Source organism: Microtus oregoni, unplaced genomic scaffold, assembly GCF_018167655.1.
Source record: "Microtus oregoni isolate MIOR12 unplaced genomic scaffold, Mior012 000020F_ref0000438, whole genome shotgun sequence".
Taxonomy (NCBI): domain Eukaryota; kingdom Metazoa; phylum Chordata; class Mammalia; order Rodentia; family Cricetidae; genus Microtus; species Microtus oregoni.
The window spans coordinates 29349312-29421400 of record NW_024543079.1 but is presented as its reverse complement, the minus strand read 5'-3'; the positions used below and the strand labels follow the sequence as shown (position 1 = coordinate 29421400).

The window sequence follows — 72089 nt, the reverse complement described above, 5'->3', positions numbered from 1 at the left end:
CTTTGGCAATAGCCATGAGTCTGTAATCGTCTCTGAGTTTAAATGTTGATAACTGTTAGTTGGGGACATAGAACTTTCAGGTATAGTGAATAAAAACTGGAAGGACAAGAACATCTCTAGGGTAAAGTTCTTTGAAACAGAGATTGTAAGCATTAGGTTTTATTGTTTTATCAGAGAAGTGCTTGAATCTTTGTATCTCAGCTACTACAAGTTTTAAGTAGCAAGGAAGCTATGGACTCTCAAAACAACCTTCCCTCATGCTGCTACACACATCCAACTGTCTGCCCTCTGTAAAAGCATTCAAGAGCACTGTAGCATGTACTGGACATTCTCTTGTTGCAGGATATCCTGCATACAATCTGATCCTTCCTATTAATGGTGGCTCACCCATCACTACAAAGGTTCTTAATGACTGGTACTCACTTTCCTTTAAGATTTTCCCCCCCAAAATTGTGGTCCTCTTTCTAGCAGAAGTATCACTTTGCCTGGGAACCTGCTGTAGATGCAGGACTTCCAGCCTGCCTAGAAGCCTGCTCTCTGCAAGGGTTTCTTAACCTAAGAAGCTGCCCTGGTTAGTTTTCTGTCAACTTGACACAAACTAGAGTTTTCTGAGAGAACAAATCTTATTTCAGAAAATAGCTTTATCAGATGGCTTGTAGGCAAGTCTGTGGAGACATGTTCTTGATTAGTGCTTGAGATGGGAGGTCCCAGACCACTGTGTGTGGGGGGGCTGTTGCCACCGCTGGGCAGGTGATCCTGTTTAAGAAAGCAAACTGAGCAAGCAGAGGTACACTCCAGTAGGCAGCACTCCTCTGCTTCAGTTTCTGTCTCCAGATTCCTACCTTGAGTTCCTGCCCTAACTTCCCTTCATAGTGTAGTGTGATCAGAACATGTAAGCCAAATAAAACCTTTCCTCCTCAGGTTGGTTGTGGTCTTTGTGTTTTATCACAGCAATAGAGAGCAAACTAAGAGAGCTGCACAATGAACTCCTCTGGGGAGCTTTGAAAGGTGTCAGTGGCAAGGGTCAGTAAGCCAATTCAGTGGGTATTTGGTTGTGGCTTTAGGAGCCTCTATTTAAAGCTCTAGTTGATACTCTGATTGGAGGTGCAAAATGACATAGTGAATCAAAAGTTGCATAAGTATTTGTCATTTGAAACTATCATTTGAATATGACAGGATGCTGTGGAATAATCCTTCTGTACACTATGCAAATATATGTCACTATGATTGATTTAATAAGCAAGCTGACTGACCAATAGCTAAACAGGATAAAGTTAGGCAGGAAAGCCAACCTGAGAATGATAGGATGAGGAAGGGTGAAGTCATAGATAGGGCTTGCAAGCCAGATGGAGAATAAGTGGGACACACAAAATGGGTTTGAAGTAAAAATCATAAGTCTCGGGGCAGCAAACAGATGAATAGAAATGGGTTAAGTAGTAAGAGCTAGTTAGTAATATGCCTGAGTTCTTGGTCGAGCATTTATAATTTATATTAAACCTCTGAGTTATTATTTGGGAGCAGGTAGTTGGGACAGAAATACAACAGAAATAATTTTACAAGTGGTGGAAGAGCCAAGTGGACTCAGTGTAGTTGTAACTAGCAGGCTTTAGGAAGCGTTAGTCCTGAAACTCAGTGTTGTCACCTGTTTTCGTGAAAAAGAGCAAAACAACTCCTGTCTTCCCTGACACTCTGGGAAATATTGCAGGTTATTGGTTGGTATCGTGAAAAGGAAGCCCTAAAGGTTAGTGAGTGCCTGGGTTCAACCAGGAAAAGTATTGTAGTAGTGGGGCATCCATTGGTCAGGTGCCCAGATAAAATTCCAGAGACCTTACTAAATTCAAAGTTTAGATAAACAGTAGCTTCCCTGTGCTTTGATCATTTTTTATTTGCTTATCTTTTAACCTTAGAGTGAGCTATGACATTCTTTATGAGACTCAGGAGCTGCGGAGGACCTTATGAGAACGTTAGTTTTGAATAGGCGCAGCTCTTGGAAAGAGTGTTCTCAGACTGAGAAAAGACGCCTGTGTACAGTGGCCTGACTCAGAGCTTCCCTTTATTATTCATTTTCTCATTTCTCTGGGTCTCTCCACCTTTCTTCCCTGCCAGCCTTTGTCTTTTACTTGACTTTTAAAGTGAACGTGACTTTATGTTTGTGCTCTGCTTGGTGCCCTCCAGTTTCAGGAAAATCCTCTCGCTTTTAAAGTAAGTTCACATTCCCTGGTGTTTATGAAAAGCCTCTTATTTATTTATCATCTTTTAGTACACTACAGCATTGAGGATACATCCATAAATTTACATCTCTAAAATGTTCTTATTCTTCTTTATAACCATGATAGATGGTTTCCTGGGGCAAGAAATGGAGTGAACCCAGGGTAGTGGTGAGAAAATATGGGGGTGGAGATGAAAAACAACAGCAAAATGAAAACAAGAATTTTGTGTGGAAACCAGCCCCCACCAACTCTCTCTCCTTCTGCCTGCTACAAAGAGCCCTTTGCAGATGGTGGTGAATAGGCCGGGAGCTCCCTCAAAACCACTGAGTCTGTTTATGCATGTTATTTTCTTTTAATAGTGCCTGAGCGCCTTCCGAAGCATTTTTCAAGTGCTGCCTCAATCCATGCCCAAGTTTGGGTGGTTACGGAGGAAAGAGCTAAAGCCAGGCCCGGAATGTTCTTTTTTTCGTAGTGTCATGGACAAGAATATAAAAGAGAGTCCAGGATCTCAGGTTCACTTTTAGGACAGGGTCATCAATAGCTGAGACTTGTCCAAGTGTCAGGTCTCTTCCCAGATGAGTAAATGGGCATCTCTGAGAAGGAGAATCTAACAAGCCAGCCAGGTGATGCCTGTCCAGGCAGAAGTCTGAGAACCACGGGAACAATTTTACCTTCCCTCCTTCAATTAGGGTACCTTCTGTCTTCTTCCCAGGGCTGCTCTCTTGGGGAGTGTGGACATGTGAGTGTGTAGGCTGGACTGTCAACACAAGACGGGAGCAGGCAGTCCACTCTACCTTGAAATCTTTGACTTACATTGGATAGTAAAGTTGGGAATGGGATTGATGATGAAGACTCAAGTGTTCCCCGCCCCTGTAAGTCATGCCCATGTTGACTATTTTCCACTCCTGACTGGCTGAGTGGATCTTTGTGATTGTGGACAGTTGGATTGATTCAGATCCTGTGTCATGTTATCTTGGGCTGTCTAGTTCCTTTAATAGCCCACTTCTGTATCTGACATAATGTTTTCTCAACTATCAGGTAAAACCTTGGGAATATATGTACTGTCCACTAGTTTCTCCCCACCAAATGGCTAAGACCGTCATTAGACAGAGTGAAAATCTCCATGGAGTTTTCCCTCCTTTCCTGAAGCTGCCTACCATATGTTCCCACACATGCCTTAATTAATGATTTCCTTTTGTTTTGTGACTATAAAAGTTCATTAACCATCTCTATGTTGGACACATGTCATTTGAGCAACCAGAATCCATATTCTCTATCCCTGATGAAGTGGATAAAAGCCATTGAAGTTCAGGCAAAAGGTTAGATAACATGACACCAAAATGGATATCCGGAATGAATTGGTGAAGATGACAGACAATGATCTTGGGGAATGATGAATAAATAATTGGTGTAGCATTATGTAACTTGTTACAGAACCATTGCTAGAATGATGTCATTTTTATATGCTTTTGTATAAATGTCATTGAGACAGGGAAGTACACTTTCACACTGGGTATATGCAGTATGTTATGCCTGCCTGAGGCTCTGCACATCTTTTCTAATTTCCTAGCCATTTGCAGCTCTCTGTCCCTGGCCCCAGAGCTCAGACCTGTCATGTGGGTCACTCTTATTTGGTAAAGAATAAACTTCTTCATATTTCCTCTGAGATGAAAACTCTGATTTGAGTTGGTGGTAAAGGCAAAAGGAACAATGGCACATCAATATAACTTAGATGTATTCTGTCAACTTCACAAAGCCGAACGTCAAACAGAGAAAATACTTTCCATCAGCTAGTCACTTCTAATTCCAGACCCCAAATTCACTTAGTGTTATTTCTAAAGGAGTCACATATATGCCCAGTAATAGTTAGTTTACCAAGAATGAAAATGTGACATCCGTTTTTCTAAGTGTGATTCAAAGTACTTCCCCTTGACAGGGACAATACTATTCAGGTGGTATCAAGAATGATCCTCACTCATGAGTCTTCCTGCTAATCCCAGTAGGTCAACTATTAACCTACTGGTTATGGTTAGAACCTAGGACTGGACAGAGAGCTTTAAGAACTACAAGCACTTGGCTTCTAGTCCTGTGCCCTCAGAGATCCTGATATAGTAGAGCCTGGAGTAGCCCATGCTTCAAGACTAGTATCAACAACCTTGGATTCTAATGTGGAGCCAGGACCATGAACAACTGTCTTATCTATTTCATCATTAGCATCCTTACACTTTGAATCTAGTGGATCGGATCTTAGTCTTGGAAGTAAATTAGAATTACCTGCAACTTCTTCAAATCATGGCAATGCTCAGATTCTGTGGTAGCTTTGGTTACTATGACAAAATGCCAGAAGCCATAAACTGGACAAGAGGAAAGTTTGATGAGTTTGATTCGGGGACAGCATTAGATATTTTTGTTTATGGTTGGTTACACTCACTAGCTATGTGAAACCATACACCATGGAGAGATTATGGCATGGTATTGGATTACACAATTCACAGTATCCAGGAGATGAGACACAAGGGGAAGAAATGGGGGTCCCCAATGGTCTAATATCTTCCACTAGGCTCTAGCTCTTAAAGGTTCCAACAACTCCTAATAGCACTAAACTTTCAGTACAGGGTTTTGTGCCTCTGCAGACGTTCCAGACCTTGACTTTAGCATGCTCCTTCTCCTGAGATTGGGACTTAATTACCTGGAGTAGCCCAAGCGTCCTGTTGTTCTACTTGTAATCAGGGTGGGTGTCTCTACCCCAACTCTAATTGCTGAGAGCTGAAGGGGTAGAAAAGCTGGATTTTACATAGGCAGGGACTCTGATGCTGTCATAACTGGGAAAATGCTAATTCAAGAATGGGGTGGAAATGCATCATGACAGGTCTCAGCCTATTTAATTCAAAATGTTGATAATTCAAGTAAGCACCATGTGCGTGCATCCCTGTGTATGTGCTGTGTAGCAATTCATAATGAGAGGCCCGGTTCCTCCTGCTGCGAACAAAGGGAATACTTTTTCCTTGCTTTTTGTCAGACTATTTGTCTTATAAAACTTGTCAATGTGTGTGTGTGTGTGTGTGTGTGTATTTAATCTCTCTCCTAAAAAAATCTTTTTTAAGAAACTAAATCAGTCCATTGCTACCTTTGTACTGTCTTTCTCAAAGACCATTTCTTTGAACATTAATCTTGAACAGACCATAAAACTCTCGCTGCTGGCTAACTTTTGTAGTTTTGGGAACTACTATGCAGACTGCTGGGGAAAGAAAAGGCATCAGTACTCTTATCCAGCACTGGACCATTCATGTAGCAATTTCAGCTGCCAGCCAGGATGTTCCCACTCCTACAATAGTGACACAACTGTTTATGGGATGACCAACTGCTCTGCTGATTGGATTTGCGGTCTGCTCCATGGCAGATGAAACTCATGCCTTGTCCTGAAAACAAGATAAAAACAAAACAAAAAAACTATGGCTAAAGTTGTAGGCCCCAGGGAAGAACCCACTGATGTCGCTTTTCTAAATGGTCATATTGTCCAACTGCCTTCTTAATAACCATGCACACAACCACACATTTGTGCAGCTCCCAACCTTGGTCAGAAAAGCTTCTTACTTTAGTATTTAGTGATTAATGCAGAAGCTGCATTCTTGGTCCAAGTGTTGAGAATAAACAGCTGTGAGTGCTCATTAACCAAACAATCCTCTATGTCCACCCCTGAGCCCCGAGGCTTAGAAAGCATTGCAGAAGACAGAGCAGAAAGAATGTAAGAGCCAGAGATATGTGTTGTGAAATGCTGTCCCCTGGACATGACAGAGCTGTTACACTCGTGAGCTCACACCAGCAGAGGTTATCTACACGGGGCTTAGAAAGGATCGAGCTAACAATTTAGATATTGATTGTGGAGGGGTTTCCAAGGCTTCCCTCTCCCCCAGCTGAGGATCTGTTGGCAGTTGGTGGCTGCCGTGGAAGGGAGAATCACCTTTCTTTAGGGATATGGTCACGGATAGGTTCTCCATACCCTAGTGGATGATCTCACATTCCTGTTCACATGGGCAGCCCTAATTGGACTCAGAGGGTTAAAATAAGTAAATGAGTTAATTAATTAAGAAGTAGGACAGGAGGTTGGGAGGGAGAGGATAAAAGGGGTCTTTCTGGGAATTGGGACCAGAGGGAGGGACCAATATGTTCAAGATACTATGAAAATTTCAAAGGAAAAATTGGGTTAAGAGTTCATATTCACCTCCTGTCTGGATAATATATACTAGCTGCCATGAATAATAATCCTAATTCCCAAGTAAAGGAGGAGGAGCTAACTATGCAAAGCCAGGGGTGCAGTGAAATCATCTTACCTGAGAATCAGTTATTCTTTATCTTGAAAACATGTATAAGACTTCACATAAGTGTGATTTCTGACTTTGCAGTCCCTAAGTGTGTTGCCTTTGATGCAAAGAACATTTCAGTGTACTTGTTTTCTCTTAAATTAGAAACTCTTAGCTGAAAGCTCTAGGTCTTTGTTTTGTTTTATTTGTTTTTCTACTTTCATTGGGGAAGGGGTAGAGGATAAACATGTGCTTGTCCAGCATAACAACACCCTTTTTCTCTATTACCTATATGAAGATGATTATATCCTGTCATGTATCGTACACAGATATGCACTGTATACTTGCAAGTATGTGTTTGTGTGAGTGTGTCCTTGTGATGAGGATAAGGGCTGAGCTTCAGATTGATTTTAAAGAATGGAATTCTGTCACTTGTAACAACATGGCTAGAATAGGGACACATTATGAAATAAGCTAGACACAAAAAGACAACTTGGTGCATCATTGCTCATAGGTAGGAGCTAAAAAGTCTAATCATATTGAAGAGGAGAATGGAACGATGGTCTCTAAAGGTTAAGAGTATCAGGGAACAGAGCCAATAGGGAAAGTAGAGTTTAGGGTTCCAAACTTCAATTACAAAGGAATAATTAATTCTAGCAAAATAGGGCAGCTTCATTCTACAACATTTCATTTTATATTCAAAACAAGTAGATTTGAAAACTTGTTCTTTTCCTGGTACTGACCATCATACCCAGGCCCTGTATGGGCTCGCTCTGTGCTATTCTGTTGAGCTCCATTCTTGGTGCTTTTGTTTTTGAGACAGAGTTTTGCTAAGTTACCCTCGCTGGTCTCAAAACTTGTGATCCTTTTGCCTCAGCTTCTGCTGTCGTTGTGACTATAGGCATGTGCAACCATGGCCAGCTGGAGCTTGTGAATTATTAACACGCTGAAAGCGTGGATGTTTGAGAAGTTACAAATGCTTACCCTGAGAATAACATTACACATTCTGCAGTGTGTCATTTTATCATCCTGTACACATTAATATGTATAAATATTATGTCTATTTAAAATAAACACACAAGAAATGAGTAAATAGTTTCTACCATCTCTACCTTATATTTTTGCCCCAATATCATAACTTTTAGATCTCTTCTCCATTTTGGTTTTTCTTAAAAAGATTATTTGAGAAGTGTTGCTGGTTTGACTTTTGTTATTATTTGTTTGTTTTCTAAATAGAAATTTGAGTATCAGTGAACCTAGTTCTCTAGGGTCCTTTTTATCTAAGACAGCTTGGCAACAATGGCTCCTCTTAGGCACCTGACCTTCTTGTGGTGTCTTATATCTCAGAGTTCCAGCTCTTCAATAAATGAGCTAGGAAAAGTGCTGGATCACCACCTACGGGGTCAGAAATTGCCCAGGGCTGGTGGTACGTCTGTTGGGCAGGGGCAGTCACAAACTGGAGATGAAATGGAGCAATAAGGAAGCAGTGACCCAGTGGAGAAGTAGAAAATTACCCTCTTTAGAGCTATCTCAGTGTCCCCAGGCCTGTGGGACACACTGACCTGTCCTTGGCTCTGTTAGCTTTCTGCAGTCTCAGGGAAACTGCTTCAAACTCCATTTCAGCTGGTGTGAACAGATGGGGCTAAAATGTCCTTTTACTAAAGACAAATGACAGCATACAGCGACCTGAGGACCTTCTTTTGGTGGCCCGGGAGAGGTACAAGGTGGTTGGTAGAGCCGCTGGGAGCTCTCTTTTCTTTTTACATTCGCCACTGCTACAATAACCTCAAGAGTTTATTTGGGATCTGTGGTGGAGTACGTGAACAGACCTCCTAGATTCCCGCTCCACCCTCTGCCCTCCACCCACCACCTCCACAGAGAGCTCCTTTGTGCTCGCTTAACCTCGGCATCGTGAATGCAGCCTTTATGTGAGCTCCACTTCAGAGTGTGCTGTGAGCTTCCTTAAGTGCAATGGTTTTGACGTCAACTTCTAAAACCACAAAGTAGAAGAGCTAGAAAGAATTTCTGAAATGGCCCGACCTGACTTCATTTCTTCACTCTTCCATTTGTGTGTGTGTGCTCGTGTGTGTGTGTGTGTGTGTGTGTGTGTGTGTGTGTGTGTGTGTATGTGTGACAGGAAAGAAAATAAGACCAGAAATTTCAAGGGACTTGTCCACGATAAATCACTTGGTCAACTATTGAAGCATTCTACTGCCTCCGAACGTAGAAACATTTTCCTATAATCTCTGCCCATTATTTTTCAAGTTCATCCTGCTAAAATTCCCATGGGAAAACTAATGGGCCTATAATCCTATTAAATGCTAAATCATTTTCTCCTGCTTACATGTCAGGGGAAGTTTGATAACTTGTCTTCAGTCCCTGCTTTCATCTTCCCAAACCCTCGTTTCAGGGAGAGGCTTCCCGTAGAATGTGTTCTGGTTCAGCTGATGGCTTCCCAGCTTGGAAGAATTCTGCCTCGTTACTAATGAAGTCCATTTAAGGCTGTTGATGCAAATGCATTTGGGAGCTGGGAGCTTACATTAATTTTATTTGGGTCCAGGGTTACTGGATTTTAGGAACACACCTATTTTGGACTTGAATCTTAAGACTATCTAATTTACCTTTGGTCTCCACACGGAACTATAAGATGCTTTGCTACTTAATAGCCCTTGGGACAGGAAGCTTTGTTCTATTTAATGTCTACTTCGGCACCAACTTCTGTACCTGGAAGGTTCCTTCTTTTCTTAATTTGGCTCCTGTTTTGAGCCCAGTTAATTATTGCCTCTTCTGAGAAGACTTCAATGACCTGTCAGTAATGTTGGCTGTCAACTCCTCTACTGCCTTCTGGGCAGGTCTATTTATGGTGCATGCAGTGGTACCTGGTAACTGTAACAAGTGGTACCCTCATCTTGGCCCCTGAACGAGTGAAACAAAACATTCCATTCTTAGATCCAGTATTGTAAGTGGACGACATCAAAGGAACATAGCTATCCACTTGTTCTTTCATCCCAACACAGGGCATTCTGGAAGGGGCAGAAACAGAACTCAGAGCAGATCATGTTGTCTTGGGACCAGAGAAAGTAGTGACTGCAATGGGACAAGAGAGAATCTTTTGTTGTGATTGTAACTGCTTCTTAATAGAGATCATCACTATATTGTGTTTGTAAATATTCATAGATGCAACTATATGACGAAGAGGGTAAATTTTAGTTTCTGTAATTAATGTTTTTGAAAACCTGGGTTGAACAGAAATAAAACAAAGACACAAAGATACTAACTCCTCAAAAACAAATAAGTAATAGAAAAATCTCAAAACAACCATCAAATTAGAAAACTATTATCTAATAGCCAAGCCAAAACAAATGTAGCCAACCTGATTCTGAGAGCCCAGGTATAGAAATTAGAAATTAAATCGATTTAGCCTCAACTAATTTCTAAGTTCTTTTGAGAGTTAACATGAAAAGCCATCAAAAACATCCATGAAGATTCTTTCAGTGTTCAAGAGTTTTACAGCACAGTAGCACAGTTGAATAATTAAATTATACACTAATTTGTTATCAATTTTGAAAGTATTAGAAGCATTTGGAGGTTCTTAGCACATAGAAATGGGCATTGAATAAGGATAGAAATACTAATTGATCATTACAGATTGTACATATGTGCTGGAGCCTTAGACTGTTTTCCATACACATGAAATAAATTTCAAAAGTTAAAATTCGATTTAGATGAGATATTCACAGGATCCAACTCTATCACCAGCCACAAAGGACATCCCAAGGAGCTGTCTCCTTTTTTGGAAGGATGATTCAGGTTCCAATTTCACCTGTGCAAATTGGCATAGCTAACCGTAGCTGAGTAGCCTCCTAATCACAGAAGGTTAGGTCTGCTAAGTGGGTCAAGCTGTGGTGATTCTCCAGGTATTGTTCTGTTCCATGGAAAAGGCCCCTGGAAGCTAGGGATGATATATTATTCCAATGTGAAAGAACAGACGGTTGCTTAAAACTATAGGTCCAGCAGATGTGAAGATGGGGTGAAGATCACGGAGACTGTAGCGGTGCTAGTTCCACAGTCAGGGATCAGAGGATACAACTCAGTAAGAACCTGATGCACAGAAGATGCATCCACAAATTGGTGGATATGATATTTCTGACTGTTCAAGATGTACTCAAAAGTTGGACTAGACCACATCGTAGATCTGATAAAATTAATGGCAAGAGCTTGGACAAAAAAAAAAAAAATCCTTATGGGCTTTCTTACCTAGCTCAGGGGGACCACTTCCTGGGGCATTGACTAAAATGCTATTATTAAGTAATGAGACTGGCTTTTTAAAAATACATAACAGAAATATAGCCTTTAAAGGATCCTGCAGATCTGACTATACTTTAATAAACCATCTGAACCAGTGAACCATACTTAGTTGCTATCCTAATTATAACACTTAGATCCAGCCTGATTGAATGCTGTTTGCATACTATAAATTTTTTAGATTTGAATTTGTCCAAATAGGATAGCTACTGGCCACATAAAGTCATAGAAGTTTAAGTCTATAATATTAAAACAAAGTATAATCTGGAATTTAGTAACTGGGTTGCATTAGCCTCAAGGGCTCAATAGTCAGAAGGTGAATTCTCAGGTCTTGACAGCATACATTGGTAGTATGCTACAGGGAAGACAGGGTATTTTCTAGCCTAGGAGAAATCTGTTGGAGAATATTGCATTATAGATGGCATCTTCAAAACTAAAGTCTATCTAAATGTCAACTGAATAAAAGCACTGAGTTCAAAAATGTGAAATTCACCTCATGTGGCTCACTTTCTGGGTATCTTTCTTGGCTCCCGGGGGCATTCTGCCCTTCCTCAGTGATGGGGACTTTGCTCTCATGGTGTTTCACGGTGAACCATTTCTGGATCATTGACAATTTCGTTTTGTCCTGCATTACAATCTGTACTTCTCCACTTTAGTAGCTTCTGACGGACTATTGGCAGACTTCTCTGGGTAGTGCATCTGAAAATCTAGAAACACTGTGAATGAATGCCTTCCCCTAAGACCCCGGTCAACTGTTAACCAGTTAGGCAGCATGACTGAGAAGGCTGCCCATTGTGACATTGTCTTCATCATCATCAGCCTCTGGTTGATCATCTGTCTCCTCTACAGGCTTGTACGCAGCTGTGTCTGGGCCTGTATTTGCCCGGGACCTGTAATTAAAGATATGCTGCTCGTGTTATTTTTATGGGAGAGAAAGCTTTTCTTTAGTGCTGTGCTGGCAGTGTATAACAACTGGCTCTCCAGGGGAGAAAAGGCTTTGATTTGTAGTGCTAACTGAATATCATAGCATAAACACTCACCAAAGACTGATTTCAAATTTCCAGTATGATGTCTTAGAATACAGTTCTGGGAAGGTTTCCCAACACATGGACACATGCAGTATCTGAAAATAACCTCAAGACCATGGAAGGTAGCAAAATATAAAATAGTTAAAGTGATGAAAATCTGAGTCTTTGTTACCTTTGTGTGTGTGTGTGTGTGTGTGTGTGTGTGTGGTGTGCGAGTGTGTGTTTGTGTGTGTATATGCAAGTTGTGGTTTGTGTTTTATAACTGGCAAATAGAACTTCTAAAGACTGAGCAATTGACTCTCTTTGAGGTTTTTTTTTTTTTTTTTTTTTTTTTTTTTTTTTTTTTTTTTTTTTTTTTTTGGTTTTGGTTTTTCGAGACAGGATTTCTCTAAAGCTTTGGGGCCTGACCCGGAACTAGCTCTTGTAGACCAGGCTGGCCTCAAACTCACAGAGATCCACCTGCCGCTGCCTCCCAAGTGCTGGGATTAAAGGCATGTGCCGCTACTGCCTGGCTCTCTTTGAGCTTTTATGAGTAAATTCTAGCATACTTCTTTTCACTGAATAAATGCAATTAGTCTACATAAGAGTGACCTATTTCTGACTGCAACCCTGTTGTATGGATTGGAATCATTGGGGCTTACTCTTGAAAATTCATAGGATATAGGAGTCTGTTATCCATGATTACTACAGAGACAAATCAGTGTGAGATCTGCTATCAGATATTATTAAACACATTCAGAGATTTAGGCAACCAACATGGAGGAAGATCTCTGCTTCCATAAAACGATTTGCCTGGCTTGCACAAGCTTTGTAGACACGAGCCAGTTTGTTACTGTGTGGGAATGTTTGTGAGGTGGGAATCACTCTGGGCTCCTTCACAGCTCCATGACCTTCTGTTACTACCACTGCTTAAGAAACCTAAGAGATTTGAACAAGGGCATTTCCCGTGTTGCTTTAAGGAGCCCCGTTGTACAACCTGGACTCCTTTGCATTATACAATATTCTACTTTAAAACTTCCATCTGTTCTTACATGTTGCCGAAGAAGCTTTGTTTGTTTTGTTTTATTCCCATGATGAGAAACTGTTGAAAACTGGGAATAAATGCCTGTTTATTGTGTCACTCTTTCCATGCCTGGCATAGTGCTGAGCTAGGGGGAAAGGGTTTGATCCATGCGCAGTGAATATTGACTGCAGTATGAGAAGGGTGACCAGTGCAGGGCAGGGAAAGGCAACTTAGTCTGTGCTGTTGGCTTGCTATTGCAAAATATCAGATGACATTAAAATTTATCAGTACCAAAAAAGAGACCTCCAAGTGTTTTCCGGCTGTTTGAGGGTCCTGTCCTCCCTATGTAATAGGACAGAAAGATAGGAGAATAGATAATATGAACTTGGAAGCTGAGACTTCTGGGGATAATGTTTTCCTAGATCTTTTATTTCCTACCTACACCATCCTGAGAAGACTGGACCTCCATTTCTACAGGTGTGATGGAATTTGGTAGTAATCATTTCTATGTCACCAAATAGTCAGAAGTAAATGGAATGATACATATGGCCCGCAAATATGAATGAATTTCTGTAATAGAATGCATTTCCAGGTCCTCGATGCTGGGTGAATGAAAGGAACTACAAAATCACCCTAGTCACTTGCCTCGAATATACTGTGTGGCTGCTGAGGCAGGCCAGTAGCACTAGCGTTAAAGGATTTATTTCACTTTTCACTCCCGTGTTCCGTCAAGGTGTATTGATAGAAGCTGGGAACAAGAGGTTTGTAACTCCCCTTCATGGCCTTGGAGGAATTAATGATTAGGGAGTGTGTGACATATTTAGTCAGGTTATTATGAAATAATGTAAGCTGAGACTTTTGTCCGTAGGATTGAATTCAAAAGATATACTGACCGAAATAATTTTTTTTTTTTTAACTAGGGAGCTTTTAACAGCCAGAGATATTCTAGAACTCTCTGTCCTAAGACATTCCTTGAGTGCTCTTGGCTTACAAAAGTCAAGTTCAGGTCTATTCCCAAGGTAAGGAGACGAAGCTGAATGACAGAGCTTGGCAACCTATGACTTGAGATCTTCGTCAGCCAAAGTATATAGGCAAGCTCCAGCTGCCCAAAGCTGTTTTGAGTTTGGTTGTATGGGGATAAGGCCACACTGTTTCTGTCAGACAGAGGCTCTCGTTCACAACCTGGCCTCAAATGCTCCAATACCTTCCTCTGTTGGGACAAAAGAATTTTTCTACTGAGATCTCCACATGTCTCTGTGGTATCTGCAGATTTGGGCCTTTTGCAGGCAGTGGACTGAATCTTCTTTCAGATAATTGTACTTTGCTCTTTCCTTCTCAAATGCATTTTTGCTTTTATGAAGTGTGCATTATATATTCTATAGCTGACAGCGAAGGGGATAAGGCATTCAAAGGAGGCACAGCTTCTAGAGATGAATTGAACTTTTCTACCCCCCCTTGCCTGCCCATGTGCTGAGCGCTCAGAGCCAGATGAGCAGAGCTGAAATCGCACACAAGGTTGGCAGTTACTTCACTGAACAGGTTGGACAGAGCAGAACAGGTAGGAGCTTCATTTGTGAAGTCTGCCAATTCCTGGTCATTCATATTGCTTTTGTTTATCGTGGGCGATACTCAAGCATACTCCATTATAAAGAAAGCGCCCTTGGAATTCTGGTACCTCAGCAGATGTCTCCTGCTAGGGCTCATTATCTCAAGACATGGAAGACTTCAGGCTGTGAGAAGAAACTATAAAATAGATGGTTAATCTGTTAATTGCCATCATTGTCTGAGGGAACCTATCTGCTTCCTTCAGGAGATTACTTCTGTTTCGGGGTGCAGTCTCATTCTTGTGGACTGTTGCCTTCCTGTGGGTGGGGATTTTCTTTCCTCCAAGGTTTGGCTCTTCCTGAAATCCAAGGTGATTGCACATGTATGACAGTGACTTATTCCTGTCCCTTCACCCTTTACCAGGGTATGACAGGTGGACAGAGTCAAGCAGGAGTCTAAGCCAAAGTAAAGGAGATGCAAAATGAGGGCAGAGATGCCAGGTTTGCACCCTGCTTTCATTTACCAAGTAGGCACACACAAGTAACGAGTCCTCAGTAAGAGCAGTCTCTAAGTGCCTGATTCAGAATAATGTCTTTCTTCTCCTTGCATTTCCTTCCTGGAAATCCTTAAAAAAAGAGCAATTTTTTAAGGCGAATCTTAGGGATAACCAACCATATGATGTTGCAGACAGCTCCTCACTCTTCTCTTCAGTCTAGACCATGCTACTCATGACTCAGAATCATGTGCAGTCTCAGCCCCTTCAAGGTTTGTTAATAGAATCAGCACCTGGATGAGTAGGGATCCAAGACATAATGAAAAAAAATGAAGTCAATGGTGAGTCTTTAGAAGAGGATTAGCTATCAAATATCTGAAAATTCCGTTTGCTTTTTTTGCTATTAAGATAATGAGAGAAGAGATTTTTTTTCCATTTCTGTGGAAGTAGTCCATTTGCTTTTCTTTGAAAGTGAGTAAAGCAAATTGCACTTTTGAAAAATCCATAGTGTTAGGCAGCTAGTTGGATATTAGCAGGTCTGGCGGTCACTGCGCATGGACCTCTCCTTCACAATCAGCAGTTTGTCAAACCAAGCTTGAAACTGCTGGACTCTAATTGCTGATCTAAAGAGTAGGATCAGAGTCAAGTTGTCTCTGTGTGGAGATATAACATTGTAAATGATCTAGAAAGGCATTAATAGATTACTATCTAAACCTTATATGCTGATCACTTAGCCAAAGGCTTTTTGGTAAAGACTAAGCACACACCATTGCCCTATCATCATAATGGGTCTGCCAATACCTGGACAGAACAATATCCTTTGAAAAAGATGTCCTAAAGACCTTAGAAATAGTATAACCCTGCCTAAAATGCAGGTTGTTTTTGGCCATTTTCTACTCTTGCTCGTTGACAATGTTCTACTTTGCTCTGTAGAGCTCAATTCGTTTTCTACACTGAGCTACATCTCATCTGAATTCTTTTAACAGAAGTCACAAGGACTAGGGAGCTGACTGGATTCCAGAAGAGATCCTGGTGACAATAGACTAGTGATATTAGACATGAGTAATTTAAAATTACCATGGTAGATGTCAGAACACTTGAACCCTACTTTGGTCCTCATGACTCACTAACTGTAGGGTATTGGGTAACTGCCTTGCTAGAGTCTCAATAGCCTCTAGTATAAAGTGAGTTTTAGTCCCTTTTTCCATATATATAATATATGCATATTATATATATGTCATAAAAATGATATATAATATATATTTAAAATGTACACAAGAGTTATTATAACAATACCATTTAGCTAATGAACATGCCCAGAAAGTTGGTCCCTGGGATGATGTGGCCATGAATATTATTATTACCCCTTTTTCTTGCTTTCAGTGGAAACATTTATATAGGGATGTTGAAGATACAAAATTCTTAGCTTTCCAAGAGAGCTAATAGGGAGAGGGGTATTGAAGATCCCAGAGTCCAGGGACCATGACAGAGATGTCACCCTTCTTTTAAAGATGCAGATTGATGTTTTTAGGGTTAGTGTTGCTTAAGAGGTTCGTTCAGCAGAGAACTGGAAAAGAGATGGACCTACATGTTGGGAGATGTTTGTACACTGTATGAAAATTATTGCTGTGATTGGTATAATAAAAACCTGAATGACCAATAGATAGTTAGAACATATAGGACAGACTTCTGGGCAGAGAGAGGTAGTAGGAGGAAATAATCAGGTGCAGGGAGATACCAATGAGACCTGGAGTTTTGAGTATACAGAATGGAAGAAGGTAAAAGGCCATGAGGCAAAACATAGATTAATATAAATGGGTAAAGTTATAAGAGCTAGTGGGATAATCCTAAGCTAAGGCCAAGCTTTCAGAATTAATAAGAAGTATCTATGTCATTTTTTGTGAACTGGCAGCCTAAAGGAAAATCCATATATGTTTGGTATTCAACGTGCAGAATGGACATAGAGCCTACTGCTCACAGCCTGTGCAGCTTATTTAAGAGGCCTGGCTCACCTAAAGGGCCCTGCTATGTGCAGCCGACGTGCTACTACTCTGCAGCAGGAGACTTGATATAAGTGCCTGCCACAACACAGACATAGCAGCTTCCCAGAGCTGGGATGGTTAGATGAAGGCAGGATAGTTAGGTAGACCTGAACGGGATGAAGCCAGCTTTCAGTGCCATAAGTCAAAATCACACAGTGAAGGGCCTAGTCAAACAGTTTAAGATTTGTCCCATGTGGTCAGAAAATGCTGCAGATGTACAAAAAGTCAGGTCCATACTGAGAAAACCCCTGAACAAATATACTATGTTTTAAAATGTACTTAGATGCTACAGAAAGAAAAGAAAATTGGTATAGACAGTCATAGAAAAAGTAAGTAGTTCCCATCACATAGATACTAAGCAAAAAAAAAAATAGTACAGTTAGTTCTCCCATTACTTCATCATTATCCCAGTTTTCTCAGAGTCCTATAAAGATGTCACCACCCCTAAATATTAGGAAGAAGTCAATAGAACATGACGCTCACATTCCCAAGATGTGGGATTAAGTGAGGGGTTGGTCATTGGATGGATTATGGATGTTTCTCATCATATGCGGGGAGATTGGTTATAAGTTATTATTAGTCTAGGTCAGAAACAATGGAGATTAGATTCAGGATTCTCTTTCTGAAGGGAAAAGAGAAATGTAGTAAAAAAATGAAGAAATAAAAGAATAGATTTTTCAGTCTACTTTTAAACACCACTAGTCTCAAATATTGTCCATTGGTATGGAATTTTGTATATTGATGCATACATATTTAAAGTTATTTTTTAGGACACACTCTATATATGTTTCTACTCTTATTTATGATTTTTTGCATATTGATATAAATTTAAGGTTATTTTTGTTATACTGTCTTCATGTTTCTACTCTTGTTTAAGGTGTTGTATCTGTGCATTTCATTTAAAAATAATGCAATGTAAAGTTCTAGTCCTTGGAAGTTGTTACTATAAACCATTTAGGATAATTAAGAAATGCAGGTTAGTAGTTAGTCAGCTATAACAATCAAACTTATACTCATATTAGGTATGTTTAAGGTCAGGCAAAGACATATTTTAAATAGATAAATCATCTTCAAATACTTCAGAGACCTGCAGAATATAACATTTAAAATGTTTTAATAACATAAGGCTTTTAATGACTATGAGACTTGGCTGTGCCTGGCAGCACCAATTTACTTCAAAAACGGATGATGAGAATCAAAGAACCTCCATATGGAGTTTGCTTTCAATATAGCAAAGCTAGCCATCTGAGCAAGAAACTCCCCTTGCCTTGACATCTGAGGGTATGCTATCCAAACTGGACAAGTGGGACATAAAAGGAAGCAACTACAACCTTTGCCAAGGCAAGGAAAAGTTATCTTATAGTTTCACCTTTCCTCTTTATTTAAACAAAAAATAAAAGTGTTGTGGGATATTTGTGCACTGTGTGAAATTTTATTGTGTGATAGGTGTAATAAAAAGCTGAATTCCAATTAACTAGGGATGTGGGACTTATGGGAAAGAGAGAGGAAGTAGAAGGAGATAATCAAGGTGCAGGGAGATGCCAATGTGACCTGGAGAGAGTGGACATACAGAATAAAAGAAAGGTAGAAAGGCACAAGCAAAACATAGATTAATATAAATGGGTTAATTTAAGTTATGCCAGATAGTGGAACAAGCCTAAGCTAAGGCTGAGATTTTCCCATGCCTTTATTTGTGAACTGACAGTCCAAAGAATAATTTATCTACACTTACATAGCAAGATATAAACATCTTGTCTGGAAAATGGATAAGTACTTGAACCTGAAAAAACTAATATTTAACTTTCTTTTAATAATCAAGTTAGAAAAAAGAAAGGACTAACATTCACTAATACTGTACCTACCCATCAGGTGCTAGTAACAGCTAAGTATATCTATGCTATTGTGGCATATATATTTTGATTGTTACCTATGTGCTGTGGGACACTGGTCTTGTATTATTTTAATAAAATGCTGATTGGCCAGTAGACAGGCAGGAAGTATAGGCAAGGTGACCAAACAGGAAGTACAGGCAGAACGATGAGAAAAGGAGAATTATGGAAAGAGGAAAGAGTCAGTCTACAGTTGTAATCTGGACACAGAGGAAGCAAGATGAGAATGCCTCACTGTTAAATGGTACCAAGCCACGTGGCTGACACAGACAAGAATGATGGGTTAATGTAGGATGTAACAGTTAATAAGAAGCCCAAGCTAATAGGCCAACCAGTTTATGATTAAAATGTAGACCTCTGTGTGTTTCTTTGGGATTGAACGGCTGCCAAACCAGGTGGGACAGAAAGTTCAGTCAAACTTAACTACACCACACTCCTTGTACTTTCTGTTTTCCATCTTGATTTTGGAGTAAAGCACATGACCACCTTTGTTGAATTTGCCCTTTAGCAATTTTCATGTAAAATCAAATGAGAGATTTCTCACAGTTATCTGGCAAGAAGTCTACTCTGCCAAAGGAAACTGCAAAGCTTCCTCCAAAGTTGCCCCAATCCATCTCAATGGCTTGTTCAAAAGTAGCACCTCTTGGCACTACCCTTGGCCCGGCCCATTTTTTTTTTAATGCTAGCACCCAATGTCAGGGCCATGGCAAAGCCCATAAGCTCCAGGCCTTTGACTCCCATTTGCTCCAGGCCCATATGTACTCAAGACTGTTGGCTCTCATGCTCTTAAGACCCATGTACTCCATGCTCCAGGCCAGTGGCTATTCAGTTCATCACAGACCTATATACTCTAGGCTGCCCCCCATGCCTGTGATCACCAAGCCATCCATAAGCCCAATGGCAGGGCCCATGCACTCAATTAGTTTGGCTCACATAGTCAATGGCATGACTGCAGGACCAAGTGGCACAGAAACTTCAGTCAATACCTATAGGTCTTAGATCATAATTTTTACCTGAAGGCAAGAGATTGAAAACTTCCCCAGGGAAAGCCCAAGCCAGCACCCATGTGCTCCACACCAGACCAATGTGTTCCATGGTCTGTCCCATGCAATCAGTTCTGGAGGCCATATGATCAAGACCTAATGGGTTCATGTTCTCACTGGAGCCAGTGCACTCAACTGGACTCATGTAGTTCAAGAACAGGCCCATATACTCAATGTCAGAGCCCACTTGATCCATGCCCTAGCCTAGGCCTGTGTCCATGGGCTCTATGCCAGCACCACCAATATGGTCAATGCCAGGGCCCATCCTCTCCATCCCAGGGACCACGCAGGGACCTTGTCTCCAGCTACGCCTCCGCCCTGCTTTGTAGTGATCTCTTATTATTCATGCATTTCTTGGGATTTCATTTATTTTGCCGATGTTCATTCCAGATCCAAATTGTCTCATGTTTTCCATACCACCAACAAAGAGTGCTTCTATGCCTCCAATTTTATTTATTCCAAATCCTATGTCTTCCATTCCCATTCCTGAAGGCCCCAGGTTTCCCATTCTAATGCCTTTATTCAGGTGGTTGGTATCACTAGGCTTCTCTCCAGGTCCTAGCTCATGCTGACACCAATGAGTCCATGGGGGAAGTTGCTATGAACATTCAGGAAGAGAAAAAAAATCTCCCTTTGTTAAGACCCTCTCATTCATCTTGACACACACTGGTCTATCAAATTACACAGCTACAGTGGCTTGTTCAAAAGTCATAGTGCCTGTTCCACAACTTTGCCCATCTTAATCTTCCAGAATGTCTGCTCAGACCACCCCACCAGCCATACTAAATACATCAGTTTTGTCCAGCCAGCTTTATCATCCAGATTTGCTACAAATGCTCTGCTTTCAAGTCTTCCATCCTGTAATGCATGGATAAGCTTTTGTGGGATGTTAGGGTAATTTAGGATATCTACCCCACCAGTCTTTGCTATGGCCTTTTCCATTGCTCTGCTTCTTTGACTGTCAGTTGTCTCCCATCCAGACTGTGCTTCTTTAGAACTTCAGCAATCTTTTCATGCTCTCTTTCATCTTGAATTCAGCAACAGACATTCCTTTGACTTCCTTCAGTGTCCATTAAGAGTTCCATGTATGTTACCTCACCAAGTTTGTCTTTAACCAGGTTGTTAAGTGACTGCCATTTCACGTCCACAGGTATGTTGGTAATAAAGGCTTTGTATCTTTTAGTTGGATTAGCACACAGCTTAAAAGGATTGTCTCCTCTTTTTATGTCTTTCTCCTTGCTATTCTCATTCTGAGTAGGTCTTGGGCCTGGAGCTCCTTTGCCTCTCAGCAAGCAGGGTGCACTGCTCTCTTCCTCATTTTGGGCTCTGTCACTGCTACTTGGGCCTCTGCATTGACCCCTGCCACCTTTTTCTGTGAGGGCTTGGGCTGTGTGCAGCTGCTTCTTACATGCTCATATGACCCCACACTTCATTTTTTATATTTGTAATATCTTTTATAATAAGATAACAATAACCCAAAAGAGGATTGTGACAACCTCTTCTGTACCTTAAGAGAATCATGGGTGAAATAACCTAGAATTTATGACAGGGGTCTGAAGTGGAGGTAGCTCATGTCCCAAATAGAACAGCTCGCTGTGGATTCTATTGTTTCAAAGAGCTATATTAGAGGACAGCTGATGCCCCTGAAGAACTCATTACCTACTTTGCGGTGGCAGGAAATCTCAATGCTTTATAGGGTCACAAAAATAATCTGGTCTTTGAATAGACAGCAGTATAAAACTGAGTTTGAGTTTGTATTTTCTACTTGTGATCTACGCTCAGGCCTAAAAGATCTCAGTCAATAGGATGAAATATGACTTAAAATTGAAACATCACAATGAAAATATTCAAAAGTGCAATCTAACTAATAATTGTTTCATGACATGAATCTCTAAATAGAGCAATGTGCAAAGTACAGATATGCAAGAGTAAAATAGCCCTAGATTTATATGCTTATAATTACAAAGGAAAAGAAAAGAACACCATGCAACAGAGAGCAAATAAAATAATTTGTATAATTACACCAATTGTTCGAATAAACATCAATTATTCAGATAAATATCTATCATCCGAATTCTGTCAGAATAAAAACGTTATACTATTGTGAAAAATCAAAAATAAATTATCTCATGCATTGCCATACATAAAATGAAATGAAGATAAAATGGATAATCAAAACCATAATTACAAATATACTAAGAAATCAAGTTAAGAATGAAATTAGGGTTGAAAATATTAATGTCAAATAAATGAATGAGGTATAGCACAAAACCTTAAAAAGGAAAAAAAGAACAGATCATGGTCAAAGCTTTGTTCACTAAGGAGACACAGCAGTTGTGTAAATTCATTGTCAAAAATCTCATCAGACAAACGCACACCAAACCAAGCAACCAGACTATAAATACAAGGAAACTGACAAAGCTCAATGGTGATTTAGCTGGTGATAAACAGCTGTATGAATTTCAAATGTCAAATACGTCGAAAGTTGGAAGCAATAAGCAGTAATAAAGAATATAATCGAGAAATCCAATTTAGTACAAGCATGATATGATGAAGTCCCCGGAGTGAATGTATTTCTTTTACTGTGCAAACTGTTGCGAAGAAATGTACACTTTCCCTATTTTTCTGGAATATCTGTGAAAATCGACTACATATTTAGCCACAGAGGAAATCTCAATAAAATACATCCCAAATAGAGATTTTTTTATTTTTCATTATTTTATTTTATTATTATTATTATGTTTGGTTTTTCAAGACAGGGTTTCTCTATAGCTTTCGAGCCTGTCCAGAAACTAGCTCTTGTAAACCATGCTGGCTTCAAACTCAACAGAGATTTGCCTGCCTCTACCTGCTACATTCTCTGACTATATATAATTAAACAAGAAATGAGGAATACAAGGGCCAGCAGGATGATTATATGGAAATGAACTTTCTCCTCTAAGTAAAGAAATCAAATTAAAATTATATAGTATATCAAGTATTTGGAAAATAATGAAGAAATGATCATTTGGTATAAAGGACGGTGGATTGGTTAAAACTATATTATACAAAATGTCATTATTTCTCTTTTTGTTTGAAAACACTATGACGGCTGAGAAGCAGCTCAGTGATAGCTTTCTTGGCATGCATGGGTCCTTGGCACTGCAATCAACAAACAAACAAACAAACAAACAAAAAGTAAATGAACTCCATTTTCAAATTGGGGAATTTGGAGAGACAATGTTGTGAACAAAAGGAGAAAAACTGGAAGAAATATAATTGTAACCTATTTGTAATGATTTCATTTTATTTTTTGATTATGTGTACAAGTGTCTATCTGTGCCTGTGTATGTGCAAGTGGTGTATGTCCTGGATCCCCTGGAGGCATCTATACACTCTGGTTCTTATACTCTTTCTACCCCCTATTCTACAATGATCCCCGAGACTTGTGCAATTTAGGGTTGAGCATTCTGCAGTCTCATATTCTCTGAACCTTGGCTAATTGTGGGTCTCTGTGTTAATTGCCATCTACTGCAAAAAGAGATTTCTTTGACGAGAGTTAAAAGATATGCTGATCTATGGGTATAAGAATAGGTCTTTAGGAGTTGGTTTAATACCATAACCATCTAGCAGAATAATATCAATAGGTTTTCCCCTATGACCAATGACATATTTAAATAGGTGTCAGTTTAACATGTGAAAAATCATTAAATCTGGTAAGAAAGTGATTGGTTACTCATATGATAGTAGTGCCACTATTGTTCCTGTGGGTTTGTCTTGACAGGCTGGTCATTATTGTAGCTCACAGGGTTTGCAGGTAGGTGAGACTTGTGATTATATTTCTCTTCTGTTACAGTGCATAGGACTTTCCAGCACTGTGAAAGCTGTCCATATGGATGAGGCTTCCAAGTCAGTACCAGCTTTATTTCTTCATGTTCTAGGACTGAAGTATGTGGTGCATTCATCAGTAGGGTCATGCTGTCTGTTTCAGAGGATGGCTAGAAGCATTGAAAATAGTCCCTTGTGTTGGGGAGGGGTATATGAGATTTCACTTACCAACAAACCCTAAAGAGATAACCTATTCTTGGCGCTGGGCTTTCTATTTGCTTGCTTGTGATGTCTAGTAGTGGCACTGTCCCATTGTAGAAAAACTCAATTTAAATTCTTCTTATACACATGTAAGCATATATTTTAGGAAGCTTCTATAGTGGAATGTTTCCATATAATTTTTTGAAATGTTAAGGTTGAGCATTCTGCAGTCTCATATTCTCTGTACCTTGGCTAATTGTGGGTCTCCGTGTTACTTGCCATCTACTGCAAAAAGAGATTAGTGTTAGCTATCCCTCCCTGTATTGCTTTTTCTATTTGTGTTCCCATTCCCCACCCCATTGGACTCTTCTGTTCATTATTCCTCTCCAACCTTTTATATCACTATGTTCTATATTCTATTTCCCCACCCTTAAAAACACTCTCCGTGACCCCTAGTTAATTTCCTTAACTCTTTGGGTATTCCAAATAGAACACACATATCCGAAGATTATAAGCTAATATTCACAAATGAGAGAAAACATTCACTGTTTGTTTTTCTGGATCTGAGCTCCCATACTAAGAACAATTGCTTCCAGTTTTATCCATTTAGCTGAGGATTTCATATTTTTGTTACTATTCTATTATATAAATGTATCATATTTTTGTTATCCTTTCATCAGTTGATAGACATCAAGGCTATCTTCATTTCCTGATTATTGTAACTAAAGCAGCAATGAACATGGGTGATCAGGTAAGACCATGAAAAGTGAGGATGCGTGGGATTGCATAAATACGGAAAATTAAATCTTTATTTATAAGAGAAACAGCAAGTTAGAAATGGGAAAAATTATTAGTGACAGAAGAAGAGAATGAGTATAAAGTGTGGAATAGTTCATAAAAGACAAATAATCTCAAATATTGTCCAAAGGCATAAAATAATATTTAAGTTAATGGAAAGAAAAACATCATATTCCTGGAAGGGAAGTCTAATATTTTAAAAGTACCAACTTATCCTAATAATATATAGTTGTAGTGCAATTTTAATATGAATTATACTCAGCCAAAATTCCAATTATAATGGAATACTAAGTAACTTAAAAAAATACAAGAAAGTTTTGAAAAAGAATAATGACTAGGAAAAAATGTTCTTTCTTATCTCTTTCTGCCTAGTCCTTTAAGGCAAGGTTTTTGTGAATCTAGTTATTCCTGGCTTGGCTGGAAGTCGGGAAGCCTTAGTGATCCTCTTGTATCCTACTTCTAACAACTTGGATTACTTGTATGCAGGGAACGCCTGGCTTGTTACATGTGTGCTGGCATCTGAACTCTGGTCCTCATGTTGGATAGCATGTGTTCTTAGCTACTGAGCTATCTCTTCAATGCATAACACCATTTATTACAACTTTGTATTCTAAAAGAGCTACAGCATTGGTTTCCTGTTACTGTTGCAAGAAATTCCTACATTATCTGGGGGCTAAGGATAATTGCAATGCATTCTCTCAGGCTCCGGAAGCCAGAAGTCGGAAGGAAAGGTGTGCCTAGGGACACCTGGGCCTCTCTCTTCCTTGTGTCTTCCAGCCCCTGACATCAGTCTTCTCTGCCTGAGGTTGCATTGCTGCAGTTTCTGCCGATACAGTCATGCCTATTTCCTCCTCTGAGTCTTAACTGACGCTGTCTTCTTTCACAAGGACACAGGTGATGGTAGAGATACCGCATCAGTAATCCTGGGCCATTTCCTCCTGTCCACTTCCTTAATTGAATCACATTTGCAAAGGCTCTTTGACCAAGTGAGGTCAATCACACAGAGTTCAACGTTAATGCTCACATGTCTCTAGTGAGGAGTCTTTTTTTCAGCCAACTGTAGTCATTATGATCAGGACATTCTGCTTGAGTGGAAGACAAATAGATCAGTGGATAGAGAGTCCTGAAAGAGACCCAAACACAAATGGGTACAAGGTTTAAGGAATGCTTCATTAATTCATTTCCAAAAGTCACTCTGTTTGATAATTTTTTTTAATAGAAGAAAATAGAGATTTCTGTAACTTGATCAAATGAAAGTAAGGCCAAGGTATATCAACTTGCCAATGTAGAAGAAAAATGAACTTGACTTCTGAGACAATAGTAATATAGACAGTAGAAGAAAACAAATGTGGTTATATTAACATAAATATAGGAGACTAACATTTCACAAATGCCTCCTAAACATTAAGAGTCTAATGTTTAGTAGCAATTATTTATCTTTTTATTTTACTTAATATAATATTTTTATTAATCTATTGAAAATTTTATAAAATGAATTTTGATCATATTCCCTCCATGTCTCCTAACTTCTTCCAAATCAACCTCCCACAATCCTTTCCAACTTCATGTCCTCTTTTTCTTTCTAAATAACCCACAGAGTTTGATTTGTTCTGTCTATTTGCTCCTGGGTGGATGCTGTCCAACAGAGTTTGGTTGACTTACCAAGGGCTATATCCTTACAGAAAACTGACTCTTATTGTTGTCTATCTGTCAATAGCTCCTCAGGAGCTTGTGAGCCTCTCCAGGACTTTACCTTTTTCTTTCCTGATCCTTCTGTTTTGTGTTACAATGAACATTACTGCATAATAAAAAGTAAAATGAAATTTTACTTGTATTTTAGAGTTCCACAAACCTAGGTTGGAGTCCTGGCTATCACGGTATTGAATATTTATGAGGCTTACTTTCTCTTCTGTGTAGAGGAAGCAGCATTTTCTTCTGTGGGCTGAAATAATCTATATCTACACTTGTTTTTGTAATGGAGAGCACTACGTTCAGCACACTATTATGGAGAATGAGAGGGGTGTGGGGTCACAGGTCTTGTGGTTGACCTCTGAAGGAAGCGTGATCCATCTCTACTGTTTGGATGTGGATCGTTCACCAAAGCTTTGATATTGGAAGCTTGTTTCTCAGTACGGTGTGTTAAATGGTGGGTACCTTTAACAAGTGGACCCTATTGAGAGGATATTAGGTTATTAGGTCATTGGAGGGAAACTTCATGAAAGAGATTAATGTGATTCCTTTGGGACCCTTTTTAGTTCTTGAGAGTGAATAATTATAAAAAGAGGAAAGGTTTCTCTTCTCACTCTCTGGTTGTCTGTCTTGCTACATGGTGTTCTCCCTGTCATACACAGGCATCTGACCTTGTAATGCTGTCTTCTCAGAAGTCCCCACTGGAGTCAGTGCTTAGGCCATATCCTTGAGGGAGATGAATGCAAAATACCAAATTCACAGTTAGTTAAACGCAGTTATTCTTGCATAGTATCCAGTTTCGTGTATTTTGTTATAGCATTGGTAAATGGACCAAAATACACTCACAAACAAAAAAACCTGAGAATATATGAATCCATATTGGAGAATGGAGACACAGAGTTAGAGATTGACTTGAAGGCCCACCTCATCTCCCTACAGACTACTGAGATCACCATGTCAGTTATAACTACTTCCAGCTGGCATGATGATAAGAACTTGCATCCTTTTAAAATGAGTGCTTCTAAGTTTATTGTCTAGCCCCAATGCCTTGTGAGGTTTTATACATTTCTTCCCCTTTCATTTTAAATTCCTAGGTTCTGGGCTTATTTTGCAGAAAATAAGATAGATATATTTTCTGAATTCTACTAGTAAGGGATTATGGAAATTACTTAAAAGGCTTAGGTTAAGAGGCCTTTGAATTACAAAAGCACAGTTTCTCAAGCCAATATCCATCATTTAGGACATATTCAAGCTCCAGGAGATTATCACAGCCCTTACTTTGACAATTCCCATCACTGACTTGAATAGTAAATTAGCTTTACCGATAGAGGCCAGAATTAAAGAAGGAGGAATTTTCTAATTTCAGAAAGAACCCAAGGCCAAGAAAGAAGATGGTATTGTCTTTTTTCAGTGTTGTACAGCATACCAGTGCCAACTGGTGACAACCCTTATGCTTTTAACTCCTGATCCAAGTTTGTTCCCGTGCTCATATTCCCACTGCTTGGTAGAAAGCCTTTGAGACGAGAGACTACTCCTGGCTGCCCCAGATGGTCTTTTGTCCCAATCGCACATCAACTTGAAAAGTTATTTTTCTTCTTTGAAGGTGAATAAAAGCACTGGACTTGTATTTTCTTCCCTAACACATAACTTTCAGTTTCCGCAGATAGGTACAATGAAGCCAACAGTCACTGAAGAATTCTTGTAGAACTGACTGAAGAAACTACTGGATTAAATTGCTGTTTCTGTCTAATATGCTGGCGTGCAGGGTCTGGGCTGGGGAAAGAATGCCCTCGCCAAGGTGTTCTATTTAAAATTTACTTGAAGTCTGATGGGGAATAACCGACGTGTTGCTGGACACATCATGCACCTACCTGTTCTAAAGGAAGGTTAACACTGTGAGTGTTTATTTTTCACATATTGTGGTGGTTTGAAAGAAAATAGCCCCCAAAGGGAGTGACAAGGTGGGGAGTAGGTATGGCCTTGTTGGAAGAAGTGTGTCACTACGGATGTGGGCTTTGAGATCTTATATATACTCACATTTCACTCAGTGTGACACAGAGATCACTTCCTGTTGCCTGCAAGGTATTGGACTCTCAGCTGCTTCTTTAGCACCACATCTGCCTGTATACTCCTATGTCCCACCATGATGATGACAATAGACTGAATCTCTGAATTGTAAGAGAACCATCCCAATTAAATGGTTTGCTTTATAAGCGTTGCTGTGATTGTGTTGTCTCTTCACAGGAGTAGAAACCCTGAGACACATACCATTGATAAAAAATATGAACTTAAAGCATACTGTAAAACAACCAGACCATTTCTATCAATAAAACCTCTCTATTAAAATGTCAGTCCAGACCAGTGGTTCTCAATCTATGAGTTATAACCCCTTTGGGGGTTGTATATCAACTATCCTGCATATCAAATATGAAGATTCATAACAGTAGCAAAATTACAGTTATCAACTAGTAACATAAACAATTTTATCAATAAATTTATTTTAAAAAGAAATAATTTTATGATTGTGGGTCACCATAACACACGGAACTGTACTAAAAGGTCACAGCATTAGAAGGCTGAGAAACAGTGATATAGACTCCTTTTTATAGAAGTTTTTACTTTCTACAGTTCACTAGGCAAGCCCTCACCCCTACTGACTATTTATTTATGTATTTAGAATTAGATTCTCAGTACATTATTTTTCCTCAAACAAAAAATTTTCAATCAAGATCAGGATTAGGGTCTAAGCAAACTTACATTACAGCAACCTAAGTTTGAGTCTAGGTTTGAGGTGGAGATAAAATCCATGTGGTCAGATTGCCGAAGCTTTAAACATGAAGTATTGACAGGGAAGGCACAGAGAGAGGCTAACCCTAGCGTCTGCTGACTCTAAGATACACTGTAGGGCTTGCTCCCACTGGGTAACACTAGGAGGCAGAGGAGAACACACCTCAAGAGTCGTCCTTCCTAGAGAGGACAGTCTAGGTAATCATCAACCACTTATCTCTCCTCATTGGCTAGAATATGCTTCTGAAGGTATGAACTTTCCAGTGCTTCAGACCTGCTTGTCAAGAGCAAAGAGAAAGCCCCAAGGGAACGGTTGGCTGCTGCTTGCAGAAGGTCACCGTGACTGGGGCACCAACACCATATGCCGAAACAGCCTTATGGGAAACAAACTCGTATCTTAATTTCAACAACTTTATTTCATAAATAGGCCAGGCTTCTACTGTGGCCTCCCAAAATATTTAGGCATACATTTCTTAAGCACAGTAAGAAAGTAAGTTCATTTATTGATTACAGTTTAATTCGGAGGAGAAATTCAGGTTTTCATTATGATTCTAATTTTTATTGTTGTTAATTATTTGAAAATATTGCGAGTGGTTGGATCCTGAACCAGAAGTTAAAGACCCGTGAAGTTCACACCAATTATGACACTTAAGCCCGCATCATCTTGTTGGCAGGAAATGAGGTTCCTACCCACAGTTGCTTCTCAAACTGACAAATAATTAGACTTGACAGAGAAATATAAATGAAAATATTCAGTGTGTTTGTGTTGAGAGTAAAAAAGAAAACACCATAGTTGTACTTTTCATAAAAATCCATGCAAAGGCAACAAATACAGTCCCTTTCTCCAGTGCTCCCTGGAATGTTCACTATTCTTATCCGTCAAGTTTTACCTTTTCAGAGACTAACTCAAATATAGGAACATTGCAATCCGTTCTATTATGCCTTGAGTAAGAACCTTTCACTGACATTGATTTTTTTTCTCTTAAGAAAGTCCCACTTTATTTTTTTATATTTATTTTGAAGTTCTGTTTTTTGAATATTTCATATGTTTACTTACATCCTCCATACCCCTTCTCCAACTCCTCCCATATTCTATTTCCTCTAAAATTATGGACCTACTATTGTTATCATCTCTCTCTCTCTTTCTCTCTCTGTGTGTGTGTAGCTCTGTGAGATTTCCTCCGTGTGCACTGGCATGTAAACTGTTGTCATAGTGCAGTTCTTATTTAGGCAACCATATTGTCAGGATTTCTTGAGTGCAACTTCCATGTTATAAATAGGAGATATGGTCTTGCAGCCGATGTCCTTGTCCTCTTATAATCCCAACCCCCATAATGTTCCATGAGCCATGGGATTATGGTTGTGTTGTAGATATATCAATTGGGCCTGGAAACCAAATGGTCAGCAGTTCTCTACATTTTGACAGTATGTCTTTTTGTAATTGTGTCCATCTACTTCAAAGGAAGCTTCTTCGTTGAGGGGAGAGCTTATTGATCTGTGGATATAAGGATAAATATTTAGAATGAAGTTGGAAATTATACAGGTTAGAAAATGTCTTAGTAGTAGGCTCTCCTCTAGGGTTCAATGACTCCACTAGCCATGGGTAGTTGACTAGGTTTATAATAACGAACATTAATTTTTTTTTTCCTATTGAGCAAACCTTAAGTACTATTAAACAGCTTCTGTTTACCTCATGATAAAAGTGCCTTTACTGTACCTTGCATTTTGTCAGGCTGGTATTGTTGTGGTTCATAGTCTTTACACCTGGGTATGACTGTGGGCCCCATTCTTCTTTGTCAGCTTACATAGCACCTTCAGAGACTATGAGAGCTAATCGCCAGGGAAGTAGGCTTCTAGATTCGTGGAGGCATTGCCTGCATGTGCTCAACAAGAGGAAGCTCATACCTGGCACTGGAAATGTAACCAACGACGCAGGGCTAGTGAAGTCATGGATCTTGGGGAAGAACCTCTAAGTGTCACTTTACTAAACTAGCATAATCCCTAACACCATCCTAAATGTTGGCCCTTGTGCCCACAGATAGCTGAATTCTTGCACCTCATCAAGAATACTTCCGTTTACAACAGGTGGAAAATATTATAACAAACCACAACATGAGTTGTAGACAGTCCCAGTGGACATCTGCAATACAGCTCCCGCAGCCAAGTCTCAGGGGTCATTGAGGAAGAGGAAACAAGAGGACTGTAAGAGCTAGAGGAGAAAGGAGTTTGCCACAAGATTCTGTCTTCTTGCAGCATCAGAAACTAAATCCATAAAGTTTCTCCAACATTGCTGAGTAAACATGAGCTGGACAAGGAAAGCAATAATAGACATGCTAGTGTGAAGGCATAAAGCTCAGGAGACCTCAACCTTACACTAAGAACTACAGCCAACTAAAGAATGGTGAGAATAGAAAAAAAAGTCTTCCCCAGGGAAGTACACTCCAACTAGTTATCCATTTCAAGATGGTCAGTTCTGAAAACATACATAAAGTAGCATTATATACACTGAGTAAGTTGTACTTAATATATTTAAGAATATACACACAACATACATAAAGCAACATTATATAGACTGACTAAGTTACACTTAATGTATTTAGGAATATACATACATACAACATACATAAAGGAACATTATATAGACCGAGTAAGTTATACTTAATATATTTAGAAATATACACACATATAATAATAATATAAAAATGGATTAGAAAGAGAGCAAGCAGGGATATGTGGGAGGGTTTCAAGGGAGAAATGGGAAGGGGGAGCAATGCAATTGTATTATAATCTCAAAAACTAAAATAAACAACTTAAAAATCCTTTCTTAAGTCTGGACTTGTTCCTACATTATTAAAACTGTCACCATGTGTGTTTTGCAGTTATCCGAGGCCTTATCTTTTGCCAAAAAGTTTCATATCCTAGTTTCTGTTGAAGGGATGAACAGCAATGTTATTTATGGGTAATTACAAAATCACCTTGCTATGTTTGATTTAATGGAGAAACTTCAATCATGGTTTAGAGCTCATTCCAGGAATCAGTTATGCTGATAGTATTTAATGATTTATTGACTCAACTCTTCCTGCTTTTTGAGTGGAAGTTGGTGGTGATGATTTTATGTTTCAAAAGGATGGAAGGCAATGGTGATGCGTGGTAGATGCTCTCACTCAGCCATGGAACCCTGTCCTTGTATTTTCTGCCAGTGCATGTGTGTCAGAAGGGGCTCAGATATCATCAGTGGGTTCTTTAGGGGGTCTTTAGTGGAGAATCTACAGGAGATATGTGTGGTGTACCTGAAGGAGACAGGAGCCCTTGGAATAACTGAGTGATGAACTTATTATGTAACTGCACAAAGTGAACTTTTGATATTGCTTGAGTATACACTGAGTTAGAATGTTAAATTTATTTTTCAACTAAGCCAATAGTACACTATTTTTAAGTCTTTGCTGTAATTCAGGTGTGGCTTGCATAGGGTCAAGTTCATTAGAACCGCATGTTTTAGTGTGTAAGTGTATATATCGACACAACAGACACTCTTCTCAAGACAAAGAACATTTGCTTCACCCTAAAAACTTCCTTCTCAGTATTTCCAGACAGCTCCTCCCCCATTCAGCCAGTTATTTTATGTGTTCTGTTACTTTAGAATAGTTGTCCTTGTTCTTGAGTGTCACATAAGTAGGATTATGTGAGACACACTTTTGGTGTGGATCTTTTTCCACACAAATATTATGCTTCCTTCTTTGAAATTCAACTGTGTGATGCTTATATACATCATTTGTTTCTTCATACTGCTGAACAGTATTCTATTGTGTAAATATAGCACGCTGTATTTCCTAGCTCTCCTGTTGATGGATATTTGGTTTGTTTCCAATTCTTAGGCTATGTGAATAGAGCTGCTCTAAATATACTTGTAGAACCTTTTATGGTCATATATTTTCATTTCGTTTGGGTAAACACTAGTGGCGAAATTACTAGAGTATGGAAAGTCTATATGTAAACTTATATTATTTCTATGGTTAGAGTGGCTTAGGGATAAATGTTAAAAGATTAAATATAATAGCATTCATAGACTATTCCTAAAATTAAAAAATTTTGTATATGTGTGTGTGTGTGTGTGTGTATGATGTAGAGGTAGGAGAAGGGACTATTTCAATTATAAGCAACATTTTACTCAGTAAGGAAAGTGTACATTATTTGCTTTATTGGCAGGTAGAGGCATGAGAAAAATGCCATTTCAAGTGCATAGTCATCACCCCGGAATGTCATTCAAATTTATCTGTTCACTTGAGCACATGCCAATGGCATAAATGAACACTTGCTGAACTGTCATGATTGCATGTGCTGTTTCTTATCTGGGAAGAGTGCACTCTAGGACCAATGGTGATGACTGTTGAGGGCCACTCATACGTTTTCTATGTGAAAACAGCCTAAAGATCCCTAAATGACCAAACACAATACAAAGAAAAAAATTGAAAAAAGAACTAAGAAAAGTCAGAGCTGTAGTATAGACAAGCCAAGGACAATGGCACTGGGTTTTGATCCTACTGCATGTAATGACTTTGTGGGAGCCTAGTCTGTTTGGATGCTCACCTTCCTAGTCCTGGATGGAGCGGGGAGGACCTTGGACTTCCCACAGGGCAGGGAACCTTGTCTGCTCTTTGGACTGGAGAGGGAGGGGAAGGAGGATGGGGGAGCGGGAGGGAAATGGGAGGAGGTGGAAATTTTTAATTAAATAATAAATATAAAAAAATTTGATGAACTAAATTAATAAGTCTATGTTAGTTACCTTTCCATCATTATAACAAGTACCTGTGATAGCCAGCTTTTAAACAAAAAAGGTTTATTTTTGGCCAACAGTTTTGGAGGTTTCAGTGCATTGGCCTCACTGATTTGGGGGCCTGTGGTGAAGCGTTGCATTGTATCAGCGGGGACACAGCAGAATACAAATAATCACCTCATAGTCTGGAAGTAAAAAGGAGAGAGAGGGCCTGGAATCTCTCTTATCTCCTTCAAGAGCAGGCTCCACATGATTCAAAATCCCCTAGTAGGTAGACCCTACTTCTTAAAGGTTCTGCCACTTCCCAGTAAAGCCAGGCTTGGAACTAAGCGTTTGATACACAGACTTTGGGTGTGATCTAAGATGCAGTCTCTGTAAGGCTTCTCTCTTGTTTTCCCTAGAGTGATTAGAAAAGCATTAAATAAACAAGGATCACCCTGGAATAAGGAAGGGGATCTGCTGAAAAACACATTTCATTCTGGGTTCTGCACAGAAGGGAACCAGACAGAAATGACTTCATAAGACTTTAGGAATTCATAATTAATAGGCTTACAGTGATAGGTTCCTTTATAGCTCCTGGAGGTTCAGGTTAGGAACTATGGTGCACAACTTGCAGTCATTACTAAGAACTTGTCAACTTCTTCCTGAAATGGGTTCATTTATCTCTCTCTCTCTCTCTTTCTCTCTCTCTCTCTCTCTCTCTCTCTCTCTCTGTGTGTGTGTGTGTGTGTGGTGTGTATGTGTATTTAACTGTTGTGTTATTGTGTGACTTCAATAAGTTCATATTTGGGGGTGTTGGCAAGTTTCCTTGAACGATTTTGCTTGCTGAGGGCAATACTAGAGGTGTTTGCTGTTAACAAGCAAGGCTTACTTCTTAATTAAATGTTGGGATCTCAATCTAGGCTGACTTCTTAATTAAATGTTGGGATCTCAGTCTAGGCTCCCTATCAGCCTATGGCTCTCCCACACGAAGACTGCCTAATTTGATGATATGGGAATTTTGTTGCTGAGTCTGAGCTCCCTTTGGCAGTTCTGTGTGTAAAAGCCTTGATTGCTTTTTGTTGATGTACTGCCATCAAATGCTTGAATGGACCTCGATTTCTTCCTCTTCCTCCCTCTTGAATTTCTATCAGGTATGAAACACCACCAGACTAATATCTCAGCCCCACTAGGAAGACTTGGTAAGATTAATGTTTGCCTTAATTGTTTGGAAACCGGAGGGATGTCACTATCCACTTATGGAAATGCCAGATTGTGGTATTTCCTGAACATGGATTCCTTCAGAGACTTGATCCCCATTTTCCATAAAATTATTAGCACAAGGAATTCCTCTTTTCCTTTTGTGGAAATTATCATTTGTAAAACTCAATGTTGGCTTCCAAGTTTTGGCAACACTGTTTTGAGTTTTTTGTTTGTTTTGTTTTTTTGCTTTTGGGTTTTTTGTTTGTTTGTTTGTTTTGTTTTTTTTAGGCAGAAATCCAATTCGGTGTATTTCTTGATCTTTTATCACTGTGTGCCTCCCATCACCTGGTGAGAATGGAAGCAGCAGGCAATTTAATTTGCTCACAGTATAATCGCAGGACCCTTTGGGTAAGAGCTTTTAGCAGCTCTGTGCTCTAATTGTTGATTTACTACCTGCTTCTAGGTAGAGGGCCCTGCATGCCTTTGCTTAAACTCAGGCTCTCAGCATTCGCTGAAGCATTCAAGGCACTACTGGTGGGAGGGGAAAGGATCCAGGAAAGGTGGGGGACAGAGCTTATTGTTCAGGGTCCCACTTTTTCTGACACACTTTCTCCCTTGTGCTACTGAGGTTGTTGTCTTCAGGAGTTTGGCTAAGGAAATAAAGGCAGTGATAATAAAATGGAGGAAAACAAACCTTCAGTGAGAGGCAGAGGAGGGAAAGAGAAAGGGAAGAAGGCAAGCACAGAGATCAGAAGAGCCCAGGTCAGAATGAATTCCCCTTTCCTCTCAGTCCTTCCCTCCCACTTCTCTGTAACTGCTGTGAATTTAGTGGCTTTCTTAATTCGATGACATTCCATGTATCGTGGAGACTTCTTTCTGCTGAAATACTTATTTGCTTCAAGTTGGGCTGGATGAAATCTCAACCATGATTTAGGAACAAACATGCACAGAAGCACATTGCTGTTGGTGGAGTCTGCCTGGGGGAGGCACACAAACACCTGGCAACTCCCATCTAACCTGTGAGCCATTGCTGAATTCTAGCAGCTGCAAGCACATGAGGTCTATCTGGAGTAGTGTCACCCCAAAGTCTCTGGGACACGGATTGGGATCCAGTAGTGCACTTTTCCTGTGCTACTTACTTGTTCTGTGTATTGCCTGCAGAACACAGAGAGACCACATTTACAAACATTCCAGTAAAAACAAAGCAGTGGAAAAGGTGAACAGATTTACAAACATGATTTCATGGTAAGCTTCCCAAGGGAGATGAAAATCCATCCCCACTACTATACAATGAGGTTCTCCAAAGACATGCTAGTCATGGATGTCACAGCGCTGGTTAGAAGAAGTTTTGTGTCTGTCAAGACTCCAAGTGACCTGCTTTAAGGACATAAAATGTTATGATGAACAAAAACGTCTTCCAAGGCAGTGGAAAGAAATGGCCAATGGCATTTACAAACACACCCTTCCGCACCCACACACCCCTGACCTCAGCAAGTTTGCAGCTGTATAATCTCACAGTGAGAAGATGCAGATGGCTGAGCAAGAGCCTAAGGTTCCGAGAGACTCAGTTCAGTGCCTTGCGGAATCTGCTTATTTTTGAAGCAGTGGACATTTTAAGGTCGGGAGAATATCTACTCACAGCCAAGCCCGAAGACCTCTTGTCTCTGATATGATGTATGAAGAAGACATAATCCAGAGCTCACCAGCTTACACAGAGAGGTTTCAGACATCTATACTTATATTCTGGCGGTGTGTATGTAGTGTATTCTCTGGCGATAGCTATTAAGTCTGGATAGTGCACTTAGGTTGTATATTTTATAACTGGCAATGCTACCATATCCTTTCTAAGTCTTATATGTTATTCTCTAGGAAGGAATATGAGTGGAGCTCTTCAGAGATGTTGGGTGTCAGCAAGTAAGAAGCCTACCTTAAAATTGTTCTTAAAGTAAATTGTTTGAAGAAATTGCTAGACATCTTCCAGTGGAGAACTTTGAAGATTGTCATGACTATGTGACTTTAGTTCAAGGAGATATAAAAGAATCAAGGGCTAATAGCACAACTGGATTAAACATCCTTTTTTGAGAAAGGGCTGTCTTCAGAAATTGTGAACCCAAGTGACCTGCATGGAGAGTAATGGAATTGAGTTCCCTTAAATAAAATTTTAAATAAATTTTGAGATAATAATATAACAACATTTCTCCTTTCCCATTCCTCCTTTCAAACACTATCATATAGCCCCCTACTCACTTTCCTCCAAGTTCATGGCCTCCTTTTTCACTAATTGTTATTCTGTGCGCGCGCACACACACACACACACACACACTCATAAATTAAGTCCTTTCAGTCCAGATTATATTATTTGTATGTTACATTTTTTACTTGTATGATGTTTTTTCTAAGAAAGGAATGATCCCACTCTGGAAATTTCACCCATCCTTACTTTGTCTAACCTTACCACGCCTCCTTCTCTGGAGGTGAAAAAACACAAGCAAGGAGGAGAAGGTCTGAACTGGATAGATTTGGAGAATCAGACTGTCATAGGAGCACAAGGACATTTGAATAGTCAGCATTAGGAGATGCACAGAACTGAATCACTGTCAGGTAAACCGGAGATGCTGGGAGGACCAGGCAAAAGTATGGACTAGAGGAGAACATCTCAACCTTTCTAATGCTTTCTAAAGCCAAAACAGCTTCTTTATTCATTAGCCAATAAAAGCAACACATAGACAGAAGGACTTTCTACACCAGATATCCATTCAGATAGTATCCTAGATAGTTTTATGTCAATATATACAAGGTAGAGTTATCTGAAAGAAGGGAACTTCAATTAAAAAATGCCTCCATAAGATCAGACTGTCGTCAAGCATGTGTGGAGTTTTCTTAATTAGTGATCAATGTGTGAGGGCCTAGACCATTCTGTGTGGTGCCATCCCTGGCATAGTGGTCCTGAGTTCTATAAGAAAGCAAACCATGGAGACCAAATCAGTAAGTAGCACTCCTGGGTCTTCTGCATAAACTCCTGCCTTGAGGTTCCTGCACTGTTTGAGCTCCCTTCCTGACTTTCTTTGATGATGATATAGAAGTATAAGTCAAATAAACCATTTCCACTCCATCTTAGCCATGGTATTTCATCACAGCAATAGAAATCCCAAATAAAACAGGCAGAGTGAATAATATTCCCATTTTGCTTCTTGATACTGCTCAAAGATTAGTTTAGAGGTCAACAAATAGCTGATTCTTTAATATGTTTTAAGGGGATGAGTAAGACTTGAGTATCTCTTTCTCTTAAACTTTTGTGGGAGAAAACTGAGATTCAAAGAACTAGTTGTATTTATATACCTGTAATTCCTGCAACTGGAGGCACAGGCAAGAGAATTACACATTCAAGGCCATCTTAAGATGCATTAAGTAAACAAAGAAGACAAGGAGGAGGAAAAGGAGAAGAAGGAGGAACAGGAGAAGGAAGAGAAACAACAGAAGGAGGAGGAGGAGGAAGAGGAAGAGGAGAAGATTCTCAAAACAGAGAAGGAACTACCTTAAAATCTAGTCCTGTTGTCATAAAATGCTACACACAGAATGTGCATTGAGATAGATCCCAGGCTCCCAGGATGTGAGTTGTCTAGAAGATACAGTTTTCCATTCCATTGTAGTAGGGCTGGCTAGGTTATAAGCTGAAGATATTCTTCTATATATCTATATCCGTGTAGATGCCTGATACTGTAGTGACTGAAAAGATATTTATGGCTCCAGTTCTTAAGCATGTACCTTTTTCATTACTCTTACTCATCTGCAGATGAGGGCTAGTCCAGTTTTTTTTTCCTAGCTCCTTTGCCCCGCGTTGCCCATAAACAGAAATAATTATAAATTATACCACAGGCTAGTCAATAGAAAGGCTTCTGAACCCTGGCTTTAATTCATCATGGGTGATAGTTCATTCCACAATGCCCCACAAGACAGGAATAACTTATTTTAATTGGCCATCATTTGTAGTCCACAGCATGGTCTACTTTAGAAATGACACTGCCACTTTATTGTAACTGCATTTCTCTGACTCATGGCTTTCTAACAGAAGGGAATAGATCAATTTTTCATAAATCATAAAAAGTACATAGGAAAATAAAATAGATTTCTGTCCCTAGCTTTTCTGGCTCTCTCATACAATGCCAACCAATAAAATATCATCCAGTTTGGTGACTATCCAGCTATACTTGGAAATCTCCCAAGGAAGATGGCTGAGGAGGTGACAGCAGAGACAAAAGGTCACAGCTTGGGCTTGGAAAAAGCAACAACATGAACCATTCTACAAGCTTCTTTGACTCTTTGTTGCTGAGACTGTCATGATAGTCTAGACTACCATAGCTGCACTGAATGGGATGGCTTTGTCCTAAAGGGTCTTTATTCTTCATTAGAAACAGTTATGAGCTAGTCCTAAGGTTTTGGCATATATATGTGATGTCATTAGGATTACTATAACTTTTAAAGGTCAAGGAAGTAGCAAAACTATGCCTGAGGTGTGAACAAAAGAGGGTGCTAAGACCTGGCCTCCCATGTGAAGAGCTCTCTAACCAAATGTCCTATGTGACAAAACCTCGCTAACAGAAACTCAGGAACTCAGTGGTATCCCAATCCGCTCTCACTCATATATATGATATGTGTGTGTGTGTGTGTGTGTGTGTATATATATATATATATATATATATATATATGTATATGTATATATATATATATTATCTTCCTCTCTCTTCCCCTCTCCATCTTTTAAAAAGGGATATTATTTTGAGAGAAATTGGAAAATAGAAAGAAGGCAAACATCCTCTGTTGTCAAAAATTGCCATTGTAGCAAAGGTAAGATGGCAAGAGTAGTCTAAATGGAAGCAGAGGTCTAATTCAATCATGCTAATTTCACCAAGGGTCATTGTGCTGTTTCCATGGTGGATGGAGCCTGTCTTCCAGTGTATCCCATACTGCACTTGCTTTCCTTGCAGCCTGTCATGGTTTTTGTAGGTGATTTAGCAAATGTCAAAACTTTTCATCTAATGATAGGCTTGATTTATACAGCCAAGCTGGTATTTGCATCATCCAGATGACTCAGAACTTAGGTGGCTTTCACAGCATGGGAACCCCCATCACTACTCACCTTTAAATTTCCTCTCCACCTGGAGGATGACCTGAAACTGCTCCCTCTTCCTCTTAGCATTTCTGCAATACTTGATCTTTAACCTGTTCCCAAGTCTCTCTTCCTCCAAGTCACGATACCAATGGAAATGCACAGTGGCACTTTCTTTTCCTTCCTCATTTCTTTTTACCAATAAAAAAGCTCGCCTATCTTCATAATTGCATGTTTTGTTGTCTTTCAATGATGAAAGCTAATCATCAGTAAAATAGTACATTTATTACATGTCAATCACATGCACAACCCAGCCTCGGGGTAACAAGGAGGGTTGGCTTCGCCAACTAGCCTGGAGTATGCAACTCAGTGGGAAACCCAAGAAAGACCCATCCTCAAAACAAGGCAAGGGGAGAACCAACTCCCCAAATGGTTGTCCTGTGGCTTACACATACACACCATAGTATGTTGCTTGCCCTCGGTCTCTCTCTCTCTCTCTCTCTCTCTCTCTCTCTCTCTCTCTCTCTGTGTGTGTGTGTGTGTGTGTGTGTGTGTATGTGTCTCTCTGAATAAGTAAATACATACAGAATCTAGCTGTATATAATTCTTATTTTCCCGCTTAGTATCAGCTTCCATATTTTCAATAACAACTCCCAGATTTATTGATGATACTTTCTTTAGCTTAGTACTGGTCATTTGGCCTTCATCAAATGCTTCACAGGGTGAACATTTGTCATGTACCCAGGCTAGCCAATTACAGCCTAGTATTCCCCTGGCCTCGATGATCAGATGAGCTTGTGACTTCATGATGACCAGCCAGTGCTGAGGTTGATGGTGAATAACGACCTTATTTTTCTCATTGGGATCGAGGAAAATACAAATTGAATGGTATATCCATGTGTAGGCTTGTCCTGCCAAATGCTGAAACTACTTCATACAAAACTAAAGGCAATAAGTGAAAACAAAGGTAGCTGTCTGACTGTGGAATCATTTGAAGTTACACAGTCTGCCTTTGGATTTTCTTTCATGTTTTCTCATACCAACTTCAGTTTTCTGTCATTTTTAATGGTGTGGGGTCTACTTCTCTCCTCCAAGAACAAGTGCGGTGAGATAAAGCCACCTGGTTGTGTTTGATAGATGGGCTGATGTTGTTCTTCTCACTCCATTGGGCCAGTTTATCCCTTTTTCTCAGGATTCTGTTTTTGGATGACTTCCAGTACTGCTCTCTACCACTTGGTTCAATTTAGCAGTTATGGTTTAGAACAGAACCTCTGCAGACCAATGCTTCTAAGCCCCTTCCTCCTACCAAACCATCAGTTATGCAAAAACAACAAACTTTTAAGTCTAAGAACATTCACAATTGGGATAGCAAAGTGAATTCATCACCTTCTTCTCTGTCACCTGTACTCTCTCAAGTTTTAGCTATTCTATTAATTCACAATGGTGATATATTATTTTCTTCAAAAATTATAACCTAGAGTCATTCTAGCGCCCTTTCTCTATAAACTTGACAACAATACATTTATTGTATTTTACTATCTTGGTATCATAGATATGTTCTCTATGCTATGATCACTAATTTTATAATGTCTTAAGATTTTAGAAGATCTTTTTAACTGCTTTATGAAAATTTTTTACTCTGATTATTTGTGTGTGTATGTGTATGCATGCGTTTATGACTCTCCGTGTGTATGTTTACACATTCATGCATTGGGTGCTGTGACTATGGCATGATACTCAAGCTATGGTTTACTTGTGTCTCTCCTTTAAAAAGTCTCATGTGGGAATTCAGGATCCCACTGTGATCTTCTTAACTGAGGACACTAGAAAGTGATTGGGTTTAAAGAAAGCCACTAGGGTTGAGCACCCATTATTGTATCTTCATAGCTTTATAAGAAAATGAAGAGGCTCACACAGACAGGTATTTGCACTCTCTGTTTATTATCATGTGCAGTGGTTGACTTTAGTTGGCAACTTGGCTAAATTTGTTATCAACTAGAAGCCACACAGGTAGACACATTTGAGAGAGACTTCCTTGTGTGCGCCATTAATTGTAGGAGAACCACTCTAAATCTATGACAGGCTTTCTTGTGTCAGACTACAAAACAACATGGGAAAAGGAAAAGAAGAAAATTTTTGCATTTTGCCTGCTTGCCCCTACTCTTACTGGCAAGCCCATCTACTTTGTTGCTGAGGCACTTCTTCACTGGTATTAGAATCTACATCTGCAGGATTCCAATGTAGACTGAAGACCAGAAGCTCTCTAGGAATTATCTAGAAACTTAGTAGCAGAGTGGGGCTGTTGGACATCATGCACTTAACAACTACCAGATTCTTTGCCTCTCCATTGGAAGACAGCCATTAGTGGACTGCCCATACCATAGCCTGTAAATTACTCTAATAACTTCCCTTTTGATGCTATGTGCCACACTGGAACTCTGTCGAGAAGAAGGTCATCACCAAATGAGTCCCCTAAACATGCACCTCTATAACTATAACCCTAAGTAAACAGCTTTTCCTGATGGAGGTATTCTTCCTAGAGTATTTCCTTATACTATCAAAAACCAAGATAACATACCATTGAGTATTTATGTATTCAAGTATACTTTAATTACATGGCATCATGTCTTAAATTCCTTTGTGCCTAAATAACACTAGATCTAAATTACTAACAACACTTTTCATAATCTAGCCCTTAAGTTTCTTTTCTATTATTATCTTTTGTAAATCATCAACTTTACCAAGCTAATTTCTCTTATTAAAAAATACTGTGCTCCAAACTGAAAGGAAAAATGATATTGTACACTTAGATGAGCAGTGAGTGAGAAGAGGCATCAATCCTGTCTGGATAAGTCAAAGATTTTTTTTTTAAAGCAGTCAAGCAGTAATGTGTAGTCAGCATTCAAAAGCAGAAAGACTGACCACTTTTTCCAACATGGTTGGAAGTGGAATCCTCTGGGCAACAATGCCATCCAAGAAGGACTTCAGCAGAGAATAACAGCGTGTGAATATGGAGAGCTCAGGCAGAAGCTTGGGACATCTAACTACCTTGAGGAAGCCAAGCTACCTTTGCTGAGACAAGCTTACATGCATAAGACTGGGACAGTTCTCTCTGTGAGATGGCAAGGATTCCTTCAGCTGAGCTAAGTGCCCCACATGAACATTGGAATAAAAATGTAAAATGTAGAACAGTCAGATCTGAACAAATCCTCACAAGCCACTCTTGCTCTTCAGTCCTGAACCTAAGGTGATCGCTCACACATCATTGGTCCATGCTATTGAGATCCTTAGCCTTAAGATGGACATCCCAGCAGGATACAAGGGTTCCTTTGTCATACTCCCAAAGTCTCTTTTAATCTTTTCTTCCTCTGCCTCTCACCCTCTCAAAGTCCAGAGAAGTAGTCCCATCTTTGTAAAAATATCATGATCTTTTCATTTTGTCCTTCACCTTACTTTTCATACCTCCACTTCTAGAACACACTGGGAAGGACTTTACTCTGATTGTGTTTGCTCTACTTGTCTTGGCATCTCAAGGATATAGGTCTGTCTAGCACATAATAATAGGTCCTCACAATTTTTTGAAGTGACTGAATGAGTTTAGATAGAATAAGAAAAGGTAACAGGTCCAGAGAGTGAAATATACACAGGTTGTTTTTGAAATCCTGTTAAGGACTTGATGGAAAATACGTTGTAGAAACAGATTAGAGACATCAGTTTTGTATGAGTAATGAAATATTGTTCTAAATATACGTTATGTAGAATCTGGTTGAGAAAAATGTGAAATATTTAAACAAATTCACTAATGAGTTACTATTAAGAGAGTATGTTAGAAATATATTTCCTGGTTAAAAAAATAAATTTCTTGGTAAAAATATATTTCTTGGTAAAAATGTGCAGTTTAAATGTCAGTTTAAAGTGTTGACATTTGACACAACACGATATTGATTCTGGGCATGAGGTTGGTCTATGAGTGAAGATTTAGCCACTACAATAAACCCTCTAATTCAATGTCCACAATAGAGATTTGATTCTTGTTTAAGCAATGAGAATAGTTTTTGTTTGATTGTTCTGTTCTGTGTTGTGACTCAGAGACCCAAGTGGCTTTTATTTCCTAAGCATACAGTGTCAGAGCTTCAAAGTGTTTTTGCCACCTTCAGTTTGCCACAGGAACTGGCAAGAGGTCATTAGAGTCTAGGGCCGACCTGATGAGCATTGCTGTCCACATTCAGCTATGTGGCCACACTAAATTCACAGGAGTAAAAAAACATCATTGGAAGACATATAATATTTTAATGATTACAGGCCACAGTTCCTTCTGCACTGTGAAAAAAAAAGGATGGAAGAAGTAAGGAAAAGAGGAAGGAAAAGTGGGAAGGGGAAAAGAAAAGAGGAATAATAGAGAAAAGGAAAAGCATTTGAATATTTCTTTGAAGAAAATAAAACATCAGTAGAAAATAATGTTCCCAGCCCTGTTTTGCCTATCATAAGAAGTCAGCCTTTAAAAGATGTTTGGAAAAATTATAAAAAGCCTGTGTATTATTTCTCAATTCTGTAAATGGTTTCTCTGTACTTATTCAAGCTGACAGGATGATTTAAAAGTCGTGATTCTATTCTGCCTGTCATCACCACCACCAGCAGCAGCAGCAGCAGCAGCAGCAGCAGCAGCAGCAGCAGCAGTACTGGCTGCGGCAGTGGCGGTAGCAACATCATCGTCACTGTCATCACCACATCTTCATTGCACGTCTGACATGATGTATTTGTCACTGCATCAGGTAATGGAGCTTCAAGGAGGCATAAAGACCTTGAGGACCTTCTAACTACGTTGGGAAGTCAGAGTAACTACATTTCGAAGGTAAATCACAACGCAAGACTGTGTGTGCTCAGGGCTAAGTGAGCAATGGTGATAGCATAGAGAAATGGGCCTCCACAAGATAGATGTAATAGACTTCTAAGAAGCGCGGATATTTGCTTGACCAGAGAATCATGGGATATAATAACCATGAAGGCCTTTAATGGATATAGATCTCCTTCACTTCATAAATGTGGCAGCTGGTTTATAGAGATGACCTCATCCCTGATTATGTGGGACTCTCTCCTTGAGCCTGGGCAGTCTCTACGACTTGTCTTTCATTCAGAAAATAGGAAGGAAGTGTGGTTGTGATTGATCAGACCCGAGTCCTATAGACCCGATGGCTTCTGTTCAAGCTCTCTCAGAATTTTCACTCTAGAGAAGGTCAGTCATCGAATAAGAGGGACGGCCACACTGTGAAGTAGCTTATGCCAGAGACATGGAGTGTCTGTGCAGACGGGGAATGCCTTGACAGCTGTTAGTCATTACAGTTCAAACACTGGGCATACGAATACAGTAGCCATCTCGGATGTCTAGCCAAGTCACTTATTCCTGTGACTCCATCTCCTCTCGCCATCTGCCTACAAGCAAAGCAGTGGAAACGTTCTCCCTGGGTCCAGCCAGCCCAAGGAGCCATGGTTGCTTTAAATTGCTGAGTTTTGAAGTGATGTTCCAGAACATATAGTAACCAAAACAATGAGAAACAGATGACATGGGCTACAAGGTCTCCCTGATGGCAGATGCTTTGAATCACATGCCTTCACTCCTGATGCTGTGCCCTTGAAGCCAGGCCTTCTTTAAGCTTCAGTGGGTCTTAGACTCACATGGTAAGGATGTTGTTCCCATTCCGATTACTGGGCTCCACTCCTCTAGTTATTCTGCTTAAGCCCCTCTGAGGCAGGACCCTTGTTTGTGAACTTACAGCAAGCTCCCAGGTGATGGTGAGGCTGTCAATGTATGGACCACATTTTGGATAGTTTGCCAAGGCCCGGACCTGAGATAATCTCAGCACAGATTAAGCAAGTCGCATACTGTCATTTACCACTGTGCTTCTTCCCCATTTACTGTTTGCTGCATCCCTAGGTAAGTAACTGAGAAGCACGAGGTACAGGCCTTGTTCAGAACGTGCCCAGTTGTAGCTAAGCCTGGCTTTTGCTTTCCTAGCTGTAGGCTGCAGAAGCCCACGTGCTCTGACATCTAGACACCCTTATCTAGCTCTGTTTTCTCCAGGCTTGACCGTGCTGGTTTTATAACCTGGTTACCCGAAGCAATTAGGGGCAGCATCCAGATTTTCAGATCCATTTCCCATGGAGACGCACGTTAGGAATCTCCCACAGTGAATTTAATTAGCAGAAAATGTGGCTCAGCCAGTGACTTGCTGCGCAGATAAGAGCCCTGACTGCCCACGGAGAGCAGCTCCCCTTTCTTTAAAAATGGCAAGTTTCCTAAAAGGGGTAATGGATCTCAGCCGGACGTCAGGTGGGACTCACTGTGCGGCTAGATTCTGTGTAGCCAGGCAGCTCACACATTTCACTTCTGTTCAACTGAAAGAACTTACCTCAGCAGAGACACTAGCAAGAAAGGCTGAGGCTTGAGAATGACAATGCCGGGCATCTCCCTAGGGTCCCTTGGCCTGTGCTGTCCACTGCAGATGGTTTGGATGAGATACAGCAATCGTATTTACTTTGGGAATTGCTATTGGAGGTTGTCTGATGAGTGTTTATACCCTATATGATTCATGGCAAGTGTGCCATGGATTTGCTTTGGGATATCTCTATATAAAAAGGCTATGTTTATAGTCTTCGTTGCATGAGAGTTTGAATGTGACCTTGTTAGGCATTAATGAAAGTTACAGGCAAGTATTTGGGAAGCATCAGTGAGTGAGTAGGCCCCTCCTATGCAGGATAACCCATGCCATCTATTACAGTGCCCATTAGATAGGATGTGAGAAATTGATAGAATATGTTCCTTCTATTATAATTCTATATGAGGATTAATGGCTACATCAACTGCCATATGGTATAATTTGACATTGACTAAGGCTATCGATAAGTGGAGAGTTTTAAGTATCCCCCAGAGTTTCTGATTTGAGATAATTGATTGATGAAAAAGAATTTAGTCAGGACGTTTGCATTAATGGGGCCCAATGGGTTGTGGTGGGTGGCCACAGCCTTGTGGAATACAATTTCTAAGGAAAGGATTTAGGTATAAGGGAGGAAATGCTGGCTGAGTTTGTGAATGTTTTGTATTTTCATTGCAGTACACTTCATACAATCACAAGCAGCAAAATTTGAAGAAATTTACCCTTTTTAAATTCATGATTTCCAAAGTAAAAATAGTTTTATTAAATGAATTCTCAATCCTACCCTTAAAATGAAACACGTTTTTATTTTCATATATTCAAATCCTGCTAATTTTTATTGGGCACCTACATTTCTCTTTCTTTTTCTGGCCTACTTATCAGTGCTAATCATCTATTTCCTCTCCTTTATTCAGGAAATTGGGATTTTTGCCATTATTTTTCACTAGTTAAAAGGTGGTTACCTGGACAAAAGCTTGCTGAGCTGTGGGCTTTAAGGTCTTTCGGTAGCATGGTTATTGAAAGATCTCAGGAGGGCATCTAAGCCCTATAACCAGGCAAAGTGGCTTTCTAAAAGGGGTGGGAGCAAAGGCGGGTAGGTGTCTGTGGATCTCACCTGTCTCCGTGGGATATTAAGTGAAAAACATTTTTGAAGGGAGTCTGGCATGTGGCTCTGTAATAGAGTTGAAGGTTTTGATCGTGCACCGCTTTCATTTACACTGACTTTCCATCTGCACACATGCGAGTTTGGGGAAGGGACTGAACTTTAGAAGCTGCTGAACACAGGAAGGCTGCTAGCAACTGAGCAGAAAATCAAGCTGCTTGAAGATGCTCCTGAGCTACGCTGTGTCCACCCAAGTCAGGGCTAGTGGAGGTGTAGTCAATAAACACACTGCTCTCTGACTTAAAGGGTGATTTGTTTTACTCAACCAAGTTTTTTCCCCCTCATTAACATTTTCTGTAGAGTTTCTGGGCTGGTCAGTGTTTGAAAGACCTATAAATAGAGCTTGGAGGACCATGGAAGGAAAGACATTGCCACTTATATGTGAGTGAGTGAAATTCATGGTGCCAGCTCCTGTAAAGTCACAGAAGGCTGAACTTCTACATCTTTTGGTACAAGAATGAAACTGAATTTGAATCTGGAGCCTTCTCAGGAAGGAGGGTCTTACCTCCAGTAGCCCCCACTCCCCCCAAAAAAAACCAACCTCCTAAAATGACCATAAAATCTAATTTAAAAAATCAAGCACTCTAATTTTCTCACATTTAGCATATTTGATTGACATGGATGGTCTGGTTATTTTAATCAAGGAAAAAACTATATTTGAGGCTTGAGTTTGCTACTATGGGGAAATTTGATTTATCTGTTTTGAGCAGCCATCTGGAGTAAGTTTATTCATATTACGTGTCAGGCATATATTTATGCTATAAGATCAAAATCCCTAAATTGCATCCTTTAGAAATTTTAGACATTATATAATGACAATTCCCAACACCACAATGAAGTGATTACATGGCTTTCAAAAATTGAAACATTGTACAACAAAAAGATGACTATGGATAATGAACAAGTTCATTTATTGCAATACAAATGTGTGGAGAAGCATGCAGCGCATACACAATGAGCTGGGATGAATCTTCTGTCATTAGAAATATAATTATGGTATACTGAAATTTCCAAGGACTAGGAAAAGTAAATAGATGTGTTTTTACCCAGTCCAAACCATATACAATTGATTTGTTAAAAGCTTTCCTTAATTATGTCATAAATAAATCAAGTAACTCACAATTGGCAAGAGCCTTGTAAAAATCTTGGTAACATATGTGCTCATGTATGTCTTTTTCAATGAGAGCTTTCTTTGTCCTGGCCAGCCCTATGTATTATTCAAAGTCCCCCAGGTAGCTTTGAGCCTTAAACTATCACCCATCTATACATATTGCTATGTTTCTGAAAGCATCATTGTTCCCTGTATGCCTTACAGTCTCCCTACCAAATCCAGTCACAGAAAAAGATCAGACAGAGGGCACTCAGCCAAACAAAAGGATGATGTAATGGTAATAGAATATTAACTCTGTCTTCATGTGGCACACAAAATCCTGCTTTCTGTTTCAACTGGACCAACATGAGTTGGGCTTCTAAAACTGAAACTTACTATTTAATCTTAGGTAAATTATTTAACCTTTCTGTGAGTTCTTTTATAAAACAAAATATTCCTAACATCTTCCTACTTTCTGTATTGCTCTTGATAGAGTGTGATGCTCATGTTGGGCCAATATTGTTAGTTCCTTTTTCTGCTTTAATGTTAGTTGCTTTATTTTCTTGCAATCCAGTCTTCTTGACCAAGGCAATTAACTTCCCTGTTATGTCAAGATGCTTCTGAAATAAGCACCAAAGTCCTCCTATGGGACTATCCAAATCCAAAAACAGATGTCTCCAAAGATGTGACAGTGGCTCACTGATGTCATCAAGAATTCTTCCTTCCACCCTGCATTGCTATATTACTAGAGTCTCCTTATGATTACAGGCTGGCTGATATAGTTTCATCCATCATGTGTAACCATGGCAACATCCGGCTGGAAAAAGAACAATGATTCTCCTTTGACTATCTTTTCATCAAGACAAGGTTTTCTCCACCCTTACTAGTCTCTAGCATGATTGTGATCAGTCTTTATTAGGCAAAATTAGAAAACATCCCCATATCCTTGTTTTAAGAGAAGTTTTAGAAAGTAATTCAGTCTTGTTCTTTTTTTTTTTTTTTGTATTTGCAAATTTTTAATGGAGGGCTAGTGAGATGGCTGGGAAAATAAAAGTGCTTGCTGAGCCAGCCTGATAGCATGGGTTTGCTCCCTAGTTCCCTATGTAGGTAGAAGGAGAGAACTGACTCCACAAGGTTACATGGGGTAGGAGGTGAAGGGGGGAAAAATCTAAATGAAGAAGACACCTTTCTAAAAGTTCTTCCAAATTGCCAAGTAGATGGATCTTATCTCACTCAAGCTCATTGCAGGAGCATGTTGGAGTTTATACAAGAACTTGAGGCTTGTCTTAACCTCAGTCAAGAGAAGGAAATAGCTATCTGAGAGTTGAGAATGAAAGGGAGAGGATAATGACTGATAAAGAGTAACAATGAAAATTGAGTGACAGCTGGGCGGTGGTGGCGCACCCTTTAATCCAAGCACTCTGGAGGCCGAAGCAGGCGGATCTTTGTGAGTTCAAGGCCAGTCTGGTCTACAAGAGCTAGTTCCTGGACAGGCTACAAAGATACAAAGAAACTCTGTCTCAGGGAAAAGAAAAAGGAAAAGAGAGAGAGAGAGAGAGAGAGAGAGAGAGAGAGAGAGAATTGAGTGACAGTACACTTTCGTCATTCTGAGAACCAATTAGATCTTTGGGACTTAGGGAATACAGCTCGCTGATACTAAAGGCCAACCCCCAATGCTTGTGTGCATTCACTTATTCTGCAAAGATTTGTTCCAGATATACTGGGAGCAGTCACTGGATTAGGTGCTGGGACTGATGAGGACCAGATAGTCTCTGACTTCAAGAAGTTTCTGATCAACTAACAGAAGCAGTTATGCATAAACATCCATAAAGTCAGTTTATTGTTCTATTTCAGCCACCTGTCCTATGTTATAAAGTGTTGAGACTGAGATACACAGCTATGTGTGTATGCAGCGAGAGGTCGCCTGGATGTTTCAGTGATGATGGTGTGGAAGTTGCAGTGAGTGATGAAGAGAGCATAAGACTATTCCCAGACACAGAGGAGCAGGAAACCCCTTCAATGTGTTCACTCTGTGCTCTCCATATAATGTCTCCAATGTTTACAACAGATGGTGGAAGAGGAGACTCCAAGATCATGTTCTTGTCTTACAGATGGATTACATAAAGAATGGGCATTTACATTTATTCAGAGTCATAGTAGATGGGAAATTTGGCATGGAATCCTGATATAGTTGGTGTGGAGTCCCTACCCTTCCCACTGCCTCAAGGAACATTACAACTACGAGAGCTAGCATCCAGAGTAACAGATTACACATAAAAGGCGTTCTTCATTAGAGGCTGCCATGATGGAAGAAGCAATACTACATTTCCAATTATTTGCCTATTAACCTCCTGGCTGTTCCTCACAAAGCTAAGTCTGAGCAGGTCTGGAGAAAGAAAGGTTCTGGTACATTGTTCATAAAGAATCTGAAAAACCATACAAGTGGACTCCCTTTGTGGATTTTTGATTTTAGTGAGAGTCAATCCCAAATCCCATTTAAACTTCACCATCTCAGAACCTTGATTTGCCTCTCTTGATATTCCATTGAAAACGTCTGTCTTTACAAACAAAATGTACCTTTAGTTTTCCCATTTATACACTACAGCACACGTACTCAAGGTACACTTTTGAATTTTGTCTTTATAACCTTTTACTTTGGAATCCCATATGAATTCAGTAAACTTCCAAAGCTTCAGTTTTCATTGTTGGTCACAAGGGTAGCTCTGTTTTAGAAACTTGGTCCCTAATGCAGTGGTTCTCAGAGTAGACCCTTCACAGGTGCTTAAATTATGTAGGCCATACCTTCAAGAGTAGGTATATGCCAGGGATGCTTACAAAAGACAAAGAAACTTGAGGCATAGAGCAGCCCTCATTTACGTGGAACATGTGAGCATTTCAGGGACTGGAAAGCTAATAAATTAATTGTCACCCAGTCTTGGCATTCTGATACAGTAATGTACAACACACTCAGAGATGGGTCTATTAAAAGCAAATTTTCAGTGATTTCATAGCAAACTCAGATATGGTTCACTTCTGGGGAATGTACAAGAGAGCATTGTGGAGGCCACAAAAATGCAGGCCCATTTCCTTGTCTGAAGATCAGAGAGTTTGTGGATTTGACAAGCATAGTTGTACTTCCTAACTCAGGAGGTGATTGCTTGGTTCTTTTGAAATTAAGATAGCTCAGTGCCATCCTGACAGGTGGGCAGGATATGCAATTCTACTTCTGCTCCTTTTACTGTAACTATGAGGTCATCTAGGGAAGGGCGGTCTTCAGCATACTGACCTGGAGCACCTTTGCTACCTAGACAAAAGAATGCTAATGAGTTGATGTCTCAGAGGTGACTGTGTGATTTACCCTTTGTATCATGTTAATAAAGTCTTTTGTTCTCTTCTCCCCAGTTTATGTTGCTATAAAAGCTGTGGAAAAAGAAACACGGGTGAATTTCAGAATTTCAGTCACTGGAATGCCCTCCCCATACTTTCTATGTTTTCTGACTTATTATCTTTATACATCTTCATATTCTTTACTTTTATTTCTTCAATTCTCATGCCCCTACTCTGGTAAGGAGTATTTTTTGTAGAGGCCCATCCTCAACAGAGCACCCATTTAAGATGGAGGATACTTCCTTCCTCTTTCAATGCCATCAACATGAAATGGAGAAGAGAGCTGAGGGAGACACTATAGGATTCTGGAATACAATTAATAGGATGCACATAGCTGTGCTTATTTAAAGGAGGACAGTGGGTGAGGTTGCCTTATTTCTAGCCTGCAATGGTGCTTTTCCAACCCATGCTGGAGAATGCTTAATTATGAACACAGAGCCTTCCAGCCTCACAGGATGTAAACCTTTCCTAAGAAGATGGCATATGATGAGGCAGCAGTTCTCAGTACCAGAGATGTTCCTGATGCTGTTGTAATATAGCCACAAGCAGTGCACATTAGTCTTCTCTGTTATTAACTTCTGCCTGCTTATAAGCCCCATCTTTAAGACAACACCTCCCTTCTGGTTCAAAATGTTACCTCTCTGGTGTAAATATTGGAGTGATTTGGATTTTGAGGTCTTGCTTACTAAGTTGAAGCCCATAGTCCCTTTCTTTAGGGTTCCTTTCTCTCTGTAGTTCTCAGCAAAACAACTAAAGTCCAGACGTGTACCTGTACCCTGTGAGGAAGTGATCCAGTAAGAATTTCTTTTGGACCTCCTGTTTTCTCCTTGAGGATTTTGGGACTACTTCTCTTCGTACCATCTCTGCTCATTGACCATGTGCCCCATTATCCTCTGGACATGTCTGTAGCCCTAAATATGACTCCTAGGTGTGATGTCTGCTGTCTTCCCTCTTCAATGTTGGTGATGAAGGTGATTGTTGTTGGGGTTGTCAGTTGTTAAGAGCACGGGCTACTCTTGCAGTCTGACTCAGATTTGGTTCCCAGCACCACATGGTGACCTTGCAATGACCCATACATCCAGTTCCAGAGGATCCTTCAGCTTTTTCTGGCTCTTGAAGCATCAGGAACTTACATACTCATGCACATACATGCAGGCACTGATACATACATATGAAATAAAAATAAATAAAAAACAAAACAACAAGACCAAAACATTCCTGTGTGCCATAAGTTGGGGTCTTGACTAAGGCTGAAGTAGGAGCTCCTAATTATTTCTGTCAATACAGGACCTAGCTTTTTAAAGCAGGAATCCCAATGCTTGCTTAAAACATCCTTCTCAGAGCTCCAAATAGGAAGTTGCCTGTTTGTCTTCCTTGATGATGTATTTCCTGGGTTTCTCCTCTTTTTTTTCAACTACTCAAAGATGTCCAGAAGCAAAATACACAGGTGGTTTCTTTTATTTTCTTTTTAAGTTATTAAAAAAAAACAGTCTTTTTTTCATTTTACATACCAATCCCAGTTCCTACTCCTTCCCCTCCTCCCCTTCCCTCTACCTAGTTCCCCCATCCCTCTTCCACTCCTCAGAGAGGGTAAGGTATATTGCTTTGGGAAAGGTCCAAGGCCCTCCCTACTATATCTAGGATGAGCAAGGTTTCCATCCAAAGAGAATAAGTTTCAAAAAAATCAGAAGCAGTAGGGATAAATCCTGGTGCCACTGCCTGTGGCCCCATAGTCTATGCCAGTCATACAATTGTCACACACATGAAGAAGGACTGGTTTGGACCTATGCTGTTCCCTTCCCTGTCCAGCTGGTGTTGGCGAGCTCCCATTAGTTCAGGTAAACTGTTTCAGTGGGTGAACCCATCATGGTCTTGACCTCTTTGCTCATATTTTCACTCTTTCCATTCTTCATCTAGACTTTGGGAGCTCAGTCCAGTGCTTCGATGCAGGTCTCCACCTCTGTTTCCATCAGTTTCTGAATGAAGGTTCTATAGTGATATTTAAGATATTCATCAGCCTGACTACAGGACAATGCCAGTTCAGGCACCCTCTCCTCTATTGCTTAGTGCCTTAGCTGGGGTCATCTTTGTGAATTCCTGGGAATTTTTCTTATACCAGGTTTCTTGCTAGCCCTATAATGGCTCCCTCCATCAAAATATCTTTTTCCTTGCTCTCATTTCTGTTAGTCCTCCATTTCAAATCTCCCATTCCCTTAAGTTCTCCTCCCCGCTCTCCATTTCCCCTTGTCTTCCCCATCCATCCTTCCTATTCCCCCCACCTCTATACTCCCAATTTTGTCAGACAATCTTGTCTGCTTCCCCTTTCCAGGTGGATCTATATATGTTTTTCTTAGGGTTCACCTTGTTACTTAGCTTCTCTAGGATCATTAACTATAGGCTCAATATCCTTTGCTTTACAGCTAGTATCTACTAGAATCCATGAATACATACCATGTTCATCTTTCTGGGTCTGGGTTACCTTACTCAGGACTTTTTTTTTCTAGTTCCATCCATTTGCATGCAAATTTCAAGATGTTATTCTTTTTTTTTTCCCACCAAGTAGTGTGCCATTGTATAAATGTACCACATTTTCTTTATCCATTCTTTGGTTGAGGGGCATCTAGGTTGCTTCTAGGGGATGTGGAGTAAGGGGAACACTCCTCCATTTCTAGTGGGAATGCAAACTTGTACAGTCACATTGGAAATCAGTATAGTGGTTTCTCAGAAAGTTGGGAATCAACCTACCTCCCTACCTCAGTATGCAACAATACCACTCTTGGGCTATACCCAAAGGATGCTTAATCATACCACAAGGACATTTGTTCATCTGTGTTCATAGCAGTATTATTTGGGCTTCTTCTCATTAACCTAAGCCCGGGAAGGCTCATTTCCATCCCTTTGATTCAGGAAATGCCCAGGAAGTCACATCATTTTCTCTTTCAAATCCTCCAGATTCTCTAGCATTTGGTAAGCAAAACAAACAAAAGCAAAATTAGTCTACTGTCTCTGTTGAGTCCTCTAAACTTTACAAACCAACAAACAACAGGGAAAGAAAAAAAGCATTTCTGGTTTTACATATGGAGTTTACCTACTCATTTTTCCATCAGAAATGGGCCTCTAGGTTTATTTTGAAATTAGGGTCTGAGTGTCCAGTTCTCCACCCCACCCTTGTTTAGGTGCACACACACTTTCCCCAGTCATGGGAACTTCTGCTTCATTGGGAAGGAAGTTGGTGGGAGGAGATAATGCAGATAACCAGGAGGAAAAAGATGTGTTATCTGGTCAAATCTCATGTGAGAGCCCATGCTCTCCAGGCCTAGAGATCTAGGCTAGTCAGAAGCAGAACCCCATACTGTCCACTTTTCCTTGCTCCCCTCTTTTCCCTCCCCCATCTCTTCTCTCTCCCCTATTCTGTTTCTCTGAGTTACTATAGCTCCAGCAGGAGGGGCAACTGAATGAGAAATTTACAATGAAGTAGAAGACATTTGATTTAATCTGCTTCTTCCAAATTCAAAGGAATGGTGTCCCCCAAAAGCCTGTAATGCGTTTTTTCTCAATAGGATCTAAAAGTTCTTTGCTTTTTTTTTCTCTTTCCTTTTTATTATTTTTTTAAAGCTCAAGAGAAAGTAAAAAGTAAAAGGTTTACATTTTCGAACTATTTCTTTTAGATATGGTTTTAGATGTAGAAGTTGTGAGATGTATCTTGGGATGCTAATAGAGTCCTTTTATGTCGAAAGCCAGTGGAGAGGTGCAGGGACAGTCTGCATGCATTGGAAAGGCCTCTGGAATTTAGCATAGACATATGTTTCAAAGACAACGGTACAGGAGAGAGGAAAATCTGTCTGCTTCAGTCTGCCGACTGCCATTCCCAATGCACATGCAGTCTGTCTGTATTGAAAAATGTTTCCACCAGGCAGGCAGGAAAAAGTGCTGTGAATTTGAGAAGAAAACTGTAAAAGTGAAAGTGGCCACAGCACAGTGGGGCTTCACAGGGAGGACTTGTGAAAGCAGCAGAAGCAATAGGCATTTAGACACGAGCTGACTCTAAATAGGATATTATTGCATTGGGGGCGTCTTATAGGTGATCAATTATGTAGGCATCGCAGGATACTAGAAACTGGGGAGTTTCAATATGAAGATTATATCAGTTCATCTAGTCTACATTTCCCACTCAGAATGTTTTTTATTTGCTTTTGTTTCTTAACATGATTTTTGTTACTTCTGTTGTTATTATTTTTAATGAGAAGCCAAACTTCTAGCCAAAAGTTTCTTGTTTACTTTTAACAGATACATTCATTTCTATTAGCTTTTATTAATTCTACAGAGAAATGGGTTACAACATGACATTTCTATATGTGGTATAATATTCTTTTTGATCATTTTTACTGCATTTATTGCTTTTTTTTATAACCCACATTCTGTTTCTGCTTTCATATATCTGCAAGCCCCCTTTACTTTAATGTCCTCCATACCTCAACAGGAGAGAAAGCATTTGGAAATTGGCTTGGTGAGACTTTACTTATCATTATGATCTCTAATTCCATCTATTTTCCTGCCAAATATGTAAATTTATTCTGACTTATGGCTGAATAAAGCTACATTATATGTTTTATGTGTGTATAGGTACCTACATCTGTAAGCCTACAGAGGTCAGAGGACAGCATCCCAGAGTCAGTATTCTCCTTCCACATGTGTGTTCCAGGGATCTAAGTCAGGACCTTTGGTTTGGCAGCAAGGGCCTCTCTATGCAGAGCTTTCTCCCAGGTCCCAGTGTGTGCTTTTGCTGGAATCTCCATGGCAGTGCCAATAATGGCTAGACTGATTCCCATTCCCAGAGTGTAAGGGTTCCCTTCTCCCACACGCACCAGCATCTTTTAAAACATTTCCTGCACAGATCCAAAGATAATGATATATATGATCAGAAGCTCAGGATGCTGCCAGTCAGGTTCTAATTGCTCATGCTGATGTTGATCATGGAAGATGTTGTGTAAACTTCAGTGTATCACTTTTATCTAGTTGTGCGTTTTACTTCAACAAAAGATGAAACTTTCAAAGTTTAGCAGAAAGGATGTACATGTCACTAAAAATCTCATTCATTTGATTAAGATGTAAGATCATTTTATGATGAATTTCAGAGAAATGCATCATGGAATCAGGCAAGGAACAGTATATGGGTACATAGACTATTTGAGATAAAAAAAAAACCTAAGTACATTTGATGTGGGATTCCCCTCTGTATGCTGTGAATATGCTTTATTACCATTGGTTAATAAAGAAACTGCCTTGGCCTTTGGCAGGGCAGAATAGAGCAAGGTGGGAAACCCAAGCACAGATAGAGGAGGAAAAAAGGCGGAGTCAGAGAGATGCCATGTAGCTTCCCAAGAAGCAGGAGGTAACAAATTACAAGCCTCATGGTAAAATATAAAATAATAGAAATGTGTTAATTTAAGATGTAAGAGTTAGTTAGCTCAAAATGAAAATAAAACAAGTAAAACTGCCGCCTGGTCGCTCCCAGCCTGACTCCTGCCAACACCAATGGGAGGGGTGGGGTAATGATCCAAAGGAACCAGAACAGTTGAGGAAACTGTTTATTGGTGGTCTGAGCTTTGAAACAACAGATGATGGCTTAAGAGAACACTTTGAGAAATGGGACACACTTACAGACTGTGTGGTAATGAGAGATCCCCAAACAGAATGTTCCAGGGGCTCTGGTTTTGTGACCCACTCCTGTGTTAAAGAGATGGATGCTGCAGTGTGTGCTCAGCCACACAGAGTTGATGGGCGGGTGGTGGAACCAAAGAGAGCCGTTTCTAGAGGGGATTCTGTAAAGCCTGGTGTCCATTTAGCAAGGAAGAAAATCTTTGTTGGTGGTATTAAATAAAGAGTATACAGGAGAGTATAACCTGAGAGACTACTTTGAAAAGGGTGGCAAGATTGAAACCATAAAGGGCGGTGGTGGCGCACGCCTTTAATCCCAGCACTTGCGAGGCAGAGGCAGGCAGATCTCTGTGAGTTCAAGACCAGCCTGGTCTACAAGAGCTAGTTCCAGGACAGGCTCCAAAACCACAGAGAAACCCTGTCTCGAAAAAGCAAAAAATAAAAATAAAAATAAAAAAATATTGAAACCATAGAAGTTATGGAAAATAGGCAGAGTGGGAAAGAGAGAGGATTTGCTTTTGTAACTTGTGAGGATCATGACACAGTTGGTAAAATTGTTGTTCTGAAATACCACACTATTAATGGGCATAATTGTGAAGTGGAAAAGGCCCTTTCTAAACAAGAGATGCAGTCTGCTGGATCACAGAGAGGTCGTGGAGGAAACTTTGGAGGTGGTGGTGATAATTTTGGTTGTGGTGGAAACTTTGGTGGAAGAGGAGGCTATGGTGGTGGAGGTGGTGGCAGCAGAGGTAGTTATGGAGGTGGCGATGGTGGATATAATGGATTTGGAGGTGATGGTGGCAACCATGGTGGTGGTCCTGGTTACAGCAGTAGAGGAGGCTATGGTGGTGGTGGACATCGTAGTGGTGGTGGAGGAAGATATGATGGTTACAATGTAGGAGGAAATTTTGGTGGAAGTAACTAGGGTGGTGGGAACTATTAATGACTTTGGAAATCATAGTGGACAACAGCAATCAAATTATGGACCCATAAAAGGGGGAGTTTTGGTGTAAGAAGCTCAGGTAGTCCCTGTGGTGGCGGCTATGGATCTGGTGATGGAAGTGGTGGATACGGTAGCAGAAAGTTAAAAAAAAAAAAAAAAAAGCAGCAGGAAAGGGCTACAGTTCTTAGCAGGAGAAAGCAAGGAGTTGTCAGGAAAGCTGCAGGTTACTTTGAGACGGTTGTCCTAAATGCCTTAGAGGAACTGTAAAAATCTGCCACAAAAGGAATGATGATCCACAGTCAGAAAAGTTACCGCAGCTTAAACAAGAAACCCTTCTTGTTCGGGACAGCTATAGCCACAGTCTGCAGAAGCTGTTGATTAATGCAATGCAGACAATTAGATGTGCACTCCGGGGTCTTTTGTCTGTTGTACCTTTGTCTTTTTCTTTTCATTACAGCAGGTGTATTGCCCTGTAAATTGTGGTAGTGGTACCAGAAATAAAAAATAAAGGAAATTTTAACTTAAAGAAAAAGAGTTAATGTTGTAATTGATAGAGATTCTGTGTGATTATTTGGTCTGGGGGGCCAGGAATCAAAGTGTAGTCTCTGTTTCCATACATTATAACATACCATCCTTGCTTTAGTAAGAAAAGTGGGAGAGTTTAGTGATTTAATCAAAGTAGCCTGGTTGAGACATTGGAAATGCCATTGAGGATAGGCCATCTGAATATTTCCCTCTTTGTGTAGTGCCATGAAGGATATCTACTATATAGTGATGAGAGCCGATAGTCATTGGCCACTGTGTCCTATAAATACTATGGTCTTGTAGAAGATAATATTCATCTGTAAGCTTCTCTTTTCAGGCTTTCTTACACAGTTCTGAGCATACTGTTTTTCCTTAGGTTGGAGAGCCAGGATTCTCTGTATGACAATCGGGATTTCACCAAACCTTATACAATAGTAAGACAGTAGACACAGAAACTGCAAAAATCAAAAAAAAAAAAACAAAAAAAAAACAAAAAAAAATAATAACTTGTTCAGCAAACAAAGACCGCTCAGTCTTGAAACTGAATGTACAGGTCTTTGTGTGGAGTGGGCATAACGTGAGAGAGGTATCCTCTTGGTAGCGTGTCTCTAACGTCCATCAGTTGAGAGAAACAAATAGAGTTTCCAGGTTGCTAGCCAGTGCCTTGCATGAAGCTAGACGCTTCTCACCAGAATTATGAGCCTAGCTCAGTGTTCTGTGGAAATAGGCACTTTCCGGACCATTCTGTGATCATTCTGATGATGGAGTTTACACTAAATGCTGTCATTACTGAACTATAATATGTGGAAGTAATTTTCTTTCGGCATTGGGGACCGGAAAGAACTTGTTTTGTGCCTGTTATTAGTCTACATTCGAGAGAAATTCATTTGCTGGAGGAAAGTTATTAAAACAACCTAATGCAATATTCGTGTGAGAAATAATAAAATTGATAAATTAGAGGTGAGCAAGGCCAGAGTTCTTCTGTATTTCCTCCTGGGACCCACTGTAGATTTCCAATATTTATTGTGTTGCAGCTTCTCAGATGAATGATTTGTCTATTTGGTCTGTTTGGTATGGAATTAAAGATACATGCTCTTGGCAGAGAAGCCAAAACACAACTGAGAGATCTGCCACTGCTAGACAAGACTCTTATCATCTTTCAGGCCCCCATTTATGCTCGTGTGTGTGTGTGTGTGTGTGTTTATGTGTGTGCGCGCGCACGCGCGTGTGTGCGCATGTGTGTGGCCTCGAAGTGAACCAAATTTTATTTTGTTGCAGACAGTCTCAATTTTTGGTTCACCATCAAGAGGCCTTTTTTGGGACTTCCAACTCTAATTTATATCTTCGCACAGTATTCAACACTCTCTCAAAGAGTCTAAGATAAGTGCACAAGCAATTTTATCTATTCTTGATTTTTATGATGAAATGCACTATATTTTTCTTTAAAATTCCTTCGGGTATTTTTTGTTATATTGTTTGATTTTGAGGCCTGTGAAGGAATTCTCCGTTATGCCAATATGTTTTTCTTTTGGGATAGATAGTTTCTTTTAAAAATAATACTTTTTATCAACATTTGACAATTGTGTCCTGTGTCGTTTGATCCTCCCCAAGCCCAGCTCATCCTACACATATCCTTTCCATCATTACCTGCCAGCCTAACCAACTTGAGTTGTTTTCTTCTTTTTCACTTTCTCAATGAGTCCCGTTTATGTTGCCCAGCTAATCTTGGGAGTGGAGTCTGTTCTGGAGCATGGTAGACCCATGGCGAGTCACATCATTAAAGAGCATTGATTCTCCCTCTCCCAGCAGCTATTGAAAGGCAATAGCTCCTCAGCTGGTGGTGGGATTTCAGGCTGCCTTACCCCATTCATACTGGGATGTTGTCTGTATTGACTTTGTGCAAGTCGTACACATGCTGTTGCAATTGCTGTGATGTCCGGTGTGCAACGGTCCTATTATTAATGATTTTGGCAGCTCCCTAACCCACTGTTTCCCAAACTTCAGAGCCCAGAGAATCACCTGAAAACTATCCAGATACACTGTGGGCTTCATCTCGGATTCTAAGTCAGTAGCTCAGGTGGGCTCCAAGAACGTGCATTTCTTTCTTACAGTCTTTCAGATGGGGCAGCTGTCCTGTGGCACTACTCAGAATTGTGTCACCAAGGAAATCAGATGCTTGCGTTTGGTTATGTAATACCAAGTTCTAGGTCTTTCTTAAAATTCTTCTGAAAGGCTTACTGGCCAGCTTCTAGGGGTTTCAAGCATAGGATGACCTTTTCTATTGTCCCCCTTTTTCTTTCCCATGTCTCATACCTATGCCTCTTTGGTTATTCAGACTTTAGGGCTTGGTGTTCACTTGCTCGACCGTCTCATTTTCAGCATTTGTTCATTATCAGATCCATCACAAATCTTCTTTACAATGGCTCTCTGCCTCCCCAGCTTGTCACCTACTCTGTAGTTCTGAAGGCCTGTTCCCACTCCTGCCTTGTTTGTACTGTCCATAAGAGCAACCCCTATTGCTAAAATGTCTTTGGTCTAAGGACATTTTAGACCAAAAATGTCTTTTAAACGTATATTTAGCTTGTGCCATCTGTGTCCCTTTTCACTTGTGACACAGCTAAAAATCTCTCATAGGTCATAGAGGAATAGAGAGCTAGGTTAAATCATATTAAACCTCTGGCCACCCAGATTTCTAGAGAAAACTTAAAACAATCAAGTCTTTAGGTAGGAAATTCTTAAGGTACTTGGAGGCGAATATAAGTTTCTTTTGTCTTAGCTCCATTCCTCTGTTTCTGAGACTCATTTTCAGCCAACCTCAGCTGAATAATAGTAAAATACATCTCACTTGCTAATATTAGTCTTATATTTTACCCCTTGCCCATAGCATCGGTTGAGAACTGAGCTGTTCTTAATGGTACAGAGATGACCTTTACATTGGCTGAATAAACTGTGTTAATTATAGGCTTTTACATTTAATAGGGAGAAAGAAAAGGAAGGTGTTACAATATTAGAATAAAACCATGATATTAACTACCAATTTCTATTGCTGTTTGTTTTCTGTATTGACAAACTTAACTTGCCAAGGGCTAAAAATTGATTTGTCCTGCCTCATTTCCGTTCCAGCTAAAGTCATTATGTGGAACAAAAGCAGCTTTTACCAAAGAGGGAAAATGTATCTATCTTCACAATTAACTAGGAGACTGGCATTTAAGCGTTTCACACCAGTGTGTCCTTACTGTAGAGACTATAATTGTTAAAGATGAGGTACTATGAAATGGCAAGTCCCGAATACTTAGTTAACCTTTTCTGTGCTCTGACAGCGAGGTTAGATTGTATTTCCTTTGCTCTGGGAAACCTAAATATAACTTTCAACTTTTCCTTCTAGTTCATTAGTCAATACACATCTTTTGCATGTGGTATTATGGAATATAGGTTATGTGGAAGACATAGTTTCTTATGCTTAAAGATTTACTGTTTAAGTAGGGCAAAAAGACACATGGATAAAACAAGAGGTAAAAAGAGTATCGTGCATAAAGATGGCATCTAAGGACTCCTGTGTGTAAGGGTAGGGAAACACTTCCTGGGTGATGCTAAGTGAAGAAGGAAGTGAAAAAAAGATTAGTGGGTGTTGGAGGAAGAAGTGGGGCAGGGGTGGGGTCCTGGAGTAAAAGAGTGCTCTGTTTTGAACTTGAGTGCTTTCCTGAAAGTTCTCTAGAGACCTGCCTAAGATGCAGGTCACCTGGGATGTGTGAAATAAGAAGGGATAGAGGCAGAGGAACCTTTATGAATGTCGTGCCACAGTGATGCCTGGGTTTTGAGAAGGTAAAGTTTGTGGAGTAGAACAAAAGCGAGGGAGAACCGTGTCTTCCCTGGAGCCAGTGAGAAAGAAGGGATAAAGGCAGAGTGCTGTGGGGGCAGCTTGGGATGGACTATCGCTGACTTTTCAGAAAGCCTTTGTTAGGCTGTGTTTCCTAAAACCTGAACATAAGGTGGGAGTCTAGAGCAACGAATTCACCAAGGAAGGACTGCAGGGGAAGAAGAGGTGGAGTGGGGCAAGGGAGGAGGTCAAGGGGACAAAAGGCTACAAAGATGGAGCCTACTCCCGTCGGTACTCTAGAATTTGCATCAAACCAGAAGCTTATCCTAGATTGAGAAAAATGGGTCAGGCTTTTGAGTCTATTAGACATTTGTCAATGACAGCTTGCCTGCAGGTGCAGCGTGAGGGATAACCACCCAGGTGTTTCATGGCAGGTGGCTTCTGCCTGTTGGATTTCCCAGAAACGGGGCAAGTGTGAGATGTGGCAGCCAATACTCCCAGCAGCTTCAGGAGGAGAATACACTCGTCTGGTGGTTGGGGCATTGCAGGATCTGCTCCACAGATCTTACACTCCAATACAAAACTATTTTGACCCCTCTAGATTACAGTCTCCCTCACCAACTATGACACATACTGAATTAGAAAGCAAAAACAGTGTAATATTCTTAATGTCTGTCCTCTGCCTCCTCCTCAAAAGAGCTACTGCTTTCATACCAAACCTCTACTCTAAATATAAAGCCAAAATGTGGATCTGTTCGAGCTACCATTCACAGCAGAAAACAGCAAGAGACCTCACCTCCCTCATAAACTGTAGTCCTGCATGTTTGCACTAATAACAGAAATTACTGTCTTATTGCCTGGAAAGACCATTTGAGAGATGTTTTGCATGTTAGGAAACAGATTCTTACTCTTCTCATGATCTGTATACAAAAGCAAGCATATCTTAGCATTATCTAGATATAAGTTAGCAAATACCCCACCTAGAATTTAATATTCCAAAGAGTCAGAACAGGGCTTAAAGGTTAAGAAATTTCTAATCTTGGCTGTACTTAAAAATCACCTGGGAAACAAACAAAATAAAACGATCCCCAGACAGATCAGAGAGGATCTTAGGCTAGAGAGGAAGCAAAACAAAAATCGGAATATTTTTTAAACCCCCGAGAAACTGGGCATAGTGGTGTGTGGCTATAACTCCAGCATTAAGGAAACCCACATAGAATGATCATGACTTCAAGACCAGCCTGTGCTATATAAGTAGGCTCTAAAGCCCCAGAAGACAATAATGTATAGCTAGAGTATGCTCTGTGTCAATTAGTTGTTATGCAAAACAAACCAAAACAAGACAAAACATAAAAATCTCCTGAAATGGAATGGGCCAAAGCACCAGCATTTATTATTATTCTCTGTGTGTCTTCAAGCTGGCTGGCTGGTATATGGTCTAAGCTGGGTTTGCTCATGTACTTAGGATCAGTGAATAGGTCATTCAGGCTTGCTAATCTTGGCAATGTTCTCTCAGCAAGCTGTTCAGTGATCTAAGGTAAGACAATGAGCTCTGCTCCATATGGTGGCTCATTCCGAGGTTAGCCGAACATCTTCACGGGATAGCTTAGAAGTATTCCTGGCAGGAGTTAGACCAGCAACTCAGAGTCTCTATTACTAAGCTAAAAAATTTGCAGGCGTTTACTTTTCCCTTAGTCTGTTCACACCAAGTCAAAGGACTAACAATGGGACAGAGAAGAAAGGAACCCGGAAGTTAGGAAGCTAAGAGAATCAATTGGGGAAGGCCAATAAGGAAGGCCTATAGTTCAGTTTAACATTTTGATAAACTTTTGGCTTTATGGTCATCAGTGTGCTGAATTTAGATCCTGAATGTTTCATTCACAAAGTAACTGACAGCTTCCTCCTCCTACACACACTCCTTCATGACTAGCATATTTGAATTTGACTTATAGCTATGATATAGACAAAAATACATAAAATATGAAAATATCTATAATTTTTGAAGCAAAGGTTTTTAAATATGCCTGTACTCTGGTTTTAGTTCACATAGAACACATCCGCTGACAGACAAGCAAAGAGAAATACACACTCGGAATTCATTTTTTGATGTATTACTTATGGACTATTCGTGTGACCTGTTGGCCGCTGGAGTATGTTCTGAGAAAATGATTATAGACACCTAATCCCTCACATCTGACAACCTATGTCATAAAAGCCTCACTATATTTCAATCCTCCAGAGGTATTACTCGGCGAAGGAGGGAGGGTCATGAAGGAGAAAGTCGCTGGCAAGTCTTCAGACTACGTGTTAGGAAGTCGGAAGGGCCCTGAGCTGCACAATACCCATTATTCGCTGACAGTTACTTCTCAGAGTGAAGATTAAAGGTTTTGTTCTGCCTTTATGGGCATCTCCACAACTAATAATATTCACCATCTGACTATCTAGCTTTCCTATTTGCCTTCTTTGGCCTAAATTGTTGCTTGGTTGGAGTCATCAATCCTTGTCCCTCAAGCATGCCTTTGTGACCATCTCCTTTCCTCTTGTCTGTGTCAAAGCTTACCATATTCTCAAGAAACTGACCAGAATGTCTGGGATCCTACACTTCACCTATGCTGAGCAATTATAACCCACTATCAGACTCTTGCCTGACTTTCTTAGTTATAAAAATTTGCCTCGGTTTTTGATCTTCAAGTCTGGTGGATGAGTAATTGCAACTGTGAATAGACCACTTGGTTATGTTGGTCTTTAACAAGAGGCCAAGTCATCTGCCTGACTGCTCTATCCTCAATAAACAGCCAGCCCAGAGAGATGCATGGTGGCATCCGCAGAGGGGACAAAGAAGAAACAACCAGCAACTAATTAATACGCCAGGATTTTAGAAATAAGAAACAAAAATTGAGCATTTTATATGAATTTAGAATCCAACATTTCTCCACTTAGAAAGTTTAAATGAGACTGCTTTTATGAAGACACCTTCTAAGTATTTGAAATGTAAGAGAAGGCCTCTTAAAACCTTATAGGTCCGTACGGGCATACCACTGTTATTGAGTAGCTTTTGTAGGTCAGGTGCTGACATTTGTGATGTTGGAATAACTGTTCCATCTCATCAGGATCTACAGTAAACAATATTAAACTCTAGGATATAAGCTGTACCATTTTGGCTTCTTGCAGAGCCTTGTATAAATCATATAATTTTTCTTGGGTTCTGTGTTCTCATCCATAAAGAGAAAACAACTCAAAGAATCACTTTTGTCCTGACAGTTTTTTACCAGGTTCTTTAAGAAAAACTTGGCATCACTCTGATAGGATGAGATGGTTTTAAATCTAGGCAAAAAATTCAACACTTAAAAGCAAATCATTATTCTCTCACTTGTTCAGTGTGCCTTTCAGGGCCAGGATGACTTTCCTTCATCACAATGTGGTTGAGAAGCTAATTCTCAATGGAAACACGTATATCATGTACCAGAAATGTTCTCAGCAAATTCTTCATGCTATCTACCATCCTGAGATTGTTAAAACAGTAAGAGCAGAAACACTTATATCTTCCCGACTGGGTTTGATCAAAAGGATGTTTGTCAAATTCTGTTGTAAATATACTTGCCCAAAGGTTCTCCTTAGTTCTCCCGGGGGACACAACAGAACATTTGGAAATTTATTGCTGGTAGGGAGTGGCCTCAACTTGAACATCTTAAGTGGTGCAAGGCCTGTTCTGGCAAAATTTACACCTTCATCCCGAATTCCTGGAGGAGTCCCCAAGGAAAGTGGTGTTAGCCTATTTTTTATATTTTTGGGACTCTCGGAAGTAGAGGAGAGAGTAACGATCTCTTTGTTCATGATTTCCTTTACCCTCTGTCATCATGGATTGTTTCCTTGCCCATGTTTGTAGACCACCCAACCTCATGGAATTATAAAGTGAGAACTCTCACAGGCTCAGTTCCAAGCAGGACTGCCCCTCACAGTGGTGTGCTATCCTGCTTAAAACCTTGGCAATGATGGATTATTTTAAGGTTTGTCTTTCTGAGGCTCTCAGCATTGAAAAATGCGTTCTTTCTGGCACTGCGCTTGCCTGTCCTCCTACACGAAGAAGCAAATGTCTCCATGACAGATGGGCTATGCTGCAGTCCCTAGAAGTCAGCAAACTGGAGGCTTCTTACACCACAGGGAAAATACTGTCAAAAGACCTCCATGGAAGTCAGCCCTCTCGAAAGGCAAATAGTCAATATGAGGTCTAACATGGCTGACAATTACCTGTGCATGGAGGTGGGTATGTTCCTTACAGCCTGGGGCAGTGTTTGTCAACATTCCATTAGGTCTTTAGAGCTACTAATTGGAGGAGCATATTAAATTTTTGTTCTGGGACATGGTGGGTGAGATCAGTTCGGGATCTGGGAGTGTCATCACGAGGTAAGAGGTAGGCTCCCACTATTGGAAACAAAATTCTGGCTGACGGCATTGAAGGTGTTGTCCCTGGAACCTGGGAAGTAATGGAATTTAGTTGTGATCTGGTGACTCTCCTGCAAAAGAGAAAGCATAATGCCCCCAGGACCCATCCCCTTTCTGGTCTAGCCCCTTCTCACAGATCTCTTTTTCCACTTGTTTTATTACCTAGCAGAGTGGTCACTTCAGAACAGAATGGTTGAAACAGTGGTAAACATTTATTTTACTCCACTCTCCATGCTGACTCGGGTGTTCCTTTGCTACATATGTCATTGGGTGAGGAGAATCTAATTAAGGTGAATGGTTCCCTTCTGCGTTGGCTCACTCCCGTGGCAGCTGGCCATCAAATGAAGCTCAGGCCCTGCCCCTCTTCCCTTAAGCTTCTATATGCCTTGGACTTGCCTCTGCACAGCATGATGACTGCTTCCAAATATCAGCCTCCCAGGAGGAAAATATGAGCAAGAGCTGTCCTGCCGTTGATGGCCTAGCCTGGAAGTCACAGGACCACATCTGTTATTTTGTCATTTGTCGACAAGTCCATGTAGTTATAAAGAGCTGTCCAGGTTCACGGTGAAAACGTTATAATTCATAGAGAACAGGTGTGGGTGACAAAGCTCTTCAAGGTTACACGGGGAAATAAATATTGTGGTGACTCCTTGTGGAAGATGAAATCTGTGATCATCTCCTCATTATATCAGTCGTGTTCTCCACTGGGGCTTGATTTTGTTTTTGTCATAGTGTCCTTCTCATAGATAACCATGGAGCTACCTCTCCCACCTCTTTTCCATCTTCAACAAAATATTTTCTTGTCTGAAAGAATTTCACTAGACACAATGTAAACATTTAAAATATTTCCCAGCTCCACTAATTTTTTTTTTTAGAACTTCTCAGTAACATGGATTCTGCATGCTTGACGTATCCTGACATTGGTTGCTCCTTTCATTAAGTTGAAAACTAGTAAGGACTTTGTTTCTTTCATTTATTGTTCTTTCTTTAGTGCTAGAAGATTATCAGGCACAAACTAGGGCATCTTCCCTAAGAAATGACCCTGACTCTTGGCCCATATTTACTTTGTTTTGTGTAAATGTGTCTATATAATAAAACTTTAAATAATGATTATTAAATGTGGTGGTTTGGAATAACTTGATTTGGGGTATACTACCAATGAACCCACAGTATTTCATTTCTAGTCACTCATGTGACTTTGCCTTCCTCATCTACGGATATCCCGAGATGATCAGTATGTACACTCAGTGCTCCACTGACAGGACTTTGCATCAGAGCCAGGAGGTGTATAAAGAGAAAGAAGAAAAATCATAGGTGATACTCAAGGGATAAGATGTCACTTTGGCAATGAACCTGTAGGTGTTTGCTTGCTCTTCCTTCCATTGCTTGGCAACTGAAATGATTGACCTGCAAGTCACTTAGAAGGTGTCTTTTCTCAATAGGGATCAATGTTCAGAGCTCACATAACAGGTGGCTCAGAAAATGGAAAGAAAACAGAAAAAAATCTACGATTACCCCAACTATTATTGTATAGTTGCTTGGGTAATTTCGCTATCCCTAGAGAATGACCTTTTTCATTTGAGCATCATTCCTGAAACAGACAGTCACTGCTCTTGCTTGTTAGCACATTCTGCAGAGGTGTCTGGAAGAAAGTAGTGACATTTCAAAATGGATTAATCAAGGATGTTTTAAATTGGATGTGTTCTTAAATTTCATTTAAATGTCACTTGCTATAGAATGCAAGTTGGCATCAGGCTAGCATGCCCTGGACCCCATTATCACACATATAGTTTCAGAAGTTCCCGAAGACTCTGTACTAAGATGATCTCAAGAGACATTTCTCTGTATGTAGCAATTAATAAAATTATTTCCAGTTAAATAAGAGAGAAATAAGATCCATGTGCCATAGCAGTTTTAACCTGGTACCCATTATGATAATAGTAGCCTAGATACAGCCTCTGAGTCAATTCAGCACGCATAGTCGTATCATCTATCCCCCGCTCAAACAGAGACACTGAATCCAGAGATATCTAGCAGTGAAGACGAGGGTGGCCTTGTTTTCTGTGTTTAGGGGTGTATGGGACAAATGGGATCCCAGGGTTCTGCCTCCTTACACAGGGGTTACAAGAATGAAAGGACAGCACATGCTTTGATTGCTTCTGAGACTAAGCAAGAATAATACAGACTATTAATGTAATTTATGGACAGAAGCACTTTGAATTTAAATGAAGCAACCAAAGGCCCCTTTGATTGGCATTTATATCTCCTTTTATAGAGAACACATAGAGTAGTGTTATAATTCTTGACAGTTTTGATTGTAAAATATATGGGACTTTAAGCTCCCTGGAAGAAAGAATAGATGATTAATGTTAATAATGAATGACTAAATATACAACAGATATGAATAACATGCTTTATATTTATACAGCTATTGTCTTACCTTGTTGAAAAACACTATATGCTTTATTGTTAGAACTGCAGTAATAAGGCACTATGCTGTCTCAGCCACATAAAAGAAGACATTCAACCTAATCCCTAAATTCTATTAATTTCTTTACTCACATGACAGAACAAAAACTGCAAACACTTGACTTTACTATTCAAACTAATGTTTTCAAAGCAATATGACTGATTAAAGACATAGATAAAAATTCAAATAACATAGTTAAAATGCTTAGCCACAAAGCCATTGGGAATGTCAAGAGAGAATATGGAGGTCTAAAATAAGTGAAATAAATATAAATAAGAACCTAGGCAAATAAAAGTGGCTTATATCAAAGATGTGAGCGTGTTTCTTCTTTCTTGTGTGTATACAGAGGATGCTGAGCGAAGCACCTCTCGGCTGTCAGCAGAAATACAGTTCTAATAAGAGTGTGGATTGTTATGGGGGAAACTATTTCAAGAGAAAATGTACATATCTTAGATTATCTCTAGCACTTGGAAAATTGCAAAATGTTTTATCACCTCCACTTCCTGCCCCTTCCTTTCCCGAAACCATGATCATGGCAGTGCGGAACAAGGTAGGAGACAACAAAAATGGATGGGAATTGGATTAGCTGAATTTAAGCTTTGCCTTTACATCAAACTAGAACAAATCAATAAGTACAGTAAATGCCACATCTTGCGGGTTTTCGTTCATAAGCTTATTTGAAATACTTCAAAGAGAAAAATGGTTTAAAAATTAGTGAAATAGGAGTGAATATTTTTGTGAAATGAAGTAAATGTAACCTAAAAAGTCATAAGTTTATACACTGTATAAGGGAAAATCCTTTCACCTGTTAGAGATGGGATTCAATTTGAATTGATTTTACTTTAAAAACAAAGAGGAGAGAAAATATGAACAGCTACATAGTTTATATCACTTTAGCTCCTTTTCATAGAAAAATACACCTGTTCCATTTTTTTAGTTTTGGGAGAAGCTTTTGCCTTGATTTTGTACTTAGGTTGTTCACTTTGTGTTCTTTCTCTCCTGGGCATTTAAAATAAAATTTTGATGACAAACAAAGAGACAGCTTCTCCCATTCCTTCAAGGTTTGTGGTAACTCCTGCAGTATAAGCCTCTGATGTCGCATATCTTATCTCTTGTGGGTGCAACTATTAACCTTTGCTTAATAAACAAGCTATTCCTCATCCTAGCTCTCAGGAAGCAAAGGCAGGGGGATGTCCATGACTTTCAGGCCAACCTCGTCTATATAGTGAGTTCCAGAAAAACCAGGACTACAAAGATACCCTGCCTCAAAAGCAAACAAACAAATAAAACAGCTACCTCAAAACTTCACAGCTTAAAGCAACAGTGAGTTACTGACTCAGAATTGTGTGGGTTGGCAATTAGGGCTGGTAAACCAAGACATTTGGAATTATTCTTGCCTAACTCTCCCCCATGCTGCTGCAGGCCCCTGGCAGCTGTGCTCTGGCTGGATGGACTGGGATGACCTCACACACAAATTTGGCAGACTGAAGGCCTCAGTGCCTTGGCTACTGTGTACTTGCCCTCCCGAGATGGCCAGCCTGAACTTCTTTAACTGACTATCTTGGACCTCCAAGTGTGCAGAAATAAAGCAAGCTTCAACATGCAAGCTCTTTGCAGTCTCTCCTTGCATGTCATTTGCTCCTATCCTAATGGCTAAAACAAGGCCCTTGTCCAAGCTAAGATTCCAAAGGATGGAGAAAAGGGCTTTGGTTACAGGTAGGACCTGCGAAGAACTTTTGACTTCTCTCCCTTTGCATCCTATCACAAGTTCAACTTTGCTGTTGCGTGGGAAAGGGAGGGACAGCCTTTTTCTTACATGCAGGGTAGCTTAAGGAACAGAGCTGCAACTGCGGCTTTTTATGAAACATCCTTTATCCTGCTGGGAGGTCAACTCTGGGGACTGTGCCATGATGCTCTTCGGGAAAGAGAGAGTCACCTCTCCAGCTGATGTGACAGAAA

At 40.0% G+C, this 72089-nt stretch overlaps 2 pseudogenes; one reads left to right on the top strand and one right to left on the bottom strand.

Annotated features, from left to right (window-relative positions):
- Positions 1-11579: 11579 nt before the first annotated feature.
- Positions 11580-46667, bottom strand: LOC121460038 (annotated as a pseudogene).
- An 11080-nt stretch (positions 46668-57747) lies between these two features.
- LOC121460037 lies at positions 57748-59142 on the top strand (annotated as a pseudogene).
- The last annotated feature ends 12947 nt before the right edge of the window (positions 59143-72089 follow it).